At 44.2% G+C, this 72089-nt stretch overlaps 1 long non-coding RNA gene across 2 annotated transcripts; it reads left to right on the top strand.

The window, feature by feature from the left end:
* Nucleotides 1–34276: 34276 nt before the first annotated feature.
* LOC117064603 lies at nt 34277–56292 on the top strand. Of its 2 annotated transcripts, none has more exons than XR_004429552.1 (3): nt 34277–34363; nt 52387–52459; nt 56210–56292. It is a non-coding gene; the product is annotated as an uncharacterized LOC117064603 (long non-coding RNA). The 2 variants fall into 2 exon arrangements; XR_004429551.1 differs by lacking the exon at nt 34277–34363 and adding an exon at nt 36324–36385.
* The last annotated feature ends 15797 nt before the right edge of the window (nt 56293–72089 follow it).

Genomic DNA, 72089 nt, shown 5'->3' with positions numbered 1-72089 from the left:
TTGCAGTTAACATTCTCAAGGATAGGTGCCTGAGAGTGGCATCACCAGAGCAAAAGGTAGATGCATATATGCATATATGTTTTTGACAGGTGGTGCCCTACGAAAAGATCATACCCCACACTATTAATCTTCCACTGGCAATGCATACGAATCCCCTCCACACACCCACCCCTGCTGGGGCAAGCTATTAACCAACTTTTTGATTTTTGTCAGAGTGCTAGGGGAAAGATAACATACTATGCTTGTTTCAAGTTGCATTTCTCTAATCATTAGAATGGTGGAGCATCTCTTCTGAGGTTTATTTGCCATCTGCATCTCATGAAATCAGGATCCTGGTAACCCCCTGGCCAGGAAATGCCGCCTACCCGGCTCAGCTCACCACTGAGAGCTTCACAGGAGGAGGTAAGCAGTATTTATTTGTTTAACATAAAGACTTTGCTGCAGAAGCAGTCACTGCAATCCCCAGAGGGCCTGCAGCTCATATTGGAAGAAAGAAGAAAGCTTCCATGTGACCCTAAACTCTTTCTGTTCTGGTAACTGTTAGTCATCATTCTGTGTCTGTGACGGTGCAACTCCCGCTAGTCCCTGTGTCCAAATAAGAGGCCCATCCGTGGGTCTGCATGGTCCTAATACAGCGAGATGCAGCCAATGGGGAGACCCCTGGGCCTGGGGCCAGCCGGCCTGAGTTCAAATCCTGGCTCTTCCTGTTGAAGGCAGGGGTGAGCTTCCCCCAGCTCTCCTCTTCCTCAGTCTCTTTGCCATCTTGCAGCTTTTGACCTGCCTCTTTCCCTCCTCAGGTCCCTTGGGAGCAAGGGGTGCACCATTGCTTCTGTGACACTACTGTTGCCAGCATCTTTCTCAGTTCTATCACCAGTCTTTCTCTCCTGCCTTTGAAGGGTCCTTGTCTCAGTCTCCTCCAATTCCCCCTGTACACGTTCCAGGTACATCCCAATAATATCCACTAGGGTGGCTTCAGTGTCATCTCCTGCACCAGGCAGGAGCTCTCTCCTGGGTTCCAGCTCACATTCTCCCCTGCCTTTGGAGCAATTCTACCTGGTGCCCTGTGCCCAGGACTGCTCACAATGTTAACATCCCAATGTGTTTCTTCCTAAACTGATCCTTTGTGCTGTGAATTAGTCACTCAAGCCAAAGACCTCAAGAGTCAGCCCTTGGGTCCTCTCTCTCTGTTGCTAAGAATTTTTCTATGACATACCATTGCTCACTGAATAAAATTCAGGTTCTTTGGATTTTGCCCCAGCCGAACTTCCTGGTTTCCCTCCTCTGAGTTTCCTACATGTATCCTGCATTCAAGTCAAAGCAGCCTACTTATAATTACTCCTGTAATCATACTTTCTGATCTCTGTACTTAAAACAGAGTTTCTCAACCTTGGCATGATTGACATGTTGAGCCAGACACTTTTTTGTTGAGGGCACCATTTTGTGTATTGCAGGATGTTTAGTAGCATCTCTGACTTCTACCCAGTGGTATCACCCTGCCGCCAGTAATAACAACTAACAATGTCTGTAGACATTACCAAAGGTCCAACCCCTGGGGGACAAAAATCATACCCTGGTGAGAACTGGTGCTCTAAAGTAATATTGTTTCATCTGCATGGAAATCCTTCTCCCATATCTCTTCATCCCTGATTTGTAATATAGTGATACATTTGAAATGAAAGCAAATTACAGGAAAGTATACACCATGATTGTTATGTGTGCAAGTGAATGAGGACTGGAACAGGTACACAAAAAATGAACTTAGTTATATAAGCTGTGTTTCTGTGGGCTACTCTTGTGTGGAGTTTAAAGCGTGACCACTTTTTACAGGACCAGACTGCATTTGGTTATCTCATACCTCCACCTGTTATCACAAGATTCTGGCCCCAGAAATTCCTGGGAGCCCTTTTGGCCTCACAAAAAGAAATCTCATGACAGACAAGTGCCCCTCCCATGGAATCTGCCCTGGCCTCAGACACCTGTCAGGCTGGGTGATACCCATACATGAGCCACGTGCCAGGCACTGATGTCCTCCACCAGGCACATGGGTCATTGGGGTCTTGATATGGCACTGCATCTGTGGGAAGCCTCAGGGTGCCACAGTTTCTTTGTGCTCTTTGCAGTCAAGAGTCAGCCCTTGGGTCCTCCCTCTCTGTTGCTAGGAATTTTTCCATGACATCCCATTGCCCACTGAATAAAATTCAGGTTATTCAGTTCTCTGCAGAACCATGGACATGTGATTTTAGTAAAATTGCTCTTTACCACTTAAGTAGGAACCCATGGAAGGCTGGGCTGGGCCTCAAATCCAAGATACAGATACGGTGACAGACTCATCATTCTGACCACCTTGGCTTTGTCACTGATCCAGCACATCGTGCCTGATGCTGTCCCAGCAAGTTCCCATATCTCTTGGGCAAATGGACCCTGGCGACCTACCCCCAGCTCTCTAGCCCAAACATGTCTGCATTCCAGTGTTGAGCATGGACTGATCTAGAATGGACCTCTACTATAATGGGAAGCAGGATTATGAATTTCTTTTATTTCAATAACTTTTAGGGTACAAGTGATTTTTGGTTACATAAATGAATTGTGTAGTGGTGAAGTCAGATTTCACCCCAGCGGTTTACATTGTACCCAATATGTAGGTTTTCATTCCTCAGCCCCAACTTCCCCCTCCTGAGTCTCCGCAGTCCATTATATCACTCTGTTTGCCTTTGCACACCCATAGCTTAGTTTCCACTTATAAATGAAGACATACAGTATTTAATTTTCCATTCCTGAGCTATTTCATTTAACATAAGGGCCTCCAGCTCCATCTAAGTCGCTGCAAAAGACATTTTTTTTTTTATGGCTGAGTAGTATTACATGGTGTATATAAACCACATTTTTTAAATCCACTCATTGGTCGATGGGTGCTTAGGTTGGTTCCATATCTTTGCAATCGTGAATTGTGCTGCATTAAACATACACATGCAAGTGTCTTTTTGATATACTGACTTCTTTTCCTTTGGGTAGGTACCTGGTAGTGGGATTGCTGGATTGAATGGTAGATCTACTTTTAATTCTTTAACAAATCTCCATACTGTTTTCCATAGAAGTTGTACTAATTTACATTCCCACCAGCAGTGTATAATCATTTCCTTTTTACCACATCCATGCTAACATCTATTGTTTCTTGACATTTTATTAATGGCCATTCTTGCAAGAGTAAGGTGGTATCTCATTGTAGTTTTAATTTGCATTTTCCTGATGATTAGTGATGTTGAGCATTTTTTAATGTTTGTTGGCTATTTGTATATCTTCTTTTGATAAATGTCTGTTCTTGTCATCTGCCCACTTTTTGATGGGATTATTTGTCTTTTTCTTGCTAATTTGTTTGAGTTCCTTGTAGATTCTGGATACTAGTCCTTTGTTGAATGCATAGTTGGCAAATAATTTCTCTCATTCTGTGGATTGTCTGTTTACTCTGATGATTATTTCTTTTGCTGTACAAAAGCTTTTTAGTCTAATTAGGTTTCATTTATTTATTTTTGTTTATTTTATTTTATTTTTATTTTTGCATTTGCTTTGGGGTCTTAGTCATGAATTCTTTGCCAATGTCCAGAATAGTTTTTCCTGGATTATCTTCTAGAATTTTTATGGTTTCAGGGCTTACATTTAAGCCTCTGATCCATCTTGAGTTGATTTTTGTGTAAGCTGAGAGACAGGGATCCTGTTTTATTCTATTACATGTGGCTAGCCAGTTTTCCCAGCACCATTTATTAAATAAGGTGTCCTTTCCCCAATTTATGTTTTTGTATGCTTTGATAAATGACTTTTTGATACTAAATTTTCTTAAACACTCTTGTTATTTTTTTTGAAAAAAAAAATCTGATTCATCCTTGAGTCCTGCCTCCAAGATTTCTGAGCTTCCATGAGGCCTCTTTGCTCCCAATATGATGAAATGTGGGCTCTCTCTCTCTCCTTCCAGGTTCCACACTTTGGCCCTTTCATGGGGCCTTTCATAGGTCTGCTCTGTAGAATACTTATCTGGGTAATTTCTTCCTCTTTCTGTCTAATGTGGACTCTCCTTGAAGACATAATGCCTTAAACCCACTGTGAGCACCATCACTGTTAGGTGAAACTCCAGCGTGTGATTTTACTCCTTGAGCATATAACGGTCCTCCTGTGCCATGAACCAGTGACAGAGGTGAACTGTCTGTAACACAAGGTCCTTCTGTGGACCATCCAGGACACCAGGATCCTGACCAGCTCTGCCACCATTCACTAAGACCCTGGCCAGCTCTCATCACTTCATGTCTCAGTGTCCCATCCACAAAGTGGGGGAAACAGCCTCTACCCCAGGGATCTGGTGAGACTATGTATTTAAGTGCACTGAACCACTAGAGGAAAACTTCTCCATTTATTAGAGGGCTATTTTTAGCAATCTGTACATTTTAGACCAGGAAATAATGATGTGGTTTTTCAATAAAATACCCTGGGGCTCTTCTGTCTTCAGATATCTTTCACATAAAGAGCTTATGTTCAGGAAGAACTCAGTAGGCTAGGGTAAGGACTGAAACCCAATTCTAATCACTCCTGGCCTACATCCTTCTGCTCCTCAGATGTTTTCCTGTAGTCTTGGGGGAACTTCTAGAAGCAGGGACAAACTTATAGCCACAGCTGAAAACTAGGGCCCTCACTCTGGGACATGAGGGTCCTAGGAAGGTTTGGAAAAGCTTTAATTTCTAATAGAAGCCTGTGGTTGAGGACATCAGAGAGAGAGGGAGAGAGAGAGAGAGAGTGTGTGAGAGTGTGAGAGTTTAGGGGAAGGAAACCTTGTATTTTAGGAACCCAACTGAGAGTTATAAGGAATCTGGGGATCGCAGTTGCTGCTTATTTAGAAAAGGAAAGCTATTTTCCTCTCCCTACTTTGCTCATTTTGGAGGACCAAGGGTGTAGGGTGGTGACTATCGGGAAAGGTGGGAGGAGATTCGATGGGAACAATGCCTCACTGATCCAGCATTACAGGAATAAGGTTTACCATGAACAGATTTCCCAGAATACAGAATATTAGCCCTATGAGCAGATTTTGGAAAAGTATAATCATTTGGGAATGGAATCTTTCTAATGGGTGTGGGATCTTTTCTGGCTTTTTAAAAGGAGTACAGGAATGGCGTTTGGCTTTTTCCATATCTCAGCTTTATTCACTTCACCCTGAGCTCTGGCCAATCTCCTGTTTCATATTCTGGAACATGCTCATACTTGTCCATCTCTGAACCTGTGCTGCCCTTGCCTCTATGCGCCTGTACCTATGCATCTTCCACTCTGTGTTCTAAAAGCACTCTGCTTGGCACTGTGAAATGGGATATACAAAATGGTACCACTCTGGTTCAGAGCTCTAAAATGGAGTTAAAAACCCCTTCTAAAAAGGACTGCGTGCATGTCCTGCAAACTGGCAAAACAAAACAAAAACTTGCTTTGAACCTTTGAAGTGGGCCAAAGTACAATGACCACAACATCCTGGAAAACAGCTGAATTTCACCAGTGCTGCAACTCCTGAACAGTAACAACCAGTGAGCTGTGGGCTCATGTGCTAAGCAAGCTGCCTCCACCAAAAATAATCCTTTCAAAACAACTTGTGTAACCACCCTTAGCTTTCTTGTTATTTTCTCTTAAAAACCCCCTACTCCCTTCCCTCTCTTTGAAATATAATTTGACTTTGAGCTGCATCTGTGTCTCCCAAATTGCAATTCCTAAGACTCCAATAAATACCTTGTCTTACTGCTTTGCTGTCTGGTCTTTTGCCTCTTGTTGGTTGACAGCATCTAGCACACACAGTTTGTGCCAAATAAAATCCTTTGAATGAACGACATAAGGCCATAAAGAATCCTGTCATTTAAAAGTTCTGTCCAGTTGGTGAAACACTTTCATTGTTTCTTTCAAGTAGTAATGTTTTCACAGGCATTCAGGAAGGAAAAAGATTGTTCACTCACTCGACAAACATTGCATCACTTCCTACTTTGACCCAGGCACAACGCCTTGGTCTCATCTGTGGAACTAAGTGCATGGGCTTTGTGACTGCTCTTTCCTGAGTATAAAATCTATTTAGAAATTTCTGGGGTGTGAAGACATAGTCCTGGCCTCTCTGAAAGTTGTAGCAGCCAGTGCAAGAGTACACTGGAAGAGCTTTCCAGGGCCAAGAAAGGGCGTCATTCACACTCCAAGATGTCATAATACCTAATAAGCAATCATGAATGGTGATTGGTTTAATTCCTAATCTCGTGTTTAAAATCTCAACTAATAAATACTGGCACTAACAAGAGGCCAGAGATTTCATCATAATGACCAAATGATCAAAACTCAGGGTCTTATAAGCTGAGAAGTCTAAGACTTATGAATCGAAAATGAATATGAACTATTTATACATGCAGCAAAGTTAAATGTAACCTTACATCCATAAAATATATCTAGAAGAGTGAAGTTGAAATACTAGTGACAACCTGCCACCTTCTAATTTCTGAAATGTCTTCTTGTAAGCATCAGTTTAGTCAGGCTCTGGTTACATCCAGTTGTCAGTGACTTGAGTTTATTAGCAGCTACCTAGTGCTATTTGATATACTCATATCAAATAATTTTAGTCAATTAGAAGACATTTATTGAGTACCCACATGGGCCTGACATAGTGGAACATGGATATGTATAAGCACTAATGTTGTTCTTGAAGGACTCACTGTTTAGTGTGAGACAAACAAATGTATGAAAAGCAACATCATAACCCAGAACATCCATCACCACTGCCGCCTTTGACCTATGGACTTGCACAGAGCAGCAAACAGGGGATGAAGAATTAAAAGAGGCAGAAAGTTCTTTAGGGGCTCTGTTCCCTAGGCCAGCAACATAGGAAAATTAGCATGTCTTCCTTGCTTTCATCCAGAAATAGATAATGCAAAGATTAAACAAAGCAACTTAACACAATAGGTATATAATGAGCATCAGCTCTGGAAGAGGCTCTCTGGGAAAGGCAAAGATAAAATATCCATGGTGTGTGACTTCAAAGATGTCATAGCTCAGTGTGGGAGGGAAGACACGTGTTTGGGTTATTCTAATAACAGAGAATGTCTGTAATAACCATAACGACAGCTGTCCTTCAGTGAGCACTCAGAATGTGCTAGGCACAGTGCTGAGTTTCTGTCATACACACACACACCACACCTGTTCTGTGATGTCAATGCACTTGTTACGTTTTACCTTTGAAGAAATAGGCCATGAGAGGCCAATTTATGTACTTAGGATAACATGGCCTTCAAAGAATCTATCTGATATCTAAATCCAGACCTGTCTTCTTCCCAGCCTGAGCATTCAGCCTCTGTCATGCATCCTGGAAAGAGAGGCTTACAGGAGATGCTCTGGGGCATGGAGGTGGGAGAGAACACTTCTGGATAGGGGCTGCCTTCTTGGGTTCTCCCACCAGCAGACTTGGAGACAAGGATTTGGGTGCAAGTAGCTTATTGGGAAGTGAGGCCAAGAAGCACTGATCTGAGGGAGGGATGTGAAACAGAAGGGAAGGGATGGAACCCAAGCAGAAATACATAAGCAAACTTCCTCTGTGGGCAACTGGATGTCACTTCCACTGGGGAGCTCAATGTGACAACATAGACCACGGCTCAGAGTTATCCTAACTGAGTGGTGAAGCAGCTGGAGATTTTATCACTGTGCCCACCATCTGTCATTAGTTGAGGGCCGCTTCTAAGAGCCTTCACTCTCAGGAACTCTGGCTTGCCTGTGTGCTGTCCAAGAATGTGCCTCACAGCTAGCAAAAAGCCACCTAGCAGGGAGACTCTGAGTTCGCAATGAACAGCCTCATGCACAGAGGTGAGCGTACTGCTCTAGGTATGTCTCAGAGTCTATGGTCCCCGGGCAATGGTGCCCGAGGCTGAGGGATGAGATGGCAACGTAAGTCCCTGCTCCCCTCCTATGCTGAGGAGGCAGCATGCTGTGCTTGAGGCTGGAGCCCCAGTCATTAATTTCTTTCCAGAATTAGAGGTCTCTGGGCTCCATGATGGTGAGATCAAGCCTAGCAGAGAGCAGTTTCCTACCCATAAACAGGCATAGGTACTTTGCAGACCCTCCCTTGATGACTGGAATGATGTCCCTGCAATTTAGAGATCAATTAACTGCGAGTTTCTTAGTAAACTGTTGTAGAAGTCTTTGTAGATAAGTTTTTCAAGTCATCCCAGATTTCAGGGCAGTAGACCTGAATTTGAGTCTTAGCTTTGCCACTTACAAAGCTCTGTGACTTTGGAGAGTCCCTTAACTTTTCTGAGTCTCAAGTGTGAACAGGGAGTATCAAGCAGGCCAGCCTTTCTGGTTTCTTGACCAGCTAGCAAGTCAAGCTGTCTCACCCGGCATACAGCTAGGGGGCTTTCTGCGGAACATAGACAAATGATCCATTGTGCAAGCTCTTTTCAGTTTTTAAATAGAGCTGCTGGCTAGAGACCTCCCAGATCTGGTTCTAGGGCTCCCTGCTGCAGTCTTTTCCAGGGATGGACACAGAGTGGAGGGTTGGAGCATGAGCTTTGCAACCATCAGGCTCTGGTAGAGTCCTGGTTCTGCTGCTCATGGCTATATCACTCTAGGCAAACCACTTAATCATTTTGAGCCTCAGTTCCCTCAGTTGTAACATGAAGATATTCAACTCAATTCTTCTTAGTATGGTGAGAATTAAATCAGATAGTACATGTTCAGTGCTTTGCATGATGTGCAGTAAATATTAGCCTCTCGTTATCATTGCTTTGTCCTGAAAGGGGTCTGACTCGGTAGAGCTGGGAGGAAGCATTCAACGTTTTGCGAGTCTCCTGGAAGAAGTACTGACGTCATGGAAGCAGATGCTCTTTGCCTGTCTCTGTCTGTAATTGTCAGTCTTTGTTCTCTTCCACAATTAGATGTATCAGATTCAAAAGAGACATTGTCTCATACTAATGAATAGATTAATAGCCTCCCTCCCCAGATGCAAGAGACTTTATCAGCCTCTTGAAATGTTGATGACATCTCAGAAAGGGAGTTTTATGAAGCCACACCTAAATAAATGATTCATCCCTGGTATACCTGAGCCTCACCCTTGGCTGAGAGGTTGGAACCTGCCGTCATGGCACAGATGAATGGCTTGGGGGTCAGTGTTGGGATACATGAAGTGGGTGCCCAGGGGGTAACCAGCTCCTAGCCAGCTGTGTGCAGAAAGATGAAAAACCCAACTCTACCATCAGACGGTGGAATAAGGGCTGAAGGAGCTAGAGAAAGGAAAATGAATGCCTTTTAAGCTTGGGCTCAAGCTTGCAATTCACAGGTATGCTCAGACAAGCCCAGACCTGGAACTGGGAAGTTTGTCACTGATAAGCTGATGGACACTGTGCTAGCCTTTTTTCCTTTATGTAGTAGGCTCTCTAGAAGGCTGGCCATGGTGCCCTTGGCTGAATCTTTTCTGGCCTGGTGTCAGCCTCTAGGTTTGCACATCATCAGTTCCATTTCTTGCTCTAGTTTGGGGTACAGACCAGATAAGTCAATGTGCTGTATGTGAGATGTTCCTCTTTTGTCTTCCTGAAGAAACCAACCAAGAGTCTGTTTCCTTTATCCCTGAATGCATATCCCAGCTGGCCGATGTTGGGGGCAGGCCTGTTAACCAGCAGAGGGTCGCTGCTCCCATCTGGTGGGGAGCCCCGCCCCATCAACATTTGATGAACCTGATACTTTCTCACTTTCCCCGCGGGAGGTCAGCAGCCTATGGAGGAAGCAGAACTTACTTAGGAGAAAGATGTTTCCAAAAAATTGAGAAGAACATCAGAGCCTTTTAACAAACACGAGGTAATTTCATTTTTATTCTTCTTTCATAATAGAATTTGACCACCATGAAATGGACCATTTAAAAAATTATCTACCAACTCATACAACAGAAGGCATTAAGTTCCCCCTACTCCCCCACCCCCCACCCAGAATTAACTTTTTAATTTTAGAGACGGAGTAGAAGAAAAACACTGGGACCAAAATATCCGGCATTTCAAGAGAAGCCCCCCATCCCTGGATTGGCCAATTTGTAGGAACTGGCCTTCCCAGAGGGATTGGAGGTCTAAGCAAAGCCAACCATTAGCTTCCAAATTGATTTTCAAACCAAAATTAGAACAGTTCTCAAATGCTCCCAGGATTTGGGGCTATTAATACAGAAGAACAATGAGAAGGAAAAAGTGAGTGTGTAAGAGGTGATTTATGACTGAAAGGAAGTTGCAGCCTCGGAAACTTGCATGTAACCCAATCACGAACCCCTCTGGAGATGATCCAGGGAAGAGATGGAGAATGTAAAGGGAGAGGGTTTCCGAGGGATATTAAAGGTTATAAAAGGAGGTAGTGTGGGCTTTGGGCCTGAAATGAGCAAGCAAGGGGCTGATCATGTTGAACGTCTCATAACCACAGCAGGTTTTTGTGCAGCTGTCATCGGTGCCTGAGACACCCCATGAGCCTTTCCTTTTATTTATTTCTTACCATTAGTCCGTCACCAAGCAGGTTAAATGGCAGGAAGAGAAGAGGGTGTCCCCACCAGAGTGTGGGACTGTGACTGCTGCTCAATCCTGTGGTCTCGTCTCAGGTGTCAAGACTTCAACAGTCAAGGTCACGGCTCTAGCTGTGAATCGGTAAGACCAGCTATGGCCAAGCTGGAATGTAGGTTCATAGGAAAGTGTGGTTGGGCAGCCAGATCCTGGCCAGGTGTTCTGGAAATGAACACGTAACATCCCTTGTTTTTTTCATCGTTTTTGCAAAAGTTATTTAGTTTTATTGGGGTGGAATTGATAAACAAGAAGTTGTACATATTTAAAGTGTGCAATTTGATGAGTTTAGACAAATGTATATGCGAATGAAACCACAACTACAATCAAGATAATAAATATATCCATCACCCCCAACAGATTGCTCAGGCCCTTGTAAATCCCCTCCTCCCTCCCTCTTTACCCCTATGCTCCACCCCCAAGCACACAATGATTTGGTTTCTGTCAATATAGATTAATTTGCATTTTCTAGATTTTTTAATAAATGAGATCATACAGTATATATATTTATTTATCTGGCTTCTTTCAGCATAATCATTTTGATATTAATATTCCACCATGCTGCTGCACATATCAATAGTTATTCCCTTTTGAGTGGTATTCCACTGTATGGATATATCACAATGTATTTTTTAATTCATCTGTTTATGGGCATTTGGGTTATTTCCAATTTGGGGCTCTGACAAATAAAGCTGTTATGCACATTTATGCATAAATCTTTGTGTGAAAATGTATTTTAATTCCTCTTTGGGTAAATGCCTAGAAGTAGAATAGATAAGTTATATGGTAGACATATGCTTAACTTTCCAAATATATGCCAAACTGTTGTGCAAAGTGACTGTGCCTTATTGTATTCTCACCAGAAATGCCTCTGAGAGTTTCAGTTCCTGCACATGCTAACACTTGATATGGGCACTTTAATTTTAGCCATTCTTGTGAAAGTGTAGTGGTTTCTCATTGTAATTTTCACTTGTATTTTTCTAACAACGAATACTATTGAATATATTTTCATTCACTTGACATTTGGATATCTTCTTTGATAATTCTGCTCAAATAATTTCTTATTTTTTCAACTGGATGGTTTGTCTTCCTATTACTGAGTTGTAAGAGTTCTTTACATATTTTTGGTACAAGTTCTTTGTCAGATGTTTTACAATTATTTTCTGAGTCTGTAGCATGCCTTTATATTTCCATGGGTGTCTTTTAAAGAGCAAATATTTTAAATTTTGATGAAGTCCAATTTATTGTGTATTTTTAATGGTTTGTATTTTTTGTATTATATTTAAGAAATCCTTGCCAACTCCAAAGTCATTTAGATTTTTCTCTAAGGTTTTCTTCTACAAGTTCCATAGTTTTAGCTCTTCTTACATTTGGGTCTATTATCTGTTTCAAGTTAATTTTTATATATGGTACGAGGTAAGATGAGATAAGGGTCAAGGCTTTTTTTTTTTTTTTTTTCTCCCATGGTATCTGATTGTTCTTATACAAGTTGTTCTAAGGCTGTCCTTTCTTCATTGAATTGCCTTTGTTCCTTTGTCAAAAATCCATCAACCACATGTGTGTTGGTCTATATCTAGACTTTCTTTTAAGTTTCATTTGTTAATATATCTGTTTTTGTGTGACCCACACTGCCTTGCTTACTGTAGCTTTATTTTTAATTTTAAAAACATTTTAATTGATTTATAATATTTTATACACTTTTGGGGTACATGTGATATTTTGTTATATGCACAGAATGTATAATAATCATGTCAGGGTATTTGGGGTGTCCATCACTTCAAGTATTTATCATTTCTATGTGTTGGGAATTTTTCTAGTCCTCTCTTCTAGCTATTTTGAAATATACAATGTTTTGTTAACTGTAGTTACCTTACTCTGCTATTAAACGTTATAATTTACTTCTTCTCTCTAACTTACTAATGGTATGTCTGTACCCATTAACCAATCTTTCCTTATCACCTCTTACCCACAAACCCTTCCCAGACCCTGGTATCTATCACTCTATTCTCTATCTCCATGAAATCAACTATTTTATCTCTCACATATGAGTAAGAACATGTGATGATTGTCTTTCTGGGCCTGGTTTTTTCACTTAACATAATGACCTAGTTCTGACTATGTTGCTGCGAGTGACATGATTTTATTCTTTCTTTGTGGCTGAATGGTATTTCATGATGTATATATACCACATTTTCTTTATCCATCTGTCTGTTGATGGACATTTAGGTTGATTCCATATCTTGGCTATTGTGATTTGTGAATAGTACTACAATAAGCATGCGTGGGCATACCTCCCTTTGATGTACTCTTTTCTTTTCTTTTGGATAAATACCCAGTAATGGGATTGCTGGATCTGATGGTCATTCTATTTTTAGTGGGGTTTTTTTGAGAAATATATTCATTTTCCATAATGGTTGTACCAATTTACGTTCCCACAGTGTATAAGAGTCCCTTTTCTCTGCATCCTCACCAGCATCTGTTACTTTTTGTCTTTTTCATAATAGCTATTCTAACTGGGGTAAGATGACACCTCATTGTGGCTTTAATTTGCATTTCCCTGATGATTAGTGATGTTGAACATTTATTCATATACCTGTTGTCCATTGTATGTCTTCTTTTGAGAAATATCTATTCCTGTCCTTTGCCATTTTTAATGGAATTGTTTGTTGCTGAGTTGAGCTCCTTGTATATGCTAGACGTTAATCCCTTGTTAGATGAGCACTTTAAGTTTAATAGTTTTTTCAATAAATAGTTTGAAAATATTTTCTCCCATTTTGACAAGTTGTCTCATTACTCCATTGATTGTTTGCTGTGCAGAAGCTTTTTAGTTTACTATAGTCCCATTTGTCTGTTTCTGTTTTTGTTGCCTATGCTTTTGAGGTCTTAGCCATAAAATCTTGACCTGCATATGGATATCCAATCTTCTTAGCATCATTTACTAAAGAGGGTGTCCTTTCACCAGTGTATGTTCTTGGCATCTTTATTGAAAATCAGTTGCTGTAAATATATGGACTAATTTCTGGATTCTCAATTCTGTCCCATTGGTCTACATGTCTGTTTTTATACTAATACCATGCTGTTTTGGTTACTATAACCTTGTAATATATTTTAAAGTCAGGTGATGTGATGCCTCCAGCTTTGTTTCTTTTGTTCGAGATTGCTTTGGCTATTTGAGCTCTTTTTCGGTCAAATATTAATTTTAGGGTTATGTTTCAGAATTCTGCCCAAAGTGACATTTGTATTTTGATAGGGATTGCATTACATCTGTAGATTGCTTTGGGCAATATGGTCATTTTAATGATATTAATTCTTTTGATCCATGAGCTTGGAATATGTTTCCATTTGTTTGTGTCCTCTTCAATATTTTAAATCAGTGTTTTGTAGTTTTCCTTGTAGTGATCTTTCACTTCCTTGGTTAAATTTATTCCTAGGCATTGTATTTTAATTTTTGTAGCTATTATAAATTGGATTGCTTTTTTATTTCTTTCTTACCTAGTTATTTTTGGTGAACAAGAATGCTACTGATTTTTGTATGTTGATTTTATATCCTGCAACATTACTAAATTTATTACATCTAAGAGTTTTTTGGTGGACTCTAGGTATTTCTGGTTATAGGATCATATCATCTGCAAAGGGGGTATCTCTTGTTATTGGTCTGTTCAGGTTTTCTATTAATATTTCTTCTTGATCCAATCTTAGTATATTGTATGTGTTCAGATATTGTCTGTTTCCTCTAGATTTTCTAGTTTATCAGTGTGTAGTTGCTTTAATAATCTCTGTTGATCTTTTGTATTTCTGTGGTTCAGTTGTAATGTCTCCTTTTTATTTTCTGATTTTATTTATTTGAGTCTTCTCTGTTTTTTTTATTGGTCATGCTGACTATTGGTTTATCAATTTTATCTTTTCAAAAAACCAACTTTTCATTGACCCTTTTTTGGTCTCTATTTCATTTAGTTCTGTTCTGATCTTTATTATATCTCCTCTTCTACTAATTTTAGGTTTGGCTTCTTCTTGCTTTTTAGGTTCCTAGAGGGGCATCATTAGACTGTTTATTTGGAATCTTTCTTATTTTCTGATGTACACGTTTATTGCTATAAGCTTCCTTCTCAACACTGCTTTTGCAGTATCCCATAGGTTTTGGTATGTTATGTTTCAATTGTCATTTGTTTCAAGAAATTATTTGACTTCCTTCTTTATTCCTGCTTGATCCAGTGGTTTTTCAGGAGCATGTTGTTTAATTTCCATGTATTTGTACAGTCTCCAAAGTTCCTCTTATTATTGATTTCTAGGTCACTATAGTCTGAGACAATACTTGATATGATTTTGATTTTTAAAAATTTGTTGAGATTTGTTTTGTGTCTTAACACATGGGCCATCCTTGAGAATGTTCCATGTGCTAATGAGAAGAATGTGTACTCTGTAGCTGGTGGATGAAATGTTCTGTAAATATCTGTTGTATCCATTTGGTCTAATATGCAGTTTCAATTCAATGTTTCTTTGTTGACTTTCTGTCTAGCTCATCTGTCTAATGCTAACAGTAGGGGGCTGAACTCCTCCACTATTATTGTTTTAGAGTCTATCTCTTTCTTTAGATCTAGTAATATTTTCTTTATGAATCTGAATGCTCTAGCATTGGGTGCATAAATATTTAGGATTGTCATATTCTCTTGCTGGATTGTTTTCTTTATCATGAACTTTTTTTATTCTTTTGACTTAAATCTGTTTTATCAGACATAAGTAAAGCTACTCCTGCTCACTTTTGGTTACTGTTTGCATGAAATATCTGTTTCTATCACTTTACTTTTGGTCTATGTGTGATTGTTTAGGTAAAGTTCATGTTTTTTGTAGGTAGCATACACTTGGATCATGTTTTTAAAATCCATTCAGCCAGTTTATGTCTTTTAAGTGGAGAATTTCATCCATTTACACTAAGGGTTATTGTTGATATGTGAGGTTTTGTTCCTATCATATTGTTAATTGTTTTCTGGTTGTTTTGTGTATTTTTATTCCTTTCTTTTTCTCTTATTTATTGTCTTTGTGGTTTGCTGATTTTCTTTGGTGGTACCATTTGAGTCTTTTCTCTTCCTCATTTGTGTATTTGCTTTGCCAGTGAATGTCATATTTTTATGTGTTTTCAAGATGGTATATGTCATTCTTCACTTCCAGGTTTAGGACTTGCTTGAGCATTGCTTATAAGGCTGGACTAGTGGTGGTGAATTTCCTCAGCATTTGCTTATCTGGGAAAATTTTTATTTGTCCTTCATTTGTGAAGGATAATTATACTGCTACAATATTGTTGTGTGGCAGTGTTTTTCTTTCAGCACTTTGACTGTGTCATCCTATTCTTTCCTCGCCTATAAGGTTTCTCCCGAGAAGTCTGCTGTTAGTTTGATGAAAGCTCCTTTATTGGTGACTAAACCCTTTTTTCTTACTATTTTTAGAATTTTCTCTTTGTCATTGACTTTAGACAATTTGACTATAATGTGTCATGAAGAAGACCTTTTTGCATTGTATCTATTTAGGGGTCACTGAACCTCCTATATCTGGATGTCTAATTTCTTGCTAGACTTGGAAAGTTTTCATCTATTACTTTGTTAAATAGATTTTCTATCCCTTTCTTTTTTTTCTTCACCTTTTGGGACATCAAAAATTCAAATAGTTTTTCACTTTATGGTGTCACATATGTCACATAAGCTTTGTTCATTCTTTTTAATTCTTTTTTTTTCCTTTAGTTTTGTCTGACTGGGTTATTTGAAAAGATCTGTCTTCAAGTTCTGAAGTTTTTTTATTCTGATTAATCTAGTCTATTGTTGAAGCTTTCCAGTGTATTTTGCATTTTGTTAATGATTTCATTAGTTCCAGAATTTGTGTTTGGTTCTTTTTAATAATAGCTATCTCTTTGGTAAATTTCACATTCAGATCCTGAGTTCTTTTTCTGGTTTATTTGTATTTTAAAAATTCTCTTGTATCTCACTGGACTTCTTTAATATCATTATTTTGAACCATTTGTATGGCATTTCGTAAATTTATTTTTGATTGAGATCTGTTGCCAAAGAATTACTGTGTTCCTTTGGAGGTATAATATTTCCTTTTTTTGTTTCATGTTGCCTGTGTCCTTATATTGATACCTGCACATCTGGGGTTACAGTCACTTTTTCAATTTTTCAAATTTGCTTTTGAGGGGCAGAGGATAATTTTTCCTGAAGCAGTATCCATGGTGCTGATTGGAAGGGTACTTTGGCTTTGATTCTGGGCATGTGTAGTAGTAGCATAGCCTTTGGTATGATTTTTTTCAGCTGTAAACAGCATTAGTCGTGTCTGTGGTTTCCTCAGTAGCTTAGGGTGTGGTTGTTAGTGGAGGCTGTGGTAAAGTTTTGCTGGGGACAAGGACATAAGGTGGGCCCGTTCCTGGGCCCTAGTGGTTACAGTCAGGGGCTGAACATGTCTGTCCTTGGGCTCCAGGACAGTGTACACTAGCACCAGTGTTCATAAGTCCAGGTGGGTTAGTTCTTAGGTCTGCAGGCAGCTTGCTTGGGTGCCAGTAGTAGCAGTAGTGGGTTGGGTAGGTGGGTGGGTCTTGAGCCCCTGGGCAGCAGTTGTGGCATAGGCAATGGCAGTAGCAGTGAGACTAACCTCTGGGTCCCAAGTGGTCCATTTTGTTTTTTGTGGTGGCTGTGATGAGCTGGGCAGGTCAGTCCCCAGACTTGCAGGTGGGACATGTGGGTGGGTGCCTACTATGGTGGTAGTGGCAGGTTGGGTAGGCATGACTGCAGGTCCCCAGTAGGAGGCTTACAACAGAGGTGGACTGGGCTGGGCAGTCCTCAGACCCCTGGACAGCATGTCTGGGCACTGTGGGGACAGAACTGGGCCAGGTGGATCTGTCCTCAGGCTCCCAGGTGGTAGGGTGATCCCCAGGACCAGTGTGGAATGATTGGCCAGTGGTGGTAGCAGCTGCGTTTCAGCCCTGCTACTAGGGAAGGCAAGGTTACTTAGGTGCCAGTAACCATATGCAGGTGGCTGATGAGCATGCACTTTGTTTACACTTTAGACCTGGCTGTGTCAGCCTGCATTAGCATCTGCTGCAGGAAGGGAAGTTTTTCCTCAGGGCACATAAAAATGCACAGTGACTTTGCTGCTGGGGCCAATGAGATCTTTGCCAATGGCTTGTGCTTCAGCCCTGGCCCAGGGCTTCAGGCCATGCACCTGGCTGAGGTGGTGGCTGTGGGCTGGGAAGGTCAATGGGGTTCAAGAAATGTGGAGCTATAGAGGCTCTTGGGTCCACGGGTAAGATGCAGTCTGCTGGAGCTGGGCTGTCAATATAGTGCCTTGCTGTAGCTGCTTAGGTTTTGGGAGTGTGTTTGGGATCCAGTGTGAGCTTTCTCTCTGGAGCAATGGCTTCACATGGTCTCCAGGCACACCCCCTAGGTTAGTCTAGGGGCTCATGAAAGTCTTGGAGCCTTCCCATGGCTAGGATGCAGGCATCTACAGTGGGAACATGGACCTCTGGGAGCCACTCACTTACCCTTTTTTGCATTGGGAAGTCTCTCCAAGCTCCTAGTCAATCCCAGCCAAGCAGCCTGCCTTGCTTACCTTTCCTTCTTGCTTTAGGTATCTCGTGTCACCACTCTTTTGAGTTCAAGTGTTCTTTCTTGGATGGTCCACTTGAAGTGTGATTATCTGCTGACTGTTTTGGTTCTTTATGAAGGAGGTGAGTACCAGATGCCTCTAGTCAGCCATTTTGAAGCCCTTCCCCGATTACTGTTACCTCACGCTACATCTTGAAATTAGATGGTATGTATTCTCTGATACTGTTCTTTTTCAATGTTGTTTTAGCTAGCACAGATCCTTTGCATTTTCATACAAATTTGACTTGCTAATTTCCACCCCCAAAATCCTGTTGACATTTTGATTAGGATTACAATGAATTTATGGATGAATTTGTGGTAAAATTTAGATAATTTTCAGTCATGTTTTAGTCTGTTTTCATACTGCTTTGAAAAAATACCTGAGGCTGGGTAATTTATAATGAAAAAGTGGTTTAATGGACTCACAGTTCCACATGGCTGGGGAGGCCTCACAATCATGGTAGAAGGCAAAGGAAGAGCAAAGGCACATCTTACATAGTGGCAGGCAAGAGAGTGTGTGAAGGGGAACTGCCTTTTTATAAAACCATCTGATCTCATGAGACTTATTCACAATCACAAGAACAGCATGGGAAAAATCCACCCCCATGATTCAATTATCTCCCACCAGGTCCCTCCCATGACACGTGGAGATTATGGGAACTATGTTTCATGATGTGATTTGGGTGGCGACAAGCCAAACCATATCAAGTCATTATTTCTTTAAGCAATTTTTTGTCCATCCTTTCTCTCTTCTTCTGAAACTCCAATTATATGTATACTAGGCCATTTGAAGTTGTCTCCCAGCCCATTGATATTCCCTATAGTTTTTCTCTTTTTCCTTTCTATGTTTCATTTTCTTTTAATTTTTCTTTTTCTTTTTTTTTTGAGATGGAATTTCACTCTTGTTGGTCAGGATGGAGTGCAATTGCGTGATCTCAGCTCACTGCAACCTCTGTCTCCCGTGTTCAGGCAATTCTCCTGCCTAAGCCTCCTGAGTAGCTGGGATTATAGGCATGCCCAGCTAATTTTGTATCTTTAGTAGAGATGGGGTTTCTCCATGTTGATCAGGCTGGTCTCGAACTCTGACCTCAGGTGATCTGCCCACCTCGGTCACCCAAAGTGCTGGGATTGCAGGCGTGAGCCTCCATGCCTGGCTGTGTTTAATTTATAATAGTTTCTATTTCTGTCTTCAAGTTCACTATTTTCTTTTCTTCAGCAGTGTCTAATTTTCTGTTAACTTCATCCAATGTATTTTTCATTTCAGATATAGTATTTTTTACATCCACAAGTTCAGTTGGGTCTTTTTATCTTTACATGCCTCTCCTTAACATTTTACTTTCTTCTCTCTTCTAGAACACAGAAAATGTAAGGTAATAACCTTTTAAATGTTCTTGTTTATTAATTCTATCATCTGTATTACTTCCGTATGTTTCTTTTGATTGATTTTTCTCTAGATATGTGTAGTATTATCCTGCTTCTTTGCAATATGGTAATTTTTAATTGCCTGCCAGACATTATTTATTTTACTGTGTTGTATGCTGGATATTTTTGTATTCTTTTAAATATTCTTAAGCTTTGTTCTGAGATTCATTTAAGCTACTTGGAAACAATTTAATCCTTTTGCAGCTTACTTTTTAAGCTTTGTTTTTCAAGGCCAGAACAGCCTCTAGTCTAAGACTAATTTTTTTTCGTTAATGAGGCAATTCCCTCTGAATGTACTACCTGATGCCCCTAAGCATGTGTAAAATGAGGTTCTTCCACTCTGGCACAGGAACATAAACTATTCCTGGCTCTATATGATAATTGATGATTGCTTTATGTATTCCTTTCTGGTGGATTTTTCCTGGACTCAGGTAGTTTCTTTCCACGGATGTGATGATCAATAGTCAGCTAAAGACTTGAGATTCTGCAAATATCTTGAGCTCTCTCTGTGCAATTCTCTCCTCTCTGGTACTCTGCCCCATAAATCCTAGCTGCCTTTGCCTCCCAAAGTTCTTAACTTAGGGGAATTTATAGGCTCCGTTTGGATTCCCCCTCTCTGCTATGGCCTGGAAACTGTAGGCAGGCAGTAATTTGGGGTAACAAGTAGGGCTCACTTTGTTAGTTTTCCTTCTCTTGGGGACCACTACTCTGAGCCCTGTAGTCTGATATCTGAAAACTGTGGTTTTATATATTTTGTAAGATTTTTTGTTGTTGTTGCTTAGGGTAGGAAGGTAAATCTAGTTCCTCTTACTCATCATTCCTAGTGTCACTCTTAGTCAAGGCATTTTATTAGTACTTTTCAACCTGGCCAAGGATGAGGTAAGATAGGTATGAGTGTACATGCATGTGTTTAAATTTATATGTATATGTGTGATATATATACATGTGCATACTTATGTGTGAGCACATGTATGTCATATGCTTGCATGCATATGTGCCTTTCCTTGAAGGATGTAAAGAGAATTAGCTAATCACCACAATACTTTGGCTATGTGCAAAGCATTCTTGCAGGTTGTATGCCAATCACATTTCTTTACAGGGGAAAAGAAGAGAAAAAAGGGCTGCTGGGTGGGGCTCTGAGCTATCAAACCTTGAGAGATAAGAGGTACAACCATCTGAAAATATAATTCAGGTCCCCAGAATGGCCAGACAAATATTCTTTCTAAAAATGAACAGCAGGTAATAATTCAATCTGGGGGAGGGTATGTCAAAATGATACCTTACACTGGCACAGTGTTTTACAGTTTTTAAAATGTAATTCTATGCATGGTCTCACTGGGAGGCACAATACATCTTTATTGTTATTGTGATTATTACTAATCATCATTTATCAGGTCTGCTTATGAGAACTCATTTCATGGCTGAATGAGAGAGGGTAGAAGGGATTAATGTCACTGAATGTCTGTGGCTGTTTCTACGATCTGAATCCCACTGGAGAAGCTTCTGGAGGGTGAACCAGAATATCTCTCCACTGTCTCCACTGTTAACACTGCTTCCATTTGCGGCATCAGTCTCAACCCTCCATTGATCTGACCGTGCCTGCAGATGACATACATGACAGAATGAAAATGGATAAAATACTATTGGTTTAATCAGTATTGACCAAGGAATGGGGAGGGAGGAGGGCAGGGGGGCAGAGAGTTCTGGGAATGAGGAGAACTCTAATATATGGAAAAGAGTCAGACCTTATAAAGGCATTTTATGGTGTAGCAAGGACCAAAATTGTTGCATCACATGTTTATTGGGCCCCCAGGATCTGCTGTCTCTGGAAAGTCCCAATCCCAACCTCATCTTTTGCTAACTGGCGTTCTTGCTGACTTAGCAATTCTTGAGAAATCACCGTGATCCCTCTTGACATGTTGCAGTTCTATATTTACAAGTGGGATAAGAAATAAATTTATTAAAGTAAGATCTTGGCTAGTTGGGGTGGCAGGAATTCTGATTTGGAGGGAGCATCTAGAAAAGCACACCCCTAAGTATGTGCTGACTAGCTGGTTGGTCAGCAGCACCAAGGCACTCAAGGCCAGGCTTTTGGACAGCTTCCTAGGAATGGACCTGATGGGAGGGTCATCCCATCATCATCAAACTGCCCATGACTAGAAGACAAATATACCTTACACTTTCCAGTCCTTCTAATGGAATGTGGGTTAACACTGAGCACCTGAGGTTCTTTCAGGTGCCTGGACTTTGGGAACAACCCCATGGAGCACCCAGGAGTGGATGCCCTGCAGGAATCATTCCCCATTCCCAGCTTAGCTTGGATCTAGAATGTCCCTGTGAGTTTTGAAATGGACAAGAGGTAGCATTCTCCCTGCAATGTCAGCAGGCCATGTGGTAAACATGAGCTCTGGTTTCAGTGCTGTGGTTTTAGGATTTCAGCCTGGCAGAGACTTCATGCTGAATGCTGGTGATATCTAAGGGCTGGGAGAGACCCATTCAGTTTTCTTGAACATCTTCCACCTTCACTTTTTAAAGGCATTGTTACTTTTTAAATGTATTTTTAATAGGTAACATATGTTCATGATACAAATTTCAAAAACACAAAATGAAAAAACCATGAACAGTTTTCCTTCTCATGACCCCCAACCACTTGGTTCTCAGAATTAATCAATATTCCAGATTATTGCATGTCTTTCTAGGTGTATTCTTTATACAACTGACAGGTATGTCAGTGTGCAATTCTTTAATTTTTACTCCCTTCTCCCCACTTTTTTTCCCTCCATAAATGGTAGAGATAGCAGGTTAGTTCTAGAGACCTAGACTCGGAGATGGAGATTTGCAGTACAGGAATTTTCCTGGGGAGTATCCTCGGGATCAACATCTGCAAGGAAGAGAAGGAAGCAGGATTGAGCAGAGGGAGGGAGTAAACTGTATTGCAGTCTCAACAGAGGCCTCCATCAGCCCTGTGGGGAGCTAGGATAGCCTTCAATAGCCTTCAGAGTTGTCCTAATTTGGGTTGGAGGGGAGCAGGCCATTGAATGTGGGCAAAATTTTCCAAAGGCCATTCTCTTAAGCCATGGGTAACTCCTGGAGAAGGACTTGACTATCAACCACCAACACTCACAGCAGCTGGGGGATCTGGTTGGGCCCAGCACAGCATCCCCTCCAGCAACACATGTATGTTGCTCTTTTCACTTTACAGTAGGTCTTGAAATTTGTTTCACATAACAGCATAAACTTCCTTATTCCATTTCTAATGGCTGCAGTGTTCCATTGTGTGGGTATAGCATATTTTACATAGTCAGTTTCCCATTGATAGACATTTGGTTCATTACCATTCTTTTGCAATTATATCCAGTTCTGCAGTGTAGATTCATCTCTTCATACACGTGCAAGTAGTAAACTTACAGGGCCAAAACCTAGGGACACTTTTCATTTGGAAGCTGTTATCCAATCCATCCACTGAGGCTGTATCAGTTTACACTCTCACGAGCAGTGTATGAGCTTGTCTGTTTTCCTGACCTTTGCCTACACTATATTATCAAAAATTTTAATGTTTCCCAATCTGAAAGGTTAAAAATGGCATCTTGTGGTAGTTTCAGTTTGAATTTCTCTTTTTTATGCGTGAGATTGAGGGTCTTTTTATTATGTCTAAAGCAATTTGCATCTGTTTTTTTTTTTTCTGCAAACTTTTTGATGATAGCCTTTGTCCACTTATCTTTTAGGTTTTTGACCATTCTCTTGTGGATTTTGTAGAAACTCTTTATATATTATTTTGTTATGAAATTTTATATATTATATGTCATGTTATATATTATGAAAAATGTTATATATTATGAAAATTAGACTTTTGTAATAGAAATTGACAAGTTAGCTCTTTATCTTAGGTAGGAAGAAGGAGCTGTTTTATATGTAAGGACCTTTTTTTTTTTTGAGACAGAGTTTTGCTCTTGTTGCCCAGGCTGGAGTGCAATGGTGTGATCTTGGCTCACTGCAACCTCTGCCTCCCAGGTTCAAGCAATTCTTGTGCTTCAGCCTCCTGAGTAGCTGGGATTACAGGCGTGTGCCACCATACCCAGCTAACGTTTGTATTTTTGGTAGAGATGGGGTTTCGCCATGTTGGCCAGGCTGGTTTTGAACTCCTGACCTCAGGTGATCCACCTGCCTTGGCCTCCCAAAGTGCTGGAATTACAGGCGTGAGCCACCGCACCCGGCCTATGTAAGGACCTTTTAAGGAGTAGGTTCTGTGGCATTTCTGATTTTTATACATGACCTGTGTTCTTCCATCCACCACTGAATCCACATGCTGGGACTGAAGCCAGTTGCAGCTGTTCTGCCTTCAGTGGTGTGTGCCCTACTTTAGCAACCCAGCAAGTCCTGCAGATTCCCTGGGGATTTTTGACCCAGAGTCCCTGTTCAGTGGACTTGGTGCCCCAGGCACAGCAGCCCCTCCCATCTTCCATCTTTTATCTCTCCGGGCTACTGCTGCTGGAGCTGTAACACATTCTGTGACTTGGTTCATATGAAGCCAGAGCAAGCTGAACTTGAATAGAGCTTGTCAGAGAATGTCCTCTCTATTATCATGGTATTGCAGTTGGGCAGCCCTGGGTTCAAATCTTCTCATCACCACTTAACGCTCTTATCTTGGACACATTAGTTAATCTCTCTGAGATGCGATTCCTCATCTCTATAATGGGAAAATTAACAGGTATTTCTGTTGGTTGTACAGAGGATTAAATGGATTAAATGTAATTAAACAGGTATTTCTGTGGGTTGTAGAGAGGATTAAATGGATTAATGTAATTAAACAGGTATTTCTGTGGGTTGTAGAGAGGATTAAATGGATTAAATGTAATTAAACAGGTATTTCTGTGGGTTGTAGAGATAATTAAATTATGTCCAAACTGGTAGGCATAGCTTACAAGGCCCTCAGAAGCAAGCTCCTCTTTGTCCCTCAGCTCCCTGACCCCTACCTTGCTGTTTGCACACCAGACACACTGAATCTCTTCCAGTTCCTTGGATAACTGTACTTGGGCTAATGACCATTTATCTTGTATGTCTCAGGATAGTCTCCTCGGGGAAGCCTTCTCTGACTTCACTGCTCCCCATATGGTGGAGCTTCCATGCTACACCCTGGCACACTATAGTACTTCATGCTTCTCATTTGCTGTGAACCTGTCTCTGCAGACCGAACATGCCATGAGGGCAGGGGCACTGCATCTCTCCCCTGGGCTCAGTCCAGAACCTCATATATATTTAGCAGGCACCAGTGAAGTTTTACTGGATGACAGATGGATGGTTGGATGGACAGCTCGATAGAAGAATGAATGAATGGAAAAGGGGAAGGAAAGATGGGAAGGGATGGATGGATAGAGAGAATGAAGTGATAGAAGGATAGAGGGGTGCACCCAAAATGGTTGAATAGGAACAGCTGCAGCCTTCAGCTCCCAGCGTGAACGACACAGAAGACAGGTGATTTCTGCATTTTCAACTGAGGTACCGGGTTCATCTCACTGGGGCACGTCAGACAGTTGGTGCTGGTCCGTGGGTACAGCCCAACCACCGAGAGGTGAAGCAGGGCGAGGCATTGCCTCACCTGGGAAGTGCAAGGGGGAAGGAAATTCCTTTTCCTAGCCAAAGGAAATTGAGACACACAACACCTGGAAAATCGGGTAACTCCCACCCTAATACTTTGCTTTATCAAGGGTCTTAGCAAATGGCACACCAGGAGATTATATCCCACACCTGGCCCAGAGGATCCCATGCCCACGGAGCCTCCCTCATTGCTAGCACAGCAGTCTGAGATCTAACTGTAAGGTGGCAGCGAGGCTAGGGGAGGGGTGCCCGCCATTGCTGAGACTTAAGTAGGCAAACAAAGCCGCCGAAAAGCTCAAATTGGGTGGAGCCCACCACAGCTCAAGGAGGCCTGCATATATCTGTAGACTCCACCTCTGGGGACAGAGCATTGCTAAACAAAAAGCAGGAGAAACCTCGCCAGAGGTAAATGTCCCTGTCTGACAGCTTTGAAGAGAGCAGTGGATCTCCCAGCACGGAGGTTGAGATCTGAGAACGGACAGACTGCCTGCTCAAGTGGGTCCCTGACCCCTGAGTAGCCTAACTGGGAGACATCCCCCACTAGGTGCAGACCGACACCTCACACCTCACACGACTGGGTACACCCCTGAGACGAAGCTTCCAGAGCAAGAATCAGACAGCAACATTTGCTGTTCAGCAATATTCTATCTTCTGCAGCCTCCACTGCTGATACCCAGGCAAACAGGGTCTGGAGTGGACCTCAAGCAATCTCCAACAGACCTGCAGCTGAGGGTCCTGACTGTTAGAAGGAAAACTAACAAACAGAAAGTACACCCACACCAAAATCCCATCAGTACGTCACCATCATCAAAGACCAAAGGCAGAGAAAAACCACAAAGATGGGGAAAAAGCAGTTCAGAAAAGTTGGAAATTCAAAAAATCTGAGCGCTTCTGCCCCTCCAAAGGAACACAGCTCATCATCAGCAATGGAACAAAACTGGACAGAGAATGACTTTGATGAGTTGAGAGAAGATGGCTTCAGTCGATCAAACTTCTCAGAGCTAAAGGAGGAACTACGTAACCAGCGCAAAGAAACTAAAAACCTTGAAAAAAGATGTGACAAATGGTTAACTAAAATAACCAATGTAGAGAAGTCCTTAAAAGAACTGATAGAGATGAAAACCATAACACGAGAACTACGTGACAAATGCACAAGCTTCAGTAACCGACTTGATCAACTGGAAGAAAGAGTATCAGCGATTGAAGATCAAATGAATGAAATGAAGTGAGAAAAGAAGTGCAGAGAAAAAAGAGTAAAAAGAAATGAACAAAGCCTCCAACAAATATGGGATTATGTGAAAAGACAAAATCTACATCTGATTGGTGTGCCTGAAAGTGACGGGGAAAATGGAACCAAGTTGGAAAATACTCTTCAGGATATCATCCAGGACAACTTCCCCAACCCAGTAAGGCAGGCCAACATTCAAATTCAGGAAATACAGAGAACGCCACAAAGATACTCCTCCAGAAGAGCAACTCCAAGACACATAATTGTCAGATTCACCAAAGTTGAAATGAAGGAAAAAATGTTAAGGGCAGCCAGAGAGAAAGGTTGGGTTACCCACAAAGGGAAGCCCATCAGACTAACAGCAGATCTCTTGGCAGAAACTCTACAAGCCAGAAGAGAGTGGGGGCCAATATTCAACATTCTTAAAGAAAAGAATTTTCAACCCAGAATTTCAAATCCAGCCAAACTAAGTTTCAGAAGTAAAGGAGAAATAAAATCCTTTACAGACAAGCAAATGCTTAGAGATTTTGTCACCACCAGGCCTGCCCTACAAGAGATCCTGAAGGAAGCACTAAACGTGCAAAGGAGCAACAGGTACCAGCCATTGCAAAAACATGCCGAAATGTAAAGTCCATCGATGCTAGGAAGAAACTGCATCAACTAACGAGCAAAATAACCAGCTAATATCATAATGACAGGATCAAGCTCACATATAACAATATTAATCTTAAATGTAAATGGACTAAATGGTCCAATTAAAAGACACAGACTGGTAAATTGGATAAAGAGTCAAGACCCATCAGTTTGCTGTATTCAGGAGACCCATCTCACATGCAGAGACACACAGAGGCTCAAAATAAAGGGATGGAGGAAGATCTACCAAGCAAATGGTAAACAAAAAAAAGCAGGGGTTGCAATCCTAATCTCTGATAAAACAGACTTTAAACCATCAAAGATCAAAAGAGACAAAGACGGTCATTACATAATGGTAAAGGGATCAATTCATCAGGAAGAGCTAACTATCCTGAATATATATGCACCCATTACAGGAGCACCCAGATTCATAAAGCAAGTCCTTAGAGACTTACAAAGAGACTTAGACTCCCATACAATAATAATGGGAGACTTTAACACCCACTGTCAACATTAGACAGATCAACGAGACAGAAAGTTAGCAAGGATATCCAGGAATTGAACTCAACTCTGCACCAAGCGGACCTAATAGACATCTACAGAACTCTCCACCCCAAATCAACAGAATATACATTCTTCTCAGCACCACATTGCACTTTTTCCAAAATTGACCACATAGTTGGAAGTAAAGCACTCCTCAGCAAATGTAAAAGAACAGAAATTATAACAAACTGTCTCTCAGACCACAGTGCAATCAAACTAGAACTCAGTGCTAAGAAATTCAATCAAAACCACTCAATTACATGGAAACTGAACAACCTGCTCCTGAATGACTACTGGGTACATAATGAAATGAAGGCAGAAATAAAGATGTTCTTTGAAACCAATGAGAACAAAGATACAATATACCAGAATCTCTGGGACACATTTAAAGCAGTGTGTAGAGGGAAATTTATAGCACTAAATGCCCACAAGAGAAAGCAGGAAAGATCTAAAATTGACACCCTAACATCACAATTGAAAGAACTGGAGAAGCAAGAACAAACACATTCAAAAGCTAGCAGAAGGCAAGAAATAACTAAGATCAGAGCAGAACTGAAGGAGATAGAGACAGAAAAAACCCTCTAAAACATCAATGAATCCAGGAGCTGGTTTTTTGAAAAGATCAACAAAATTGATAGACCGCTAGCAAGACTAATTAAGAAGAAAAGAGAAAAGAATCAAATAGACACAATAAAAAATGATAAAGGGGATATCATCACTGACCCCACAGAAATACAAACTACCATCAGAGAATACTATAAATACCTCTACACAAATAAACTAGAAAACCTAGAAGAAATGGATAATTTCCTGGACACTTACACTCTCCCAAGACTAAACCAGGAAGAAGTTGAATCCCTGAATAGACCAATAGTAGGCTCTGAATTGAGGCAATAATTAATAGCCTACCAACCAAAAAAAGTCCAGGACCAGACAGATTCACAGCCAAATTCTACCAGAGGTACAAGGAGGAGTTGGTACCATTCCTTCTGAAACTATTCCAATCAATAGAAAAAGAGGAATCCTCCCTAACTAATTTTACGAGGCCAACATCATCCTGATACCAAAGCCTGGCAGAGATACAACAAAAAAAGAGTATTTTAGACCAATATCCCTGATGAACATCGATGCAAAAACCCTCAATAAAATACTGGCAAACCGAATCCAGAGCACATCAAAAAGCTTATTCACCATGATCAAGTGGGCTTCATGCCTGGAATGCAAGGCTGGTTCAACATATGCAAATCAATAAATGTAATCCAGCATATAAACAGAACCAAAGACAAAAACCATATGATTATCTCAATAGATGCAGAAAAGGCCTTTGACAAAATTCAGCAGCCCTTCATGCTAAAAACTCTCAATAAATTCGGTATTGATGGAACATATCTCAAAATAATAAGAGCTATTTATGACAAACCCACAGCCAATATCATACTGAATGGGCAAAAACTGGAAGCATTCCCTTTGATAACTGGCACGAGATAGGGATGCCTTCTCTCACCACTCCTATTCAACATAGTGGTGAAAGTTCTGGCTAGGGCAGTCAGGTAAGAGAAAGAAATAAAGGGTATTCAGTTAGGAAAAGAAGAAGTCAAATTGTTTCTGTGTGCAGATGACATGATTGTATATTTAGAAACCCCACTGTCTCAGCCCGAAGTCTCCTTAAGCTGATAAGCAACACCTCAGGATGCAAAATCAATGTGCAAAAATCGCAAGCATTCTTATGCACCAGTAACAGACAGAGAGCCAAATCATGAATGAACTCCCATTCACAATAGCTTCAAAGAGAATCAAATACCTAGGAATCCAACTTACAAGGAATGTTAAGGACCTCTTCAAGGAGAACTACAAACCACTGCTCAGTGAAATAAAAGAGGACACAAACAAATGGAAGAACATACCATGCTCATGGAGAGGAAGAATCAATATCGTGAAAATGACCATACTGCCCAAGGTAATTTATAGATTCAATGCCATCCCCATTAAGCTACCAATGAGTTTCTTCACAGAATTGGAAAAAACTGCTTTAAAGTTCATATGGAACCAAAAAAGACCCCACATTGCCAAGACAATCCTAAGCCAAAAGAACAAAGCTGGAGGCATCACGCTACTTGACTTCAAACTATACTACAAGGCTACAGTAACCAAAACAGCATGGTACTGGTACCAAAACAGAGATATAGACCAATGGAACAGAACAGAGCCCTCAGAAATAATACCACACATATACAGCCATCTGATCTTTGACAAAGCTGACAAAAACAAGAAATGGGGAAAGGATTCCCTATTTAATAAATGGTGCTGGGAAAATTGGCTAGCCATAAGTAGAAAGCTGAAACTGGATCCTTTCCTTACCCCTTATACGAAAATTAATTCAAGATGGATTAGAGACTTAATTGTTAGACCTAAAGCCATTAAAACCCTAGAAGAAAACCTAGGTAATACCATTCAGGACATAGGCATGGGCAAGGACTTCATGTTTAAAACACCAAAAGCAATGGCAACAAAAGCCAAAATTGACAAATGGGATCTAATTAAACTAAAGAGCTTCTGCACAGCAAAAGAAACTACCATCAGAGTGAACAGGCAACCTACAGAATGGGAGAAAATTTTTGCAATCTACTCATCTGACAAAGGGCTAATATCCAGAACCTACAAAGAACCCAGTCTAATTTACAAGAAAAAAACAACCCCATCAAAAAGTGGGCAAAGGATATGAACAGACATTTCTCAAAAGAAGACATTCATACAGTGAACAGACACATGAAAAGATGCTCATCATCACTCACCATCAGAGAAACGCAAATCAAAACCACAATGAGATACCATCTCACACCAGTTAGAATGGCAATCATTAAGAAGTCAGGAAACAACAGGTGCTGGAGAGGATGTGGAGAAATAGGAACACTTTTACACTGTTGGTGGGACTGTAAACTAGTTCAACCATTGTGGAAAACAGTGTGGCGATTCCTCAAGGGTCTAGAACTAGAAATACCATTTGACCCAACCATCCCATTACTGGGTGTATACCCAAAGGATTATAAGTCATGCTGCTATAAAGACACATGCACACGTATGTTTATTGTGGCACTATTCACAATAGCAAAGACTTGGAATCAACCCAAATGTCCATCAGTGACAGACTGGATTAAGAAAATGTGGCACATATACACCATGGAATACTATGCAGCCATAAAAAAGGATGAGTTTGCGTCCTTTGTAGGGACATGGATGCAGCTGGAAATCATAATTCTCAGCAAACTATCACAAGAACAGAAAACCAAACACCGCATGTTCTCACTCATAGGTGGGAATTGAACAATGAGATTACTTGGACACAGAAGGGGAACATCCACACACCGGGTCCTATTGTTGGGGGGGCGGGTAGGGGGGAGAGATAGCATTAGGAGATATACCTAATGACGAGTTAATGGGTGCAGCACACCAACATGGCACATGTATACATATGTAACAAACCTGTACGTTGTGTACATGTACCCTGGAACTTAAAGAATAATAATAAAAAAAGAAAGGATAGAAGGACATAAGTATGGAAGGATGGATGGATGGAAGGATGAATAGATGAACTGATGGATAGATAAGGTGTTTAGGTTATCATCTGACATTCTGGGAAGAGCTTCATTTATTTCTGAAGGGTATGACTTGCTAACTTCAAAGAAAGGGAAAACGTCTTTTTGTTTTTTGTTTTCCCCACAGAGCAGCAGAATCCTGATATGAACAACCTAATGCCCTCTCAGCACAACCCAGATCATAATAATTTTTAAAACAATCCATTAAGTGGCTTATTGGCTTGACTCATCCAGGATTTTCATGCCCAAAGAGCATGCAGTTGTGTGCTCTTCTGTGTCTTAAAGTCTTCACTCTGAGTGGGAACCAGGGAGACTGAAAGAATTCTGACATTAAGGAATCTTATTTGCTCCAATATTAAAGAATCTTATTTACTCTTCAAAAAGGTTACCTACAGATTGACTGAGAAGGTGAGCACTTTACCATCTATATATTTGGAAAATCATTAGGTAATTTTTGGAAAAGCTAGTCATAATGTATCAGAATCTTGATCCTCTAAGATTTTACAGTGGCACTTAGAATACATGCAAAAATGCTCCATTTATCTGCCAAGTTTAGAAACATGACGTTCCAGACAAATGATATTTCTGTGTAACTGAGATTTCTATATAACTGAGGTGTGATACTTAAATATTCATTTTATTTTTCTAACACTATTGATATGACTCAAAGCATTTTTGAAATCTTTTATAATTTCCTTTATGTCAATTCAGGTCAAGTCTTTTTTTAATGTTGCTGTTTTAATAAAGATATATTCCCTTTCCTCCTTAGTAAATAGCACCTTCGACACAAGTCACCATTTCATAAAGACTTAGAGTTATCATTGTAAACAGACATTGTTTTTCTGGATTCTTGTATTTGGCAAAGTTCTCAGGGCTCTTGCAAAGTGAAATGGCCTCTGACTGTTCTGGTTTTTACTAACAATTCTTCTCCTCTCTGTGTTTATTGCATGACTTTACTTTTGTCTGTCTTTGTCCTGAGTGTGGCTTATTGCATATGGGATTTCTGATAACTACTTACTTTTCTGGGGTCTTTTTTCCCAATTATTTTTGAATTATGGTAAAATACACATAATATAAAACCATATTAACCATTTTAAGTGTACAGCTCAGTGGTATTAAATACCGAACACTCATTAATGTTGTGTAGCCATCTTCCCCATCCATCTTCAGAACTCATTCATCTTGTAAAACTGAAGCTCTGTACCCATTAAACAATAGCTCCCCATTCACCCCTCCCCCAGCCCCAGCAACTGCCAAGTCTAGTTTCTGTCTGTGTGATTTTCACTACTCTAAGTACCTCATACAAGTGCAATCATACCATATTTGTCTTTTTGTGACTGGCTTATTTCAGTTAGTATTATGCCCACAAGATTCATCCAAGTTGTAGCCTGTGTCAGGAGTTCCTCCCTTTTTAAGGCTGAATAATATTCCATCGTATGTCTATATCACATTTTGCTTATCCATTCATCTACCAGTGGATATTTGGATTGCTTCCATGTTTCTCTCAGGCTTTTTTTTTTTTTTTAACAGCCTCTGTGGACACAGTTGAATTGTTGACTTTATTGGTGTTCTAATCTCTAGATAATCCAGATATTCCTGTAAGAGATTTTGACTTAGGATCCAAAGTGCTCCTTGTGTTTCACTGCATTAATGTCTATGAAGAAGTTCAACAACACTGAAGAAGTCTGTCATGGAATGATCTTTTGCAGCTTAAACACACACACACACACACACACACACCATGGAAAGAAATTGCAAAAGAACTGATTCCATGAGGGAACATTGCTATCCAGGGAATATTGATGTGAGTATTCACATTCCCTGTAAACATTCTGAAAAAACAAAGGCTAAAACGCCAACACTGTGAAAAGCCAACATTCATCCCATGCAATAGGATTCAGTGGAAAAGTAGTCCCTGAAGGCTGGGTTGCGCATGAGTTCATCGAGATGCAATTCTAGCTGCGCAAGTGGTAAATGGGACAGTGGAGAGATGCTTTCACCAGCAGCTGCCCCCACACCGGCCTGGCTGAGCCCTCACTGGTAGTCAATGTCAATGGGAGCCAATGGGACCATGGCCAACCATATAATCAAATAATAATAATAGCTATCATTCTTTGAATGCTTATTATGTTTCAACTCTTTACATATGTTTCTCAGTGCATCCTCACAACAGTCTTATAAGACAGTATTATTATTTCTGCCTTACAGATGAGGAAACTAAGACTTAGATAATTAATAAGATCAAGGCTACATAGCTAGTAAATTTGCCTAGCTTCAGAGTCTGTGAGCCTAACCACCATGCTTTGCTGCTTCTGATCATTGGTTTGCATGAAATCAATGAGATAAGCCAAATACTCTCCCGATGGCCTTTGGCAGCAAGGAACTGGGTGCCTCAGACCCTCTTGGACCTATCATTCCCTTCTGTTTCTTAGCGAGGCCTCATCCAAGTCTTAAGTGGGAATCTACAGGCACTCTCTTAACTGTAATCTCTGGGAACTGGAGCACCTGTTGTGATTCTCCATACAATAGACCCTCCTGCTACTGCCCATGGTTGTGGGAAAAGAATCAGAGAATTGGTCAGTTGAGGTTTATGCTCAATATGGAACACCCCAAGTGAGGCAGCGCCAGCACCTGGTGACAGCATACATCCACTAATAAGTGTCTAAAGTAAAAGAAAGGGCCTTGAGAGCTGAAGAGCTGGATGTGCAAGCTCAAACCCTGTATCACAGACTCCTATGGTAATAGAGGTGCCTTTTCAAAGATCTATTTTTTGCATTCATACATTTGGATCTACACAGATTGAGGATTGAAGGTGGTTCTTGCTTAGTTAGAAACCTGAAGGTCCTAAAACTCTGTTGTGCCGACTCATTTCCTTGTTGGTAGAAGAGGAGAGATGAGCTTGAAAGTGCCTGTCTCTGTAATGCTGAATTGTGCAAGACATTTCCTGAAAATAGCTTACAAAAGCAACGCAGCTATGCTATTAGAGGAAAAGTGATCTTCCCATCATGGAAATGAAGACAGGATTTTATTCAAATTGCAAATACGAACCCGCTCCCATTCTATTCCAGGTTATTTTATACAAAAATGCTTTAAGACATAGCTGCTGTCCTTGAGGAGTTTGTGTCTGCCTGGAGACTTGGGGATGAGGATCGGGTAAGGAGAGGAGCAAGGGGTGCTGAGGAAAGAGTACTTATTTGGGTCAGCCAGACATGTGCATTAGAACTTGGGTGACCAACTGCCTCAGTTTGCTTGGGGCTGGGGGGTTTCCTAGAATGCAGGACTTCAGTGCTAAAACCAGGATGGTTCCAGACAAACCAAGACGAGGTGGTCACCCCCAAAATTAGCAAACCTCCCTATGCCTCCATCTTCTTATCTGCAAAATGGAGATAACAACAAACTCTTCAAGTTCATGTATGGGAGACGTGAATGTGGGAAGATTCATAATGCATGTGGCATTGGAAGCATGGGTGTAGGAATCCTTTAATATGTTATGAAGGGATGAGAATCACACAGAGCTGTGGAATGTTCAGGAAAGGACAAAGCCAGCATGAGCCAAAGAGACTTGGGGAAGCCTGCATGAAGGGAAGAGTGCTCCAGAGGGGCCCTGAAGAACTAACAAGGCTGGGTCTGAGATTGTATGAGGAGATTTGATTATCTTGGAATAAAACATGAGTGATTCTAGAAATAACTTCTTCCCTGCTACCCCCACTTCTGTTTTGCAGGGTTTAGCTACTGCTCTGCTATGATTTGCAACCCCCACCTGTCCCCACTTTTCCTTGGGATTCTCTTATGCTGTGCCATCAGCGGAGCCCTCCCTTCCCAAAACACCTGCTCATTAACAGGCCACCCGCCCCCTCCCCATGAGAGGTGTCTGGTGAGCCAGGATTAGGGAAACTTAAGCTCAGAGAGGTTAAGTGACTTGCCAAGAATCACCCAGCAGATCAATTTTGGATCCAGAAACAGGAACCAGATGTCCACACCTTACTCCGTGCTGACTTTGGAAGGCGGAGTGTGGGGCCCAAGAGGTCCCAACAGACAGGGTGAGCTCCTCTGGGAGAGACCAAGAATTCCAAAGCTGTCCTCTAATTCATGGTCAGAATTTCTCCCAAAGTGTGTCTTCAGGGAAGGCATTTTTTTTTTTTTTTTTTTTTTTTTAATAAAAATCAGCTTTGAGGATCCCCCACTGAGTTTGGAAGTTTTACATATGAATTTCTGACTTGTCATTTAGGAAAAGATGCCACGAGTGAAATCAATGAATTAAGGATTTGGCACAAGCTGTATCAAGTATCAAGTAATGAGCTTTCCGTTTCCCGTCACACATTCAGTGCTTCTCGATTCAGCCCAAATTGGCAAGAGTCAAGCTGGTTATTAAAGCAAAACCTGGAAAAGGCAATTAAGCACTCCCAGGGTTAAAAGGTTGGATTCAGTGGAAACACGGGTCATAAATTTTACTCACAGACAGACCTGCTATTCAGAGGCTGTGGCTCTCAAACCAGACACAGATGAGGAGGAGGGCTCCTTGCTCAGGGCTGGGTGATAAAAGGCACGGGTTGTGTGGGAGTCCTTCCTGGGAACCCAGTCCTGTGCTCTGCCCTGCTTCAGCAGGAGGAGGGAAGGTGGGAAAGAGTCAGGGTCTCCGGGACAGCTTGGTGTTGCTCTCCATGCTTCCCTGAAGGAGCCAGGCACTGCATGGGGCATCTTGTGCGTGCCTCTTGGGCATTTAGAAATAGTCTGAAACACCATCCCCACTTGCCCAGGGTATCCTGGGATGCAGGGCTTTCTGTACTATAACTAGAAGAGTCCCGGGCAAACCAGGACAGGTTGGTTACTCTATAAATGACCCTGATCTTTTTGTGAGATTCCTTATTACCTGCCCCCAAATCTTGCAAGATGTCTAAAACCAAAGATGCTAGATTTAGACTTCGTGCCCGCACCTCTAGAGCTGTAAAGTGGAAATCACATATTCCACCTGGGGTTGTGTAAGGCTTAAGTGAGATTAGGTAGATGAGTGTGGAGCACAGGGCACGGACTCTGACACAGTTGCTGAACAGCTGCAGAGTCCATGTATCATCTGGCCCTTGCTCAAGTGTGGTTGGTGTCAGGAGCCTTCCACTCAACCCTGCAGCAGCCTAGAAACATGGCTCAGAGAAGTCCGGAGTCCTGCCCAAGAGCTACGTGAGTTGTGTTCTTCAAGCTAACAAATCTTTAAAAAAGAGGTAGGCAGGCTGGGCGCTGTGGCTCACGCCTGTAATCCTAGCACTTTGGGAGGGCGAGGCAGGCGAATCATGAGGTCAGGATATCAAGACCATCCTGGCTAACATGGTGAAACCCCGTCTCTACAAAAAAATTAGCTAGGTGTGGTGGCATGTGCCTGTAGTCCTAGCTACTCAGGAGGCTGAGGCAGGAGAATTGCTTGAACCCAGGAGGCAGAGGGTTGCAGTGAGCAGAGATCGTACCACTGCACTCCAGCCTGGGTGAGAGGGCAAGACTCCATCTCAAAAAAAAAAAAAAAAAGGTCGGCAGTAGCTCATGCTAGTTCTTTGTCTGGCAGCGGGATTCTTTTCGGAGGAGCCAACAAGGAGGGCCAGTGTTTCACAGAGAATCAAATGTGCTGCCCTGTGAATGGCTTGATCGGTTTTCTGATTAAACTTATTTTGAATAATCTGCATCATGCAGGTGGAAAAATAGACAATTCAGATGGGTTATAGATTTGTTAAGGAGGCTCTTTTAGTGTTCAAGAATGTGATCCCACTTTGTCCTCTCAGAGGGTTATTTGCTGTTAAAAAGTGCCCCAGACAGAGGAGAAGTCACGGGGAAGGTAGGAAATGCCGTCTTTGAGAGCTTAGAGGAGTTGTGCTCTTGCATGTCTTAATCTCTTTGGAAAAAGTTACATAGCAGAGTGTCTCACTCCAAATTTACATGCAATGCAGTCATCCATGGTGATGCTGTTTCTGCTAATAATCTAGCAATTAAAATAGAATGTGGCTGCTAATTAAACCTGCCACTCAACTAAGAGATGAATATTTGTTTTCCAATGGAGCTGGATTTGATCCTGCCTGCCTTCCACTGAGCTGAAGACTGAAGATTTGGATTAGAATATAAGGTCCAATGAGTAAAGGTCCTCTAAGTGCTTTAAATTTTCCTTCTTTGAAGATGAAACCTTAATACCAGTTAAGATCAAATTAAACGCTCAAAACGAATTATCTTAAATTTCAAAAGTGTTTTTGTTTGGGATGCATTTTCATTGGTTCCCTCATTCAGTGTACTTTTTCCTTGTTTGATTCCATTTGTGAGTGGAATTTTAATACCTTAAGATGTTCATGGTTTTTTAAAAATTTAAACTGTCTTCATATTTATATTTAATTAAAACTTATACCTTTGGCTTGGTATATTAGCAGGGATCTAAAGGCTGCATAGTCTACTGTGGTAAATGTCAACAAGAGGACTCTGGGTTGGAAACCTGTTTCAGTTGCTATATAGTTAGGGAATTTTGCGTGAGGTCAAAGAGAGGAATGGGTCAAGCCTGAGTAGGCTGAGCAGTTCTCCTTGGTAGGGGCTATCCTGTGAGCCCCACACTGAGGGGAACTGATTGGAATATGGGGACTGCTTCTGCCTAGTGACTCAGGAGCCTCTCAGAGGCTCAGCTACAAAGGGGAGAAAGATGTGGTGGTATGCCAGGTCTCTCTCATGTGTCCAGACTTGCCAGCCTTGGGTAGGATTGACATGTGTACCTCCACAATCTTCTCCTGTGCTCAGGGCAGATATCACTAATCCATCACTTCACTCTTTCTTGTTGAGGCAAGACAGGCTCTGAAGCCCTGTCACCACCTGACACCACCAGTGTCAAGCAGCCACTACCAACTGAATGGAATTGGCCCCAAAGTGAAACGTAGCTGCCCTCCTAGCTTTGCAGCAACCTGCCTGGGCACCTGCCATGGGAGAAAGGAGGGGGTCTGAGGGAATAGAGGAGGAAGGGCTTTTGGGGAGCAACCTTCCACAACCTGAATGAGGCCTGCCGGGTCCCTGCCCGCACAGTGTGAGGGCGTGTGGGGTGATGGGTCTCCCCAGCCTCCCAGACAAGCCATAAGCCTCTCAGACCCTTTGTCCTACAGGTTTCTGGGGTCTGCAGAATGAAACACTCTGGAGAAAAAAAGCGTTTCTTTACCAAGTTTAGGAGATACACTTGAAAGACTGCGATAAGGGTGTGTCTGGTGAGCTCCAGGCACCGAGCCCACCTTTTCCACCCTGTCAGGGGTGTCTTCCCAGACAGAGTGTCTCACAGGAAGCCAAACAGCCCCACGGTGGGCAGGAATGAATGGCTGGGCCTGCACAGAGACTGGGAGGGACTTTAAAGAAGACTCTTGGCTTCTGGATGAAACACCACGGGTCTCCTGGGCGGCCTGGTGTGCTGTATTAACTATTTTTATTGAACCGCTGAGTACACAGATGTGTCCCGCCCACACAGGCTTCCAGAGGCCCCATCCTAGCCACAGGCTCTGTGGAGGGAGGGCTGCGGAGGTTAAAGCCATTTGAACTGTTTTCACCTTGAGGTACATGAAGATGAAACCAATTCCCCGTTAGAAATATCTAAGCATCCTTGATATATTTACATATTTAAGGATGTAAAATGGCTCCCCAGAAGTGGCTGCAAGCAATAATATTAAATAAAATAAGAACTCTGTCAGCTCCCATTGCTCTACTTTGCCTTTTGCTCCCTGGAAATTCTTTAGCCACGGGGCAGCCAGATTGATGATTTTATTTATTTATTTATTTACTTTTATTTTTATTTTTTTTGAGACAGAATCTTGCCCTGTCACCCAGGCTGGGGTGCAGTGGCATGATCTTGTCTCACTGCAACCTCCAGTTCCCTGGTTCAAGCAATTCTCCTTTTCAGCCTCCTGAGTAGCTGGGACTACAGGCACATACCACCATGCCCGGCTAATTTTTGTATTTTTAGTAGAGACGAGGTTTCACCATATTGACCAGGCTGGTCTCAAACTCCTGACCTCAGGTGATCCACCCACCTTGCCCTCCCAGAGTGCCGAGATTACAGGTGTGAGCCACTGCGCCCGGCCCAGATGGATGATTTTATAATTTAATTCTTCAAAGGCTTCCCAAGCCACTGAGTGTGAAATCCCAGCTCCTCACTGAGACAACATACAGGCTGGGCATGAGCCAGGTGGTCGTGCCCATCACCCACCTCTCCTCCTGGCAGCCCTCGGTTTTGCATTTGCATCTTCCTGCTCCTCAAAACACCAACCTAGTTCCGGCCTCGGGCAGCTGCGCTAGCTGGTCCCTCTGCCTCTACCACTCTTCCCTGGATACTTGCGGGGTGGCTGCTCCTTGTCATTCATGAGTCAACTCCAAGTCCCCTCTGCAGAGACCATCCCTGTCCATCCAGTCTAAGGTAGTGGCCTTCCTGTCCTCCAAAGTCCTTCTGTGCTATTGCCCTGCTCTGTCTTCACAGCCATCTGAAATTCTTGTGCTTTTTTTGTTTTTCTTGCTTATTGTCAATCTCCTCTACAAGAATGTAAGATCTATGAGAGCAAATCTGGTGCCTGGCATGGAGTCTGTTCTCAATAAAAATTTGACAACAAAAAATTTTGCTGGGTGTTCTGGGATCAGATCATTGTTTTCTTTCCTTGTATTTTCCCAGCATGCTTTGCAGGTGGTGGGTTGCAATGGGCACAGCCCCAGCCCTCCTGCCCCTGGTATGCCAAAATGATTCATGCACAGGCCTCGGTGGCCCTTCTCCCTTCAGCCCCTGCTTGACACTGAGAATGCACTGCCTCCCACCCACAGGGATTTCTCTCTGGCCAGCCCCCCACCTCGGGCAGCTGTGCTGGCACCTTCCTCCCATCTCCTGTGCTGGAGGCGGCTGTGTTTCTTCCTGGACCCCAGCCGGAGGACAGAGGCTCCTGGGAGTCTCTCCTCTGATGCTGGCCACATGTTTTTGCTCCTGCCCCAATCTTCTTTCCAGGATATGGGCTCTTGGGTTCAGAAGTAAACAAATTCCCAGCAGCTCTGGGATGGGAGGGAGGTTGGCTCTTAATCTTAAGTCACTTGGCAAGAGAGAGAATGCAAAAGTCTCTCCAAAAGCAGGATGTTTGCCACTTCACAGTCGAGACAGCCCATCCTAACCCAGGAGGACACAAGTCTGCAGTCTCTACCATCTGCCATGACATAGGGCAAATCCTGCTGCACATTGACCTCTCTGAGCCTCAGTGTCATCACCCACAAATGGGCATGGCAATAGCATTAAAACCCAAGGGCGACTGTGGAAAGTAAACAATGCAACACATGCACAGAAAGTGCCTGGCTCAAGCTCAGTGTCAAATATCTGGGAATGTCAGGAAGTGTCAGCAGAATGCATTGCAGCAAGACCGCCAGGTAGGGCCCAGATTGACTTGGTGCGCAGGGGATGAGCCAAAGAGGGGTGAGGCAGAGCCCTCCCTTCTGCTACCAGTTGAGGGCAAGCTGGGAACATGGGTCATCTAGGGACCACTTTAATGCAAAAGTTCATAGTACTGTCAGGATGTTAGGTGCTCTGAGTGAGAAGGATCACTTATCTTGGATCATGTGTGCCAAATTCTGTGCCAGACACACAGTAGGTATGAAGGAAGAGAGAGATAGTCCTGGCAATGAATTCCAGAAGGGCAAGGATGCTGAGTGAATGCTGGGTGAGTGAGTGAATGAATGAATGAATGAATGAATGATTAAATCTAGAATCATGGTCTCCTTGGGTCCCTGTGTTCTCTCTGCTGGGCCCTTCCCTACCTGCCAATGCAAATCCACAAAATGGAACTAGGACAGGTCCTGGATTGTCACTGGAGGCAGGTTCTAACCTTGGAGGAGACCCATCTGGGAAACTCTGCTACATTGTCCCAGTTCCTATTGAGGCTTCATTCTCTCATTCCCTGTGCACCTGTGGGAGGCCTCCAGGTATGCTCATGGCTTGCCTGGGTCTTCCATACCAGGGAGCAGTTCCAGCCAAGCCTTTCCACCTCCTGCCAGTCACTGTGCCCAGTGCAGCCACAGGGGAGCTGGGTATGAACTGAAGGAGCAGGGAGATGGGGCTGGGACAGGGCCCCTGGGGATGAGGCATTGGACAATTGAAATTTCATCTCCCAGTGTTTACCTCAAGGAGAAAAGAAAGGTAACAGAAGGATAATTGAATTTTTTGAGAAGAGAAAGAAGCAGAATGCCTAAGTGTTTAAAAAGCTCTATTTAAATTTCTTGTCTGTAGCATGTACTCTAACCTATAATTATGGTTTTGAAAAAAAGGATAATTATGAAAATTTCTGGGCTCATTAAAGACATACAATTGACATCCAAAATTATTTGAGTTAGAAATGATGCTGGAATGTGTCTCTTTTAAAGAGACTCAGAGGAAGGAACTTTGCATTTTAAAACTCTAAGTTCCAGATTAACCGTGAGTGTCACAGGTCACCTCGGGTAATGGTTCCCTTCAAAGGAGAGAAGCGACACAGAGACTGCCCCTCCACAGTGCCAGCTCAGCTCGGCTCGGCTCAGCTCGGCTCGGCTCGGCTCGGCTCAGCTCGGCTCGGCTCGGCTCGGCTCAGCTCGGCTCGGCTCAGCTCGGCTCGGCTCTGCTCGGCTCTGCTCGGCTCTGCTCGGCTCGGCTCGGCTCGGCTCTGCTCAGCTCTGCAAGCGTCGTTGGGCTTGGTAGGTGGAGATTTTCTGGTGCTGCCCGCACAGGGTGGTCACCGCTCCTTGAGTCAAGGGCTGTCTGAGAGCCCTGCTGGCTGTGTGTTTTGCTGGCTCATGACCTTGGCACATCTTTTCCCTTTTTGAGGAGTTAGACCAGTGGGAGTGTGCCCAGCTGGAAAACCTCCTTTGCCAGAGGCTGGACTCTATCCTTCTGTGAGCCCCAACTGCACCCTCTCATCTCCTGTGCCAATGCCATGATAAGAGTACTAGGTCCTACATAATGGGAAGGTAGACAAGTTGTGTGTCAGATGTGTTAGCAGAGCCAGTGGCATTGAGGTTGCAGGCAAGTGCTTCCTGGAGACACAGGACATGCCAGAGGCTTCTTCCAGGGCCTGAAAGAGAGTTGTTCCCGGTGTATCTCCAGAGTGATAGGAATACATCAGCAGGCTCCTGTCTGCCAGGTGAGCTGCCAGGGTTAAACTCTGAAAAACTGGGCTGCAGGCATTTGTTCCCAAGATCACAACCTCCAAAGGCCTTTCTTCCTGGCCTCATGAGAAACCCTTCCCCTCACGGCTTTCCGTTGCCTCTGACCCAGGCTCCTACATCACCTTGCCTGGACCTGCCACCCCACTGTCCAGATTGTCACTGGGCCATGCCGGGGATTCTGACGTTCATAGCAATCAGGCCTCGCCACCTTTAGATCTGCATCTGCCTATGAGGAGCTGCCTAAATCACATTATCTACCAAGTTGTCAGTGCAGGGAGGCCTCTAAGAACCAGCTGGGCTTCAAGGGGACGAGGGTCACCTGACACCCTCAGTGCTGTCTCCTAATGGTCACCTTAAGGCCCTGGGCTGGGACCTGCTATGGTTCTCACGGTCACTATAAGGTCACATTGTAGTGATCTGAGTTAGTAACAAGCAGCTTAGTGCCCATGGTTGTACACAGGGAAGTCAACTTATCTTTTTCTTTGGCTGATGGTTCTTAAGCCAGCTCTCTGTGGCCTGTGGTCAGTCAGCAGAACTATGTGGATGGGTCAAAGCCATGACTCCAACAAAAGTCCTTTCTTAGAACTGATACTATCTTCAGCCTGAAGCTTAAGAAAAGTCTGATCCTATAAAGAACTTGAGTGTTTCCTTATGGCTCTAGCAACCACTACAGTTTTTAAAAAATAATAATAATTTGAGTTGGATCATACACTTAAATGTAAAACCCAGAATCAAAAAGCTTCTTGAAAAAAAGATATTGGAAAGAATATCTTTATAATCTTGGGGTAGGCAAAGATTTCTTAGGTCGAATACAAAAGGCACTAGCTGTAAAAAGAATAAATTGATCATTAACAGTAAAAGTTTCTGGTTTTCATAATCAAAAGATACCAATAAAGAAATGAATAAGTCATTTGAAATACATATATTTGAAATACATGCATCTGATAAAGGAATTATATCCAGAATATATATTTTTAAAATTTCTATAGATCAGAAAAAAGGACAAACAAGTTAATTTATAAAATGAGAATGGAGATCTCACAAAGGAGGATATGTGAATGGCCAATGTGCACATGAAAAGATGCTCAAGATCATTAGTCATCAGGGAAGTGCAAATCAAACCACCGTAAAATATTAATTCACACCCAATAGAATGATGAAAATAGAAAGGACAGATAACACCAAATGCTGGTGAGGATATGCAATGAATGGAACTCTCATACAATACTGGTAAGAACATAAACGATGAAACCACTTTGGAAAACAGTTTGGCAGTATATCTATAATATGATCCAGTGATTTGATTTTAATTATTTACCAGAGAGAAGTAAAAACACATGTCCGTACAGAGACTTGTACAGGAGTGTTTATAGCGAACTTATTTATAATAGCTGAAAGCTGGAAACAAACCAAGTGTTCATCAACAGGAGAATAGATTTTTAAATGTGATGTATACATTACAATGGGATATTATGCATCAAGGAGAAAGAACAAACTACTAACACCTGCAACAATATGGATGAATCCCCCAAAAACATCATGCTGGGGGAAAAAAAGCCGGACGTGGAAGAACAAGGCCAAGAGATACATGACATGATTCCATTTAAATGAAGTTCTAGAATAAGCACAACTTATCTATGATGATGGAACTCAGAAAAGGTTACTTCTGGGAGCAAGGAGGCCGAGAGTGACTGAAAAAGGGCACAAGGGCACTTCCAGGGTGACTGGAGATCGGGTCTGTACAATTGTCAGAACTCATCAACTGGAACACTTGAGATCTGTGCATTTTATTTTATATAACATGTTCTATATTTCATGACTTGATTTTAAAAACAATGTCAATAGCCAGCATGAACTGAGGACTCCCCCTGTGCGGCACAGTGATAGACTGCCTAGTGAGGGTCTCAGCAGTGGTCACAGCCACCTGATGGGTAGGTGTTGAGAGAGGAGCTTCTTAGTCATGCAGCATGCATTATTATCTGGTTCTTTAATATCCCGTCTCTTATTACACTTTCCAGTGCTCCCTGAAAACTTGTATCAAAAGCTGTCCTGACACCCTGTTTTTGCTAATGAGGACATGGAGTCTCTGAGGGGTTACAAAGCCACGGAATGGGGGAGACAGAATCTCAACTCCATGGCCTGAAGCCTTATTCCCTTTCATTCTGTCTGCCCCTCATTTTGTTATCTCTGAGTCCCCGCCAGCATTTGACACATGGCCTTGTAGTCCTGCACTTAGAAAATGGTATTGGGCTGGGCACTGTGACTCATGCCTGTAATCCCAGCACTTTGGGAGGCCAACTCCTGAGGTCAGGAGTTTGAGACCAGCCTGGTCAACATAGTGAAACCCCATCTCTACTACTAAAAATACAAAAAGCAGCCAGGCCTGGGGGCACGCGCCTGTAATCCCAGCTACCTGGGAGGCTGAGACAGGAGAATTGCTTGAACCCAGGAGGTGGAGGTTGCAGTGAGCTAAGATCATACCACTACACTCCAGCCTTGGGGACAGAGCAAGACTCTGTCTCAAAAAAAAAAAAAAGAAAAGAAAAGAAAAAAAGAAAGAAAATAAAAGAAAAAAATAAATGGTATTGGACTGAAAATGTGAATTTTAGTCAGCCAAATATTGAGTGAATGCCTGCTAAACATCAAATGCTATGCTAGGGGCCGAGGACAGTCATGAAGGAGGGTGCCCAGCCTCTAGAGCCCCCCTCCGGGAGAGGCCCCTGTGGGCAGATGTCTGGTGGCCCCTGCATGTTTGCTGTTCCTTGTGCTCCTCCCTGGCTGTCTCCAGACCTATGGCCCAGGCTTAGGTTTTATATTTTGTGGCCCAGGTTGTAAATGCTGTTGTCAATGGTGCAGGCACGCTCCTCTCTTCATAGGCACCCTGTCTGAGAGAGAGTTCTGCAGTTCCCTCAGGCTCTGGGTGCCTACCTGGGCCTCTGCATGGCTCCCCATGTCTGGAACTCTAGCAGGGGTGCACCTGCCAGTAACAACACAGTGGATGCCACCTGTGCACGTGCTCTGAGGCCCGTCAGGCCTGCCTCTGCTCCCAGCTTCTAAGGCAGATTTGGTGCAGGTTGAGGCATGACAGGGTCTCATAAATCACAGGGGGCCCGGGACCTGGGGGAGCTCACTTTCCTGCCTTGGAATCAGGAGGCAGCTCTTCTGGGCTCTATCCTGCCTATAGATCTGGCAATGGGCCATCCTCCACTGTCATCTGCACAGAGTGAGCTGGGGACCCGCAGCTCTTCCCATTCCTAGAGTATTGTCAGTCACCAATTCCAGTGGTAATGGACTCAGTAGCTCCCATCTTCCTCAGAGTATGGGCCCTCAGGCCTCCAGTCATGAACCCCCAGGGACTGATGCTCAGCCTGCCTGCCCTGGTCCACTTGGCCCAGGCTGTGTACCACCCTGCTCTCCCCCCATCAGCTCTGATTACTGGGAACCAAAGCTTCAGTGACATGGCTGGTGATGGCTCCATCTAGATCACATCCTGAGGTTCAACACCTTCACATCTTGGGAGTTTTTTTCTGATGATCACCTCTACCCTATTCTCACCCTCCTTGTTACCAAAGTTAGCCAGACTGCCTATGCCTAAGTGAGGGACCTGGTGACCTGCTAGGAGCAGTATTTTTAGGAACATAACCCCCCCACACACATATACACCCTGAACACTGAATTGCATATTGCAAAGCTTTTGCTGTGCATTTTTTCATTCATTCCCAATGTCATCCTGTAAGGTACACAATAAAGGACTGTCCCTCCCACTTTTAAAGAAGGAAATAGGCCCCAAAACTCTTGGTAGCATAGCCCATGGCCTTTGGTGGTATCTGAGCCAGCAGACTAATAGGCAGCCCATGCTCCATGTTCCCTTGGCAGATCCTCATGTGGTCCAGATCTGGGCGTTCCTCATATGTGGCCAGATGGGCTATATGGAGTGTATCCTTGGGTGAACTGGAGATGGAACCCAGCAAGATCAAAACAGAAGCAGTCTTGCCCCTGCCAATCTGTCCTCCACATGGAAACAAGAGTGATTATTTCCGTCTGAAAAATTAATCTGACCATGTCACTCTTTTGCTTAACATCCTTATTGTGTCCCCAGGGACTGGGCTCCATGCTTTATATGTTTATCTCTTTAATCTTGCAGAAATTCTAAGAGGTAGATGTTACGATGTTTACATACGGATGAGAAAGATGAGCCTGGAGATACTGCATTTACTAACTTGCTGGAAATCATAGCAATTGCAGGGGTGGGAATTTGACTACAAAGTCTGTACACTAAGCCACCTCATGCACTGCTTCCTGCTTTTTCATTTTTCTCTAACTTATCTATAGTGGGTTCCATAATATCCTCCCAAAAGATATGTCCACATCCTAATGCCTGGTACCTGTAAATGTGACCTTATTTGCAAATGGGTCTTTGCAGGTGTAACCAAGTTAAGATGAGGTCATGCTGGGTTAGGGTAGGCCCTATAGCCAATGACCAGTGTCCTCATCAGCAGGCCGTGTGAAGACACAGAGACACGGGGAGGATGCCATGTGATGACAGAGGCAGGGATGGGAGTGATGCGTCTAAAAGCCAAGGAAGGCTGAGGATTGCCAGCACCTGCCAGAAGGCGGGAAGAGGCAGGAGTGGATTCTTCCCTGGGACCTTCAGAGTGAACACGGCCCTACCAATCCATTGATTTTGGATTTCTGGCCTCCAAACTATGAGATAACAAATTTCCATTGTTTTAAGCCACGGGCAAAGTTTGTGGTATTTTGTTATGACATCTGTAGAAAAGCAATGGACCATTTTATTCTTACAGTCAGGAGAGTCCGGACCATGCCTGGTGCTGTGTCCTCCTCCTAGAGATTTTCAATACCCAGCCACATAGGAAAGGCTCTGAGAAGCACCAAAGCCAGGAAGCCTGTACAATACTGTTAAATCATGCGTTTCCCAAACAAATTTGACCTTGGGATCCCATTCTCACAAAACACATGTTAGCATGGCGTGAAACTGGAGCTCCCAGCAGCACCCTTTGAGAAAGGCTATTCAACACCAAACCAGCCTCCTTTGTGGCTCACACGGGGCCAGAATGGAGTCACGCACAGGACCCTCTTCAGGAAAACACATTCTTTTTGATTGAATGTACTTGAGCTTATTCATCATCTCTGACAGCCCCTTCGCACTCTTATCAGCGCTGGAAAATAAAAGGCCTCAAGAAATTTAATAATTATAGAAGTGGCTATGAAAATGCCATTCACCGTGAGCAGTGAACAAGATGGTAATATGTAATACTGGACAGGGGCCCGCAGGCAAATAGCAGAGGCAGATGCACAGGCTTGTGTTGTTTTGCCTAAAGTGTGAAAGACAGAAGTCTGAAATGTGGAGCTGCTCTGTGAGAACTCCACATTAGCTTCTGCAGAGGAATTGCCCCAAAGGCAAACCTGAAATGTTCAATCACTACTCAGAGATGCTTCAGCATGCCTCCATCTCTGAGCCAAGAATGCCTCAGAGACAACCCCACAAGGCAGCCTAGTGAGGCCTCCCTTTTGTTTGCAGACAGAGGGTGACAAGTTGCCTTTTCTTACCCTCTGAGGTTGCAGATAACAAGGCCATACACTTGCTTAGTTTGCAAGGAGCTGTTTCCGCACCTGGCCCTGCTGTATTCTAACAGGGTGGGCATTTTAAAATAAGCTCAGGTAACATAACTGGCATCCTACCACCCACAGTTTCCCCACAACCCGTCTCTGCCTGGTTAACGTCTCAGAAAAACATCACTTCCTCCAGGAAGCCTTTTTTGACTCTCAAGTCTACTCCGTTCTCTTGCTTTACTCTCCCCCTGGGAACCCTGTGAGTGCGTCCTGCTTTGAGACACTGACTGACACCACACAGTGACTTGTTCAGCGACTGGCTGTGCCAGACCATGGGCTCTGTGAGAACTGGATGGTCATGTTCACCACTGTGTGCCCAGCACTAAGCATGAATACACATCTGCCCTCTTCTCCAGGGCCCACTCAATCTCCACTGCTTCGCCAATTAGCATCCTTTTTCTGCGTGCCATGCCCCTAAGATCTGGGGGGAAAGGACCGCAGAGTCATGAGCACCCTCTTGGTTCTCCTTGTACAATGCCAGACTCAGTGTTTGGTGTTTACAGAAGCCTCACATTCTTGCAAAGATTTCCACCCTGATATGCAGCAAATATCTGTGTCAATTTGGACCATTCAGTTAGTGTTCTGGCTGTCACATTCCATTTTGGACCTGGCTTGAAGTTATGAAGAAGGCAAAGGTTTCAGTGATAGGTTCACACACTGTTCTGGGCTGAGGAGGCTCAGCGGGAGAGAGGAGCCTCTAGCTGGAGGATGTCGGGACCAGGAGGAAGTCTCTTTGCTATGGAGCAAATTACCTGAATGTGCATATTGGTGGCAAATCAGACTAAAAACAAGGCTGCTTTCTTCACTAGTTCAGCTTCTCGGCTGCTTTCTTCACTAGTTCAGCTTCTCAGTTATATCAGATGCCCCAGCCCCGGGCCTGTCTTTAACCCAGGCTTTGAGGCTTCAGATTTTTCGAAGATCTTTCTTATGCATCAGCAGCATAGATACTTTTGTTAAATATTGACTAGGGGTGGTGACAACATCTCCATCTTAAAGGAGAGAAAACTGAGGCCCAGAGATGTATGGTCCTTTGGCTAAACTCAGACTTGAGATTTCTGACTTCCAGACCAGTGCTATTTGGCCAGTTACTTTATGGGACACATGTCAGGGTCAGATTGGATCAAAGTTAACTAGCTTTATTATTTGTTTGTTTAATATTTACTGTGTTCCAGGAAGTATGTTAAGAACCTCACATGTGTGATCTCGTTTAATCTCTCTAGTAAGTCTTGGGGGTAGATATTATTATTGTTCCCATTTTATAGACAAGGAAACTGAGGGACAGAGAGGTTAAATAACTTGGCCAGCATAATACATTAATAAGTGACAGAGCCAGGATTCAAATCCTGTACTGGCTGATGGCCAGTGATAAAGCTGTGCTCTTAACTGACTTTTCTGGAAGCTTCTACAAATATCTGGGTAGCTTCCTGGCATTAGGCAGACTGCAGTGTGTGGTCTGGGTTGATGGTACAAATCCAGCAGTGTCTCTGACTGCCATTCAGGTGTTGGGTTGAGAGGAATGCTGAGGACAGCCTCTGATACAGGTAGGCATGGTCAGGATGGCTAAATGGGGGTTCAGGGGTGCCAGGAGAGCTCTTGGCTGAGCAAAGATGACCTGGGACAGGGAGGGATTGGTCGCTGTCTCTTGGGCCCGACTCTTGCTTGCTAGGCTCCAAAATCCCCTGTTGACACAACGCCTGTCCTCCCTGCAGGCCTGTGCTCAGAGCTCTCAGACCTGGACCCCTTGATTCAGAGCTCCATTCAGGCCTGCATTTTTGAGATTGCCTCACAGAGAGCAGCAGCTCTTGTGGCTTCTTTAGCTCAGCGCAGAGCAAGCAGCTGCCTTCATGGCAGTCCCAGTGCTGCTGTCACTGTTGATAAATGGAAAGGTTGGCTCTGCCATCTGGTCATGTGAGGCTTTGGGCATGTTCTGGAGCTTATCAGAGCTTTGATTTCTTCATCTATAAAGTGGGGATAGTAAGATTTGTTTCATGAGTCATGGTGAGGTGGCAATGAAATAATATCTGCAAGGTGATTAGCACACCGTAAATATTCCGTAAGTATTAAATGATGGCAGCAATAATGATGACAAAGCATAAGGTATGTTTCCAGCAAGTTTCAATTCATGCTAGACCATGCACTAACATAATTTAATACCTACATAAGTGGTAACCTTGCTTGGAAGAACAGATGACAACATAAAACTACCTGTATATAGTTAGCTGGAGCCAACCTTACGGTTTGTTATATCTGGGCTCTGGCTCTTAAAAACTGTGCAAGTTTAAGCAAGTTACTCAGCCTCTCTGAGCCCATCCACTCAGAAGAAATTTCACCTGCAGTGTGAGGACTGGGCCTTTGTTCCCAGGAGACGGAGCTAAGACTTCCCAGGGTATCCAGGATGCCCTGCTCCTGAGGGGTGCCTGGTCCCCATGGCAAAGTCTCCCCCCGACCACACCGGCAGGGTGCAGAGGCTGTTCCTAAGGGTGAGCTGGCCTGGCTGGAACACAGGCTGGTTTGTATAGCAGCTGTCCTACCTTTGTTCTCAAGAGTCTTTTACCTGTAACTGCTTTCTTTGAACTGGGCTGTCTTCCTGGCTGCACTTCTGGTCATTAGCCCAACCCTTTCTTTTCAAAGAAAGCCTCTTCTCTGTGAGAAGATGCCCAGCGTTTGAGGGCGCCCCACCCCACCCATTACACCTGGCACCTGGGTAAACATGGCCTTTCTGCTGGCCACTTCCCCAGGACAGGGCCTGACTCTGGGCTGGGCAGCCAGGAGGGAGATGTTTGTCATGAGCCTCCAGGACTCCTGGTGACTTGTGCCAGGCCCGGGGCTACAAAAGTGATTTACACCTTCTCTGCCCTTGAGTTGGATGTGGGAGGTACCATACAGCAAGAACAGGATCTCAGTGCTCAGGCAAGCTTTGAATCAAATTCTGGCTCTGCTGGTCACTGCTGTTTGTTTTGGTAAGACACTTAGCCTCACGTCCCCCATCTTTAAGCTGGTTGACAATATTACCCACTTCATCTTATCTCATGGGATAAGATGCACTTAGTACAGGGCCTAGCACATAAGAAATACTCAATATTTATCAGCCATCATCAGCACGTTGCCATTCTTTCTTGAGAAGCTCCCAGTTGTTATGGAGGCACGAGATCAGTGCTCTACGGTGGCAAGTACTAGATGTGGTGTGAGCATGGAGAAGGGGCACCTAGAGCTGCCTGGATGCCCAGAAGGTACCACCAGGATTAAGTGTGAAGAGGGAGCCCCTTGGGAGGAGCAGAGGGGTAATGGGCACAGTCTCCTCCCTCGAGCCACTGATGTGCAGACAGGTCTCAACTCCCCACCTGGGTCTGCATGACAGGCAGGTCATGACACATGTCACGAAAGAGCTGAGGAACAATGTCAGGCAGTGGTGGGTGAGGGTAGCAGCCCCTCTTCGCTTCAGTGATTGGGAAAATCTTCATGGGACAACCAGAATTCATGATGGATTCTAAGAACAGCTGCTTGTTGACCACGTAGGCCAGGTAGAGGAAAGCACAAAGAAGACATGGAAAACTCAGGAGGTGAGGGCATGGGTGTGCAGTGAGTGGATGAGTGGGCTTCGAGAGGGGGCCCTTCCAGTGAGGCATAAGGAAGCCAGGGCTGGGGGTATGGGCAGCAGGGTCCCCCGTGTGCTGCAGGAGCAGTGGGGTGGGGTGGGAAGCTGTCCAGGGAGGCTCCCAGGGTCCTTTATACACTTCTGTTGGGCATGGCCCTGTGTTTGGAGACTGAACTCATGGCCAGTAGACTACTGAAGGAGGGCATGTCCCTAGGGTCTGACCCCATCTGATGAACCAGCTCTGCAGCCCAAAAAGGAGGCCCTGTGCACTCTTGCTCCTGAATGTCTCCTCTCTTCACTGAAAACAAGAGTGTCTGTGACATTTCTTCTGCTCCACTCAGAGTAAAATCCAAACTCCCACTGAGTCTGCAAGCGCCTTTGTGATCTGCCCTTCCCAGATCCCTCCCTGAGTTAGTTTCTACTCCTCCCTCCTGCTTAATGCACTTCAGCCGCTTTGGCCTCCTTGTTCTTTTCAGACTCCCACCGCTCCCGTCCCTGGGACCCCGCTGCCCACCAAGCACACTGCTGCCCGAGAGCCTTTGCACCTGCTGTTCCCTCTGCCTGGAACACTTTCCCAGCTACTTTGTCACTGACTCCCTTTGCTCAGGTCCTTGCTCCAACATCCCTCTTCAGACAGGCCACCTGTGACCCCCTTAGCAGAAGCAGCCTCCCTCTCCCTCTCTTTCCTGTCCTCCTGTTTATTCCCTTACGCCCCTCGTCAGTCTGAAATGACTTCAAGTATTTTTTCATATGTTCATTCGTTCATATGTTGATTGTCTCTTTCCCTCAGCTTGTCTGCGAGGGCATGTAGCCAGGGAGCAGGACTGTCTTGTGGATTGCTGGACTCTGGTGCCTGGCTCGGGGTAAGCTTTGAGGTAGGAGAACAGTAAATATGTATTTATGAGTTGAGGGATGGATGGATGGACGGAGGGATGGATGGATGGATGGATGAATGGAGGGATGGATGGATGGATGGATGGATTGGCTAATTGAGGCCTCGGTGTCTGGAGCTGAGTGTGACAGAAGATGAAGTGGCCTGGGCAGCTGGGGCCCTGGGGCTGGGACATCCTTTCCCTGTTGGCTCTATGCCACTGTGACATGCACCCTCCAGCCTTCCAGGCAGCAGGGGCCTGGGATAGGGATATAGATTCTATCCATGAGCCCCTTTTTGTTTCCTAACTTTTTATTATAGAAACTTTTAAACACCTGCAAAAATAGAATAGCATAAACCATACCCATGTACCTGTCACTCAGCTTCGACAATGAGCAGCTCCGGGAAAATCTTGTTCATCTATTCTACACCCCACTTCACCTTGCAAAGTTATTCCAAAGCAAATCTATGGGCCCCTCTTTCATGTAGAGAGCTCAGAAGTACTTCCCGGCAAGTGTTTTCTGCAGGATCCCAGCATCTCTCTCTTCCCCATGTATCCTAAGTCCTCAGGTGCTCTGTCTTCTCCCTGAGTTAAACTGGCTCTCAATAAGAGATCTGCTAAATATATTCCCATTAAGCTATACATGTCTGAGATTTGCATGCTCACTGTGATGGTGCATTCATCCAAATTCTCTATGTTAATGGTGGAGTGTCAGGCCCCACCCCAATCAGGCAGAGATGTCCTAGTCATCCCAGGGCAACCCTGGACCACAGCTGGGTTCGAGTCTATAATGTTGCTGCTGTGGTGCCCTGCAGAGACTGGGGTAAGCGCATTGGAAGAAATGGTTGCTGTGAGCCAGTCAAGACCTGAGCTGGGCCTGGTTTGGGGAGAGCCCAGGTGTCTTCAGAATCATTCTTCATGACTTCTGGTGAAAGAACACATTTGAGAGAGAGCGAGTGAGCGAGTACCATGAATCCTAGCGGGGCAGGGCAGGCAGGCACTGCTTTTGAGAGGCGGGCTGGCTCTCATCACAGTCATGGCTATTCTCGCTTTCCTTGTAGAATATGACATTTGCTTTGCTTAAAGTTAGTAAAATGCCATTTTATTGGTAGTGTTTTTATTTAAGTTGCTTGACTGTCCCGCCAAGGTGATTTTATTATTACAAAATGTGGAAAACTCCATTCAAAGAAGAAAATAATACAAAACAGATTTTGGTTCGCATACTAAAATTCATTGGAAAATTGAGATCTCAACCCACAACTCTTCATGACAGTAAAACAAGGACCCCCAACAGCTCCCAGGGTATCCAGCCCCTGAGCCCAGACCAGCTCCCTGTGCTGCATTGTCCTGCTGCCCACTGAGTGGCAGAACCTGACAACTGGCCTGCCTCTGGGAAGGAGCTGGCATTGGCCTGGACTCCCTAGCCTTGGGCTCTTGGGCCAATTCCTCCAACCCCACCCAAGTCCTAGACTGACTCTCTGGCCAGATTCCCCCTGAATTTTGTGAGAAGCTGTGGGAAGAGCCCTGTTGGAGGCCAGTTCTTAACCCACAGGTCCTGGCTTGCAGCCATTAGGGAGCAGAATCAACCAGAGAGTCTGATACAAATCTAAATTCTTACACCCCACCCCAAAGGTTCGGACTCAGTACAGAAAGGGCAAGGCCCTGGAATCTGCATTTTAGTAAGCTAACCCTGGTGCTTTTGAAGCAGGGCACCATGGACCACATCCCAGAAGCACTGCTACGCCAAGAAGCACAGCGTGATGTTTAAAGGGCAGAGTTATTGGAGTTTGAAATTCTGTGTTTGAATCTTGGCTTGCTGACTATGTTACTCAACCTTTCTGAACTCTAGTTTTCTCCTTTTAAATGTAGATAATAATAGTATCTACATCATAGGATTCCTATGGTTTGTATAAGATAATGCCTTATGAGTTCAGCCAGTGCCAGGAACATTGTCAATACTTGATTCATGTTGACTGCTTTATTATTATTATTTTCTGTCATTCCTCAACTGCACATCTGTCCCCTACCTCCACCTTTCTCAAGAATATTATCACCTAGGTCGTTGGGTTTTTAAAAAGGCTCAGATTGACAACATTTACCAACTCCTGTGGGGTAAATTCTCCCACTATGGTCATTTTAAAGCTCACAACGTGATGACATTTAACACCCAGTTGGGAAGAGATGTGCACAGTTGGCCAATATAAGCTGGGAAAAACTGGCTCTGGCGCACCACCAGGAAGTCCCCTTTCACTGTGAGGCCCCAAGTGTGTTACTGCTGCCTTGGTTGGAGCTGGTAAATGCAGAGAAGGCTGTGAGCAGAGAGTCTGATGTAACTCTACCTCTTGCTGCAAAGGGCAGCTGGTTTTCGCACAGCTTTGCAGTCTGTATGTACTCATAGTTGATGCAGGAAATGGGAATTATAGCCTCAATTACTGTCATTGGGAACCTAGAGCAGAAATTATTATCAAAGGGGTGAGATGGCTCCAGATCACTAATATTTACCATTTGCCGTGGATTGCATGAAAGGGTATGATGCCTCTGAAGCCATTGCCATTTCTTTTGCTGGTTCTGGTTTTGTTCTGTCTTGTTTTGATCACTGACAAGGCAGGCTTATGTCATGAAACAAGTGTGGGTCTTGGAGCCAGACTGTCTGGGATCAAATCCCAGCACTGCTACATAACAAGATCTTTGTGACTTTGAGCAAGTTGCCTTACCTCTCTGGAGCAGTTTGCTCCTCTGTGCAAATAGGCATATTAATGAATGCATTGCAGTATTTTGAAATTAGACATAACATAGGTTATGTGCATAGGAAAGGACCTGGAAGAGAAAAGATGCTCAGTGAATGGAACCTCAACCTGTGACTTCCTAGGAAGAAGGCACTGGCCAAATGGCTTTTCTGAAGCCTTTTATCCAGGTGTTTAGATGCTCACTGATAACCCAGCCTCATTTGTACAGGAGAGAAGAGTGGACAGTTTCATAACACCAAGTTTCAAAAGTTTTATTTCCTCCTTGAAGTAATTTTTTCTGCATAAAGAAATATTAAGTTCTTTCCTTAAAATCCATCATGTGGATTTTTTAAACCAAATTTGGAGGATATATTTGGAAAGCTTTGATTTGAAATGTAAGTTGAATGGTTACATGGCACTTAGAAGCCTGGCCACAAAATAGGAAAAGATCCAAGATGGCAGAGCCACAAAAATGGCCCAAGTTCCCATTTGAGGAGAGCAGTGCAAGAGTTGCTTTACCAGAAATATTCACTGTGGACTTTCTGTGAGTAAGACATAAACCTCTTCTGCATGAAGCCATTGAGATTTGAGATATTTCTGTTGCATGAGCTAACATTAGTCAACCTTGATTAATACATCACACAAGCAACATGCACTTTGGGAAGCTTGGGAACCACTCAAAGAGACAGTCAGTCATATTCCAGAGCAGCTCAGCCAAGGCTCAAGAGGTGTCCTTAAGTTACTGCACTTGCCTTAGGCATACCAGCAGCAGCGAGAGGGAGGGGAAACCATTCGTAGCTTCAAATAGGAACCCCAGCCTGTGGGAAAAGAATTGCAATCCTCTCCCGGGGCTGCTTCACAAGTTGCTTTTGGCCTCATGGGTATGCTGGTGGGTTCTCTGGAGAGCCATGTGATCTGCTAGATTCGTGTTATTTGGAGGCAAGGAAAGCTTCAGTGCTAAGACCACTAGACAGTACTCTTCATTCACTTCATCTTTCTCCCATCTTCCTCCCAGGAACATACAGGACTTGTGCATAAAAAATGGAAGACTACTTTCAAGTTGCTACTGACCCCCAAGTCTTTCCAGCGCATTAAAATCTGTCCATCCTTTTGTGCCCTCTCCTCAGTGCCTGGACTGTATTTTTCCGTTGCTGGGGTTGGCACCCCATGATTGCTGATGTCTCCTGCACCCTCCTCCTCCTCCGTTTATTGATTACCCAGCCCTGTGGGCTCTTCCTATGCAGGTTTTCACCTGGATCCCTCTTCCTAAGGGCCACAGCTGCCACTGTCATAGACCTCAGAACTTTTTCACCTGGACTTCTGTAGCCACCCCTTCACTGGCCTCCCTGCCTCTAGCATCCCCCTCCCACCCAGGGATCCTGCACGCTACATTCTTCAGTCCCTGTGAAGCACAGTTCTCCCAACTACTCGCAAGTCTGCTTGAAAACTTCCCACGTCTTTGTTGGCCTTGACCCTGAATTGTCGATGATTTTCTAATGGAATCAGAGCATCTTTTGTTCCAAAGTTTTCTCATTGTTTTCTTTCAGTGGGATTGTATCTCCCGCCAGGCACACCCTACTGTTTTTGTGAAAATTATAGGCTGCAAATAACTGCTTAAGTCAACTGCCAGACGAGGTACTCTCTTCACAGGGAAAATTCCAGCTGTTGAACAAGTTTATGGGCTTTATTTTTGGAGCAAAGAATTCATCAAGTGAAGAACAGAATCTTCCAGGTGCTCAAACTCTACTCCTATCATAAAGCGGGAGTATGTCTCTCAGTGTTCTGTGTCTTTCAAGGTCAAATTTATGACCCTAATACTTATTAACTCTTTCTGGTGACTTCCTTGGGCCCTCTCTGCAGCCTTACAGTAGACACTTTGGAGAATACACAAAAAGAAACAAATACAAGAGACAAGAGAGAGGGCCTGAGGAAGAGATCAGTCTCCAGTCGGCTTCCCCTGAGACCTGACTGTGTTCCCTGCCTCAGGCTCCATGAGTTGATACCTCATCATGAGGATACTTCTGGCTTATGCCTGGTAATTTCCTCAACCCCAACAGTTTCAACTGAGACTCACCAAAAGATCACCTTCCTCCCCTTGAATGCTTGTGGGGAGAGGGGGATACTCCAAAAGAAGTACCCAAGGTTTGTGCTCAGACCTTATCTGCCTCTTGCACTTGGGGCAAACCTGTCTTTCCACAACACATTCTAGACATAACTGAGGAGCACATGAAGTGGTTTACCTGTTCCCTTCTTCGGACTCCATTTCCCTCCAATGTCCCTGTGTCTCACTCTGTAAAGCAACTATGCATGCATAGGCCATCCTCTGTAGCCACCATTCAGGGAGGCCCTGTATGCCAGAACTTGCCCAGTCTCAGGCACTCCCCCATCAAAAATTACCCATCCTATGTTCCCCTTCTGCCAAATTCTGCAATCAGCTGACCTGATAAACCAACTTGTATTTTGGGTTTAATGAGCAGTGATGGTTCAGCATTAACCTAAGAATTTGCTATGCAATATATGTTCCCCAGTCCGGCCAGTAGCAATGCCATCACCTGACAGCTTGCCGGAAATGCAGAATCTCAGGTCAAGCCCAGACCTTCTGAACTGCAACCTGCATTTTAATAAGATCTCCAGGAGATTCAAATGCACATTAAATTCTGAGAAGCACTCACCTAATATATATTTTGCTCTTTTCAGCAGTATAATGGCTTTCAATGCTAGGCATTTCATGTTAATGATGCTAGTAGTTTGGTACTACTTTTACAAAACTTTTTCACAACTATGAACTTGTATGGTTATCAGAGCAGCTAGACTGAGTTCCCAGAGGCACAAGGGGGCCCTTCTGAGGCCTCCCAGCAGCCTGGTGAGGCTTGGCATTGGAAAATTGTTTAATTCATAGCTGAACAAATGAATAAACATAGAACCTCCAAAAGAGACAGGACAGGGGACATTATATATTTTGCATGTGAAGAAACTAAGGCTCAAATAGGGCAAGACTGGCTCTGTATAGCTTATAAGTAGCAGTACTGATGCTCCAACCCCAGGCTTCCAACTTTGCATCTCCAAGTGATTGAAGTTAGTTCTTAGGGTGAGGAGGCGTTTTGAAGCTCTGTAGCAGACAGATTTGAGCATTCCTCCCTCCCCCATCATATTTCAAATTCTAAAGCGAGGCTTGAATTTGTGTGGAATGACCCTCTTGCTCTGGCGAGGCAGAGAATCCCATGCACTTTGCACAGCCTCACTGGGAGCCTCCCTCCTGCACTGGCTGCATGCCCTCTGTCCACAGGACGTCTTCCCCTCGAGGAGCCTCCATTGGGTTGGTCGTGGTGGCAAACCATGCAGGGAGCTGTTCCAGGAGATGGGAATGCCTGCTTCTCATCCCCTGCGAGTGAAAGGAAGCAGCCCCAAAGGCTGGAGCAGGAGTACAGGCGAGATGCAAGGCAGGGCTTATTGATAATGGTTTCCCGGTTGTGAGGCTGATGAAGTTAGAACCATCTATGCCTGCCTGCCCCACCCCTGCCTGCCCGCCCCACCCCTGCCATTCCCTGGGGGCGCTGGGCTCCAACTATCCACCTGGAGCTGGAGAGGTGTGGCCAGAGTGCAGAGAGGCGCATCGGCTGAGGGGTTGGCACACCCCTGCAGGGAGGCCAATGGATGGGTGGTGTAAAGGAAGGGCAGGGAGGTCTGAGCCAGGAAACCCTGGACCACAGGAATGCACCTAGCCTCCCTGGGGACCAGACAGAAGCAGATGAGGGCTTTGTGGTCCACAAATTCCTCCAGCCCCAGCCCTCGACTTGGAAAAGATATGCTCCAGATGTCTCTCCCTATGCAGCGCCCTGTCTGCCCTGTTCCACAGTCCTGGCCCATCCTCCAGAGATGTCCTGCAATCCATTCAGTGTGGCGCCCACCAGAAGCTCCACCCACTGTATCGGGCTTGCAGTGGAAGCCAAGAGTGGTGAGGCCGCTCAGGGCATGTGCAGTTTGGTGGGGATGGGATCCAAGGTGTATCACCTTCCCTTGAACCTTCACCCACACTTTGACTTAGGTGCCGCGGCTGCGAAAAGCAGGTGGACAAGGTTCATAATTGTTAGTGCTACTTAACACTGAGCATTTCCTATTCCAGGCACTCTTCTAAACACTCTACAGGCCTTACCTCATTTGACCTCCAGCCAGACCCTGGGAGATAGGAAGGCCATTATTATCCCATTCTATAGATGGAGCAAAGGCAGCACAAAATGGCCAAGTACTTGCCCAAAGTCACTGGTGAGTGGAAGAGCCCTGTGGCCCTGTGCAGAGCAGTAAGAAGACCTGTGCAAAGATGACACACAGACCATTCTGTTCAGTGCTCTGGGCTCGGGTCTGGGGTCTGTGGGTGATGACGTGGAGAAAGGATGGTGAAGGCAGACTGGTGAGTCAGAGCTTCACCCTGTAACAAAGGGGAGTTGCTGGAGGGGAGGAAAGAATCTGCCCCGTAGTTCAAGTAAGCATTTCTGGGGCTGCATTGGAGAGGCAGGAGACAGGAGGCCTGGAGGCCCCAAGGAGGCTATTGCAGCAGGGCAAATATGAGGAGGTGAGGGCTGAACTGGGGCAGAGATAGTGAGGCTGATGAGCTACTTCGAAAAAAACAGCAGAGGTGCAACGGATAGAATTTGGCTGCTGATTTGATATTTACAATGGGTTCCTTGTCTAGGCTGGGGTTTCTGGAGCAGAAGGGGCACATTTCTGTCTCTTCCTTGCATGAGCTGTGAGTCATTATAACAGAGGATAAAGTGAGTGGGGACTTCGTTCGGGTTTCTGGGGTTTGACCCAGTGGTCCCAGTCCTAGCCAGGGTGGTAACAGCTCTCCCCAGCAAGCCTGATGACGTAGTGGGTGTGCTTTGTGTCTTAGGACGGCTCCTATTGACTTTTGTGGCCTTTCCCACCCCTCCCCTCTCCCAACATTGTCCCTTTGTCGGCTGTTACAGACACTTGTAGCTGCTGGGTGGACTGCTGCCCAGGAGGGTGTTGGGAGGCTGTGACTGGCCAGAGGTGACTTCACCTAGCAGGATTCTCTCCAAAGCCCCAGGAAATGAATGGGATGTTTGGGCACTAGAGTGTTGGAATGCCAAAGGGCATTTGTAGGAGAAAACAAATTTCTTAAATTACTAATCCGTCAGCTCTATGCTAATGCCTCCTGAAAGAAAACCTTCAACTTGGATCCAACACTGCCTTTTCTCTCTTGGAACCACTTGTGCCTATAATTAGGCAGCAGTGCCTCATTAAAGCCATTTCCTGTATTTTAAAACTGAAGACCTGGCTTGACCAAGGTGTGGCTTTCTGAGGCTACAATCAGCTTGACATGCCTATACTGTGATGTAATCCTGTTTCTCTGGGCTGTGGGTCTCCACTTTGTATTTCCTGGTTTTTACTTGGAATAAGTGGGTTCCTGTGAGATTTGATTCTTTTATTCCTAGCACTAATAACTGCCAGTTATCCAGAAGTGCAGTTTCCAAGGGTTTCAAGGCCTTGTGGTGCCTGTAGCTTGAACCCCTTGTCACCTGGTGGTGTGTTCCTACATTGTGAAAAATTCTCACTGTTGACAAAGCATTTTGGCTGGACTATCCTCCTTTCCTCAAGATGGAGGCTGCTTCCTACAGGAAAAAGTGAAGGTCTGGGACAGCCAGCAGGACCCCATCACAGGAGAGAAGCAAAACTTAGCACAATTACTGAGAAAACTGGGAGAGAACTGCTCCACTCCACCACCTGCTCTACTGTGCATGTGGCTGCTGCATTGGCTTAGACAGTTGGGTTTTTTTATCGACACATTTATATGGGCCAGCAGGTGCATGGTAATCTGGGTTTCAAGAAGAGAGTGAGCCTATTACTGACTTAAGCTCTCGGAGAATCTCTTGGGCTTCTCGCTGGGGATCATTTCCTGCACCTTAGTGTGAATGAGTTTGCCTCTTCTCCACCTCCCTTAGTCGATGCCTGACCTTGTTTCCTCTTCAAGAGGTTTCAGGCATCTGTCAGCCAGTATCAGGTAAAGAAAGGACTCTTGTCCGACAAAGAGTCTTCCGAATAAAAAGGCAGTCCCTGATTCTATCTATGTGAAAGGTCAATTAGGGCAAGACATTGGGTCTGAAGCCTTAAATTACAAACATAGGATTTGGGTTGTGGAAAGCTCTGGACTAAGAAGGATGGCCTTTGAGACTACTTATCCCCAACTCTGGCCAGCATAGCCTTCCCTCCATAGCAGCATCTCTCAGCCTTTTTTCTTTATTGCTCCTGAAGGAACCTATTTAGAAGTGTTTCCCCTAATCACTCCTTCCCATAAAATTTTAATACTACAAACACATTGTATACCTGTTTATGTACTATGGGCCTTTGCAGGGCATAACCATTATAATAACTAAGATTTTTTGTAACCCCCAAGCATGATATTTTGTCCTGTTGGGGCTAATCTCACCCTCCTTGAGAAAGTGTGCCTGCTGGCATATCCCTGATCAGTAGCTGTCGCCCTTCGGGCAGACGTCACTAGCATCAGGGAGCTCACTACCTGCTCTTCCTCAGGGCAGCCAGGTCCATTCACAGGTGGCTGGCTCTGGCAAGAAACTGGTCTCCTGCAAGTCCTGCCCACTGGTCCTCTTCACAGAGAGCACATTGCCTACTCCCTCTGCCCTGTCAACCTGTGAACAGATTGTGAGAAATCGCCACAGGCCACGTCTGTGCCCTGCTTGAAGGGGTCACTCTAGGCTGCCTTGTATCAGGACCAGTCCAGCCCAGAGCAGATGCTGAGATCTTTGTGGGCAATGTGGTGGGCTGAATTTGCCCCCAAAAGATATGAAATCCTAACCCCAGTACCTGTGAATGGAACTTTGTTTGGAAATAAGATCTTTGCAGATGTAATTAGTTAAAATTGGTCATATTGGATCAGGATGGACTCTAAATCCAATAACTGGTGTCCTTTTATTAGAGAAAGGAGAGGGAAACTTAAACATGGCTACACCATGCATAGGGAAAAGCATTGTATGATGAGGGGCGCACAGGTTGATGTAGATATAGGCCAAGAACTACAAGGCTGCTGGGAGCCCTCAGAAGTGGGATGAGGAAAGGGAGAGCTCTTCCCAAGACCCTGAGAGGGAGCACAGCCCTGCTGATACCACGATTCAATTTCAGACTTCTCGCCTTCAGAACTGAGAGAATACAGTTCTGTTCTTTGAATATTCTCAGTTCTGGTCCTTTGCTGCAACAGATCTAAGAAACGAGTATGAACAGGTAAAAGGAACGTCAGGTAAAGAGCCTCTCTCCTCTCTGCCTGTCTGTCAGCATATGGCCACATAAGTCAAATTTAAAAAGGCAATTTTCTGGAAATGAATTGTGGTTTTGAGACTCTTTTGTCGTTGTTGTTGTTGAGATGGAGTCTTGCTCTGTCGCCTAGGCTGGAGTGCAGTGGCACGATCTCGGCTCACTGCAACCTCTAACCCCCGGATTCAAGCCTACCTCGACCTCCTGGGTAACTGGGACTACAGGCATGTGCCACCAGGCCTGGCTAATTACAAGAAATGACCTCAGGTTTTGATGAGGGGTGAGCAAGATGAGTCCCCTTGGCTCCCCAGCAGGCTTTACTTTATGGAACCCTGTGGAAACTTTGCTGCCTCTATCCTCGATGAAAAGTAATAGCCAGGCACTAGGCTCACATGACAAAGCCTTTTCCTCGCATCAAGCCTGTGAGTCACTGGTGAGGACTGTGGTAAGGATATGACATAGCTCATCCCAAACCACGTAGGTTGCAACAGTCTGGGAAGAATCTCTCTCTTTGAGGATCACCTTGTTCATCTCTTTGCGCCTCATCTGTTTCTTCTGTAAAATGGGAATAACAGTAATATGCATCTCTATGCTGAAATGAGAATTACAGAAGAGTTTAGCGCCATGACTGACACGCAGTAATAATGAATATAAAAGTGTTGTTATTATTATGATGATTCTAATTGTAAAAAGAGAAATCCCTTTATTAAAAAGAACAGCCTTGGAATAGTACCCAGCAATTAAAGGAACAAACTATTAATACATCCAACAACTTGAAAGAACCTCCAGAGAATTATGCTGCTTGAAGAAAAACCAGTCCCAAAGGTTACTTACTGTATGATTCCATTTATGAAATGTTTCTGAAGTGATGAAATCTTAGAGCACAGATGAGTAGTTGCCAGAGGAGGGGTGGGAGGGAAGCGGATGTGGTTATCAAAGGGCAAGGGGGACCCCCGTGTGGCTTCAGAGCTGCCCTGTATCTTGATTGTTGTTGCGAGTACACAAACCTACATGTGTGATAAAGCTATTGAACGCACACATAAATGAGTACAACTGGGGAGGTTTGAAGAAGATCGGTGGATTGCATGGCGAGGTTATCCTGGTTGTGATTTTATACCAGAGTTTCACAAGATGTTATCACTGAGGAAAACTGGGTAAAGGGTACACAGGATCTCTCTGTGTTATTCCTTACAAGTGCATGTGAATCTGCAATTATCTCAAAATCAAACATTTAATTTAAAAGAAGGGCTAACTCTAAAAATAGCAATGTAAACACAGTAAGTTGAAGAGCCTGTGTTTACATTTTACAAATTCGGGATGTATTCTTCCCTTTGAGATTTTCCTAGGACCCACTCTCCCATTGCATTCAGTCAAAGTGACTGGAAAGTTGTGTGTTTGGGCCCACTTGTGTATCGGAGGCAGTAGGTATGTATGGGTATGTGTCAGTGTCTGAGGAGTGGCTGGGGATGCTGAGCAGGCATGCCGGAGAAGCAGAAGTTGGGGAGAAGCACAAAGAGTGGAATCCTGGCTTTCACCCCTCCCCATGGAGCCCAAGAGGTAGTGGGGGGACACCAGGAAAGGATGCTCCGTACACCAGGGAGGGAAGGCACCCTCATGCTGCTACATGAAGAGAGAGCCTGAAGAGCCTTCACCCAGGCGACCTGAGCCCAGCCCTGCTCAGGAATGTGTCCTGGAGTGTGGGACAGGTAGGGGAGGACTGGGAGAAAGGAGGAGAGCGCAGTGCTGTTTATGGCTGGTCGTGGTTGCGAGCTGAGGCTATGGCCTCTCTCCCTGAGGTGGGCTGAGAAGGGTCTCGGGTCAGCGTCCCTGTAGATTGCACCTGCATTGACCCAGTGCCCTCCTGTAGCCCAACCCTGGAGATGGCACCAACCACTTGTCCCTCGCTGCCATCTCCTACATCAGAGATGACACCACCTTCTACTCTGGCTTGGTGGGAGGTCAGGGTGCAGAGGCACTGTCTAGCTGCAGGCAGGGCATGGCTGCAGTCCACCCAGCGAGGCTTTCTTTGAACCGGGTTCTGAAGAGGCTTGTAGATGAGCTGGATCAGTAGTCTCCCCAAAACCATTCATTTTGTAAGCCAAGTATAAGCCTTTCAGTATTTCATTGTTCATTTAGTCAGCTGAAGGTTGAAAAATGCAGTAGCTCAGTCACTCCAGCTCCTGCTTGTTGTAGCCGTGGAGCTTCTGACTATGGGGTGGGATTTCCCTCCAAGCGTTCTCTTCCATCCTGAGTGATTCAGTTGACTCAGACCCATTTCTTGGGTCCAGGGCAGCTGAGATAAGATAGCTGCTGGGACTCACAGGAGGGGTCTGTGTTGCCAGGGCCCAGAAGGGTGCTTTTGAAGCAAGTATAGAAGCCCCAGTTGACACAGAAACACTGTCTGGGCCCAGGCCTTTTGTGAAAGGAGGATGTGGAGTTGGTGGTGGGCACCAGGCCATGTGACACATGCAGCTGCCTCTACTTAGGTGTCCTTCCACTTAAACTGTGCCAACCCTTTGGTGACACGGCTAGCCTGTGTGACTCAGGACACATTTAGGAGTCAGGAGTAAAGTGACTTTTCACAAGAATCAATGACCCTGTGAATCCAATGTTCACAGTGACTGATACTAAAGAACCATGGGTTCCCCAGAATGGGTTGATGCTGCGGCTACTGAGATCTATCTGCCCCATATGTAGCCCAGCCCTGACAAAATCATGGTGGATCCTGGTCACATGATCATCTCCCCCAATCCACTGCACAGATACCAGGGTGGAACAAGAAGGGAAGAGAGGAACATAATCCAGGCCTGGAAACCGCTGAACAAAAATGGGGAGTGGAGTAGGGTGGTGTAGGGAAGGGAGAAGCATGTACTTTGGAGTTCTTCTGGTGGTAGAGCAGGGTGGATGTGGTGGGAGTCTCTGGCTGGACCTGGTAATGCTGGGTTCTGGCTGTCCCTCTGACACTGGCCTGTGACATCCTAGCATTCTTGAGTATATCAGGAGCACAAATGATGCTTAAAGGATAGGGTGCTCTTAGGGTAGGTAGCGGAGGGAGACCTGGCTAGAGGGCTCTGAGCTCCCATTCCCTTTTTTATTTTTATTTTTTGAGGCGGAGTCTCTCTCTGTCGCCTAAGCTGGAGTGTAGTGGCCCGATTTCAGCTCACTGCAACCTCTGTCTCCTGGTTCAAGCAATTCTCCTGCCTCAGCCTCCAGAGTAGCTGGGACACCATGCCTGGCTTTTTTTTTTTTGACAGTCTCGCTTTGTTGCCCAGGCTGGAGTACAATGGCATGATGTTAGCTCACTGCAACCTCCACTCCTGGGTTCAAGCAATTCTGCCTCAGCCTCCCAAGTAGCTGAGATTACAGGGACCAGCCACCATGTCTGGCTAATTTTTTGTGTTTTTAGTAGAGCTGGGGGGTTCCCCATGTTGGCCAGGCTGGTCTCGAACTCCTGACCTCAAATGATCTGCCCGCCTAGGCCTCCCAAAGTGCTGGGATTACAGGTGCGAACTACCGCACCTGGCCTCCCACTCACATTTTAACTAGAGTTGTTCCACTTGTGTCTGATTATACTTTGGGACCCATATAAGATTGATTTCCAAAGGATTCCACAGCTGAAGCTGTGTAAAAGCTATCAGCTGGATGGTCTGAGCACTGCATAATTGAAACAGATCCCTGCTCTCCAGAAGCAAGTGTAAGAGCTGGGAGGGCTAGAGGGGGACAGTTCCTGCAGGAGGAGGAGACTTCTCAAGGGGGTGCAGGTGAAGGGGAGGGAGAGGGCAGCAAAGAAGAACTGTGTGTCCACAGCAGGCTGCTGACAGTCCTGCTCACTGACTGGGAGGGTGCCAGAGCTCTGGGAAGATGAACCTGGCCACAGCCCAAGGAAGATGGGGTTGTGATGCCCTGGAATTCTTCTTTATTATAAGATGTGCTCTGGTGACAAACATGTTGCTGAAAACCAGAAATGACCCTCAGCGAGGGCGCTGAGCCCAGGTATGTGGGGCCTGGGGGCCCCTCTCTGCTTCCCCAAGGCTGCTCCAAAGCAATCCTCAGAGTTTAGTCTGAACGGCTCTCTGGACTCCATGTTGTTGTGAAATTGTATACTGTGGTTTTGCCATTGTTGTCAACAATTTCAGAAGGCCCAGAACAGAAATAATTTAAAATGAAGTATCTTCTGAATCTATGTAGAAACATGCTAACTGAGCAGCCATGGGTCGGGAATCTGTTCTTCTCTTTCTTCGAAATCTCTGACGTTTACTTGTGCTTGCTCTATCTGAAAGCAGCACTTTGTCAGGCTATTTGGGTGTTTGTCTCTCTGATGATTCAACCATCTGAGGTTCCATACTACCTGCCCCAAGCTTCTTATACTGTTAGCAGCACTTTGGGCAAACTTCTAGGCAGTTGATTGTGTAATCTGACTGGCTGAGGGACCTACGAATTTGTGTGTTTGTAGCAAAAAGTATTTGCCTGCGATTTGTATTTTCTTTCTCTTTCCAGACACCTTGCCACGCGTTTGCATTTTTTATTATGGTGAACAGGCAGGAACATGGTGTGGAATTGAATCTTACTCTGTCATCTACAAGGATCTTAGGCAAGTTACTAGTCTCTTCGGAGACTGGTTCCTCACTGGTGAAGGGGAATTACTAATGGTGCTTTCTTTACGGTATTATGAAGGTTGAATTGAGTAACGCATGTAAAGCTTTCAGAACAGTGTCAGGCCTGTAGTGAGGTCTGATGCTTGAAACAACAGCAGCAATGACCCCATCATAGTCAAGACAGTCAGGAGATCTTAGAGGATGCTCTGGAATGCCAGCCTTGTCCTCCCTGTCCCAGGTGTCCGGTCAGGTTGACCTCAGCTCAGCTGTGATGGGCTCAGGCTTTTCATCTCATTTAGCTTTTCCCAGGCGGAGTCCATAGGCCATCTAGAGGGAATGAAGCTCTCCACTCTGGCTGCCCATGAGGCGGTCACCCCCAGATAGGGCCAGACCACATGGCCTGATGTTCCTGCATGAACACTTTGCTCACTACAGAGCCCCTGCTCCTCTTTGGAGAGGCCCGCATGGCTAGGTATCTTCTTGCTGAGGAAGGAGCCAGCCCCTGTGGGCCCCTACCTGAGGGCTCAAGGCTTCCTGACACATGAGGCTTCTAGCAAGCTCAGTTCCATAGTCTGGCACCCCAATTCCATAGTCTGGCGCCTCAGACTCTCTATTTGCTCTTAAGTCTCTAACTCCTCAGTGCACTGATAAGCTTGATGACAAAGCCCAACAATGGGTTTTCATTGGCTAATCAATTCCCTGTTCTTACAGCTACTAGAAATTTGCAAAAATCCCCATTCAGTGGGAGCTGAAACCATTCGGAATGGTATCAAGTGGGAGGGAGTCTCTCTCTCTCTCTCTCTCTCTCTCTCTCTCTCACACACACACACACACACACACACACACAGAATGGGGAGGGGGACAGCTGTAGGGACGTCTGAGGTACATGCATTCCTCTGCAATCCCTTTTCTCTTTTTTTATTAAAAAAAAGGCACAAATCGTAGTGTGACAATTGCAGTCCTCTTTTTTTCCCACCAAAAAAAAAAAAAAAAAAGACACAAACCACACTGTAAAACCATAACAGAAATGTTGTTTTAATCACTCCGAATCCCATCACTGAAGCAAATCAACTGTTTTTAATCTTCCCTTCAAGAGCCTGCCTGTAAGCAGACATGTTTCTAAACAACTGTAATCATAACACAGTTTTGCATTCTGTTTCTCCCTTATATCTTAACCCTTGCCCTGCAGTCTTCATAGGCATAATTTTTAGTGGCTCACCCAATTCCATCAACTGGGGCTTCTGGAATTTACTTATCAGCTTCCTAGATGACTATTACATCATTTCCTGAAAGGGCCCAAATTAACTGGGAAACAAACATCTAGGTGATTTCTATAATTTCTCAATGTTATTGAGCTCTAGAAAGTTTGAGCTCTTAAAAAGTTTCCTTGGGAAAGATGCTTTATTGACCCAAGACTGGAGCTCTTCAGTACTTATTTAAATAAATGTCTTTGTTTTCTAAGGAGGCTCAAGCCCAGGTCCCTTACACACATGGTTTTTGTCTTTTTCAGCAGCACAACCAGAGATCGTTCCTTTCAATGGCTTTTTTCCATGGGAATTCAATTTGTGCTCCATTATTGTCACCACCATCATCGTGATCATTTTTCTAAGAGCTGCCATTTATTGAGCATTTTCTGGGTGCCACGCACTCTAAATATTATTTTTGCATCATTATTTTGCTTAATCTCGTTAGTTTGCTGTCCTCAGTTACAAATGAGGAAATTGAGGCTCAAGATGTTGAAGTGGTTTGTCCAAAGTCTAATGGCTCTTAAATGTCAGACGCTGCCTGCCTCATCCCGTCCCACACCCCTTTGGAGACCCCTCAGGTATGCGTGAGCCCCTGCATCACCCATCTCCTTGAGCGAGGGCCTTTCCTGCAGGGTGGAGTTTGGTCTAAAGCTCCCAAGATGGGCTGCTGAGCCCAAGGTACCTTCCCTACAGTGCATCTCTCTTTGGGTAGGAAAGCCAGCCTTCCTCCACCCCACAGGAGCCCTGGACAGGGCAGTGTGTGCTTGGCTGACATGGGCACTTAGAGGCTTGTCTCTGGCAGAAGTTGGGGCCCAGAGACAGGAAAAGCCTTGCCTAAGGTCACAGGGTGAGTCATTGGCCCTGACAGGTTATAACCTTGGTCTCTTGACCTATGACCAGGGTTCTGTCCTCCTCCTTGGGAAATGATTTCAACAGATTACATCTGAAATTGAAGGAGAGGCTTTAGAGTTGGCCAACAGCTCTGCCCTTGGAACAGGCTGGTGCCATCATGTAACCAGACAGCCCAGGGCAGAAACTGGAAAGAAGGCAGTGACTGGTGCCCAGTGTGGTGAACAGAGGTGGAGAAACAGCACAGACTCAGGTGTGTGAAGAACACAGAACAGGGTCCAGCCCAACCTTGGCCACTGGCCAGCCTGGTTAGGCTTATCACAAGAGCTCCTGCCAAAGGGATTTCCTGAAAGGAAAAGGCTTTTTGCTCTTTTGAGCCTTCCATAAGTAGTAAAATTCCTGAGAGGGACCTTCATGGTGACCATACCTTTCCTGGGCGGGAGCAGAGGCTGCTACAGGAGCAGAGACAGCTTTTGCTACCGATTCTTTCGACAGGTATTTATTGAAGCTTTCTGTATTAGACAATGCGGTTAACTGAGGGAGTAAGACAGACAAGCTATCTTTATGAAACATCTATCTTAGCAGGGATAATAAACTAGTCAACAAGCAAGATACTTCCTGAGGACAAGTGATGTGAAGGAGACAATCTGGGAAGTGTGGCAGAGACTGTGACTGGAGTGGGGGCTGGTGGAGTGGTCAGGGATGGCCCTTCTGAGGAAGCGCAGATCTGGAGCAGAGCACTCAGGCAGGGGGAAAACAGCATGTGCAAAGGCCCTGAGGTGGGAAACAACTCGGCAAGTTTCAGGAACAGAAAGGAAGCTGAAGGGACAGATTTTATTCTAGGTTTAGCATTAGTGCCTTTTAGAGTAAGAGGATTCCTAGCCTGCATCACTCAAATAGCCTCCCTCTCCTTCCTCAAGTTACCTGTTTGGGCTGTGTTCCTCCTTTGCCTCTATAGTCAGTACTGTTTCCCCCTCGTGGGCTCCTGTGTTGGCATACAGCAGTGAGAGGTGTTAGCTGTAGCTCTAGGGCAAGCAGTAGCTGTTCTAAATGTCATGCTGCCTCCAAACTTTCAGACCCCCACCTGATGGCATGTTTACATCTCAGATAGCTGTGTCCTCCTCAGAGGCAGTTAACGATCAAAATAGCATTTCTTGGACCTTGCAAAGTGACAAATCATGTTATGTTTACCTTTTGGTTACTAGGAGGAATGCTAGGGTTTGAAAAAAAATCCCTGTGGTTATTTAATTGGAGAAAACTACTCTTGTTAATGGCTCCTAGCGAAACACACCGTTAGTGCCAGGGGAGACAGCCCTGACAAGCTGCGCCTACTCATTGGCTGGTTGCTGATGGACACTGACCGACTCAAAGATCTTCCTGTGAAGAGACAGTGTAACTGTTGCGGGGTTGATCCAGGTATGCACCACACTTAAGACTATAGCCGGAGTCTGGCCCTGCCTGGCCAGTAGTGCCTGACTGCACACTGGAGGCCTCTGATGAATCCCTAGCAGTGTAGCAGCAGGGCCATGTCTGCCAGTTTTCTGGGGACAGTCTCATGCTATGTCCTTTTTATTTTAATTAAGCTTTTAATTTTGAGATCATTGTAGGTTCACATGCAATTGTAAGAAGTAATACAGAATCTGCATACCCTTTACCCAGTTTCTTCCAACGGTAACATCTTGCAAAAGTATAGTACAATATCACAATCAGAATATTGACCTCCATACAGTCAAATAGAGACATTTCCATTTCCATCATCATAAGGATCCCTCCTGTTGCCCTTATTGGCCTCACCCACCTCCCTCTTGCCTCCATCCCTTCTTAACCATTTGCAGCCATGAAATTGTTCTCCATGTCTGTAATTTCATCATTTCACGAATGTTGCATAAATGGAATCCTATGGTGTGTAACTCTTTGGATTGGCTTTTCTCACTCAGCATAATGCTCTGGAGTTCCATCCACGTTGTTGCACATGTCAATAGTGCGCTCCTTTTTATTGCTGAGTAGTACTCCATGGTATGTGTGTACCACAGTCTGTTTAACCATTCACCCGCTGAAGGACGTCTGGGTTATGTCCAGTTTTTGGCTACAATGAATAAAGTTGCTATGAATATTCATGTGCAGATTTTGGTGTGAACATCTTCATTTCTCTAGAATAAATGCCCAGAAGTGCAATTGCTGGGTTCTCTGGTAGTTGCATGTTTGGTTTTTTGAGAAACTGTTTTCCGGAGCGGTTGTCCTATTTTATATTTTCACCAGTGATGTATGAGTGATCCAATTTCTATAGATCCTCGCCAGCATTTGGTGTCACTATTTTAGCCTTTCTGACAGGTGTGTAGTGATATCTCTTTGTGATTTTAATTTGCATTTCCTCAATGGCTAAAGATGTTCAACATCTTTTCATGTGTGTATTGGTCATCTGTATATTCTCTTTGGACAAATGGGTCTTCCTGTTTTTTGTTCATTTTTTAATTGAAATTTTTTTACTATTTTCTACATATATAGCCACAGGCTATATATATGTGTTGTATAGTAAAAATAATATAGATACATATATATGTATGTGTGATAGTAAAAATAACTCTAAAATACATATGTGTGTATACACACACACACATGCACACACACACATACACAGAGAGAGAGTCTAAATTATAGTCTTTTGTCAGATATATGGTTTGCAAATATTTTCTCCTGCTCTATAGCTTGCTTTTTAATCCTCCTAGCAGGGTCTTTTTCAGAGCAAAAGTTTTTAATTTTGATGAAGTCCAATTTTCAGTTTTTCCTTTTATGGATCATGTTTTTGATGTCAAGTTGAAGAACTCCACCTAACCGTAGTTCCTAAAGATTTTCTCCTATTTTTTTCTAAAAGTTTTGTAGTGTTTCATTTTGCATTTAGGTTTATGAGTCACTTTTAGTT

This window comes from Trachypithecus francoisi, unplaced genomic scaffold (genome assembly GCF_009764315.1).
Source record: "Trachypithecus francoisi isolate TF-2019V2 unplaced genomic scaffold, Tfra_2.0 Lachesis_group2, whole genome shotgun sequence".
Taxonomy (NCBI): Eukaryota; Metazoa; Chordata; class Mammalia; order Primates; family Cercopithecidae; genus Trachypithecus; species Trachypithecus francoisi.
This window is presented reverse-complemented; position numbering and strand designations above follow the sequence as displayed.